Source organism: Zingiber officinale, chromosome 9B (genome assembly GCF_018446385.1).
Source record: "Zingiber officinale cultivar Zhangliang chromosome 9B, Zo_v1.1, whole genome shotgun sequence".
Lineage (NCBI taxonomy): Eukaryota > Viridiplantae > Streptophyta > Magnoliopsida > Zingiberales > Zingiberaceae > Zingiber > Zingiber officinale.
Genome location: NC_056003.1, coordinates 105,320,187 through 105,391,170, shown reverse-complemented (window position 1 = coordinate 105,391,170; position 70,984 = coordinate 105,320,187). Strand labels below are relative to the sequence as shown.

Here is a 70,984-nt window from a genome sequence, read left to right as displayed (position 1 = left end):
TAGAAAAGTGGTTACTGATGTCCCGCTGCCTGATACCATGATTTTATATGCTAAGATTGATCAATCGACCCTATGATGATAGCTAGTCACTGTCAACGATCCAACCTTGCCTTAAAAAGATTTTAAGATATATGATCCTTTTTATAAACATGGTTGTGAACGTGGTGTCGTGGTGTGCCAATATACTTATGCCTATGTTTATGTACATGCTCATGATCGTGTCTATTTCATGCTTAGTTTGTTTACATGGCTATGCTTATGTTTATGCTTGTATGTTTATATCAACGCTTATGCTCATGTTCATAATATGCCAGTAGGTAAGTCCTAAGTTACCTAACCTGGGTATCCCTTAATACACTAGATTATAGATGCTAACTAATGTTTGACATTGCTCTGAATGCGCTGAGTCTCTTGACTCACATATTATGACTTTTATTTTTAGGAAAGGAGGCAAATGAGGCAACGATCCGTGAACTAGCTTGGGAAAATGACAATACAACCTGAAGACCTTCCAGTTAGTTTCTGTATTATTATATATTTTAAGAATTGTTTATGTAACTTCATTGAATTGAGAACCCACTATGGAAATATGTACAAGTGATTGTTGGAGCAATCTAGATGCCCTAAGCTTTGATGTTTGGGAAAAGATTTAAGTTAGGTTTATTGTTATATTTGATATGCATTGTGAGTGTACAAGATATAGATATAACAAAAAAAGTCCAAGTGTGATCTTGGCAAAGGAAAAGTTCAAGTATGATCTTGGCAAAGAAAAAGTCCAAGGGTGAATCTTGGCGGTGTAAGTCCAAGTATGTAGTCTTGGCAATGTAAGTCCAAGTGTGACTTGGCAAAGGATGAAGTTCCGGAGCACGGCTCTTGGTGGTGAAGACCCGACAACGATGACAAGGCCGATGGAAGCTCCAGAAGGCAACGCGTGAAAGATGAGGAGACATATGAGGGACGTAAGGCTGATGGAGGAGGCTAGAAGGCTAAGTCTAGGATGTGCGAGTAAGAACTAGTGCATGAAAGATTGTACTCAAGGTAAAATCCTAGGTTTAGGGTTTAATGTAACAGTTACTATAGCAACATCGTAGCAGCTACTATAGCAATCGATTGGTATACTGTAGTAGTCGAATGATATACTGTAGCAGTCGACTGGTAGCCGACCGTTGGGGTGTAACGGTCGGCTTCACTTAAAGAACCAGTAGACTGGTGTGTACACCAGTCGACTGGTGTATACACCAGTCGACTGGTGGTTGAAAATATTTGTGTTTTCTTCGAGTTCTATTTAAGAGAGCTCGGGGTGCTTGGCTATGATTGATGAAATAGACTTGGTTAAAGTCTATTAGAAGTCTCCTAAGTGCTCCAAGTTTCTCTTGTGATCTAAGGGTGTTTGGATCAAGGTTGTGGTGAGGTTTGTCCACCGAGAAAGAGGTTTGAGTTAGCCAGAGTTTTCCGAGAAGTCATCCACTGATGGATAGGGATCGTCTACTTTATGGATAGCCATGGAGTAGGAGCTTTATCTCCGAACCACATAAACAAACGTGTCTTTATGGTTTGCCTTTCTTCATTCTTCTTGTTTTAGTTTAGATCTCTATTTGTTAGCTTGTTTTGTATTCTGCTGTGCACTAACATTATAGGAAGCAAATTGTTTGGGTGAGACGCTATTCATCCCTCTCCCTCCCGCCCTCTAGTGGACGTCAAGGTCCCAACAAATGGTGTCAGAGTGGGTTCCTCTTCTACGGACTAATTGCCGAGGCAGCAAAGCGTTAGAGGAAGATGGAGTTCGATGGACCTTTAGGATGAGATATCTAAATCCCACCTCCGTATGATCAAGATGATTTCGAGTATTGGAGGAAACGATTGGAGACTTAGTTCCAAATGGATTGGGACCATTGGATAGCATTGGAAGTTCCATTCGAAGCTCCGATGGACAAGAAGGGGAAGCGTCTCCACCATGAAAATATAACATGAAACATACTAATCAAACTTGCTCAAGTGGTCATTCGGAATCTCTTTAAGAAGTCGATGATAGTTTCTAGCTTGTTGAGGGGGTTCTATTAATAGATAGTCGTCCTCCCTTAATTGTTGAATAACTCTTCCAGCTGCATGGTTGAGTATTCTTGACCTATTCTTAGCGAATTTTTTGCTGAATTCAAGAGAATCGAGAGAAGCCCTTCGTCTAACTTCAAAACGCTTATCCTCTCCGACCTTGTAAGTTTCTAGCTTAGCCTTTGGAGAGGCTAACTCAGTTTGTAATGATCCTGGTTGGGATTCTTGCGTGTCTAATTTCATCTACTGTTCGAGCATCACTAAGTCCTTAAAGGATAGGTCTTCGGTTTGCTCATGGGATTCGGACATGTGAGAAAATCTCAACTCCTCTAGTAGGGCAGTTTTTTTGAGCCAGGTCTGAAATGGCCTTCGCCCTCATGACGCTTTTGCTCGAAGCTTGGACTCACTAGTCTGTAGCAAAATCTCCAATCTTTTCTTGTCCTCTTGGTGAGAATCCACTAATAGTTGAGACTCCCTCAAAACTCCCTCAAGGTCTGCCCCATGTCTAAGTGAAGCTCGGCTTGCACTTTAACCTCTTCTCGTAGGTCAGGCACTTCGGTATTTGGAGCGGATGTGGAAGCCTCTAATTCCTCTACTCGTTCTCTCAAGATTTTTTTAGCCCACTCTAAATCTACATCCAATTGGCTTAGATACATCCCGGAAGCATAAAACTAAAAAAGAATAACAATGAGTTCTTAATTCACAAGGATACCAAGTTAGGAACTTACCACAGTAGCATTTTGAGCATGTTTATCTATGCATGCTGACACTGTAGACCCTTTTGATTGTCCGCGTGCTTTCACCAGGACTCAGCTAGTAGGATATTTAGCTTTAGCACCCCATAGGAGGATGATATAGTGGTCCCCAGTCCTTGTAGAGATGGTAGGTTGTAGGATTGCTTGAAGTACTGACGGGGGCTAGTCGGAGAGTTGGACCTTAAAGGAGGAGAGCTAGAAACCTTCAGCGATGTTGAACGAATGAACGAGGAAGGTTTTGGTATCAACCTGACCAATTCAAGATCCCGTACGACTGTATAGCATGCGGGTGTAGGGCTAGATGACCTCATAACCAAAATTTGCTCATGGTAGGAGTGCTTGAAACCTTCGGCGACACTAGGCGAGCGGATACAAGCACCAGCATTGTCTTAAGCATCTTAAAAGCTCGTACGACCTTAGAACACACAAGTATAAGGTCAACTGACTTCATGATGGACTTTGGTGTCACACTCCCCAGTATGGTATGAGTGACTAAAACCATCGGTGGCGCTAGGCGAGCGGATTCTGGCATAGTCTTGACCGGTTGAGAAGCCCATACACCTGTGAAAGGTACAGGTGTAGAATTGGCTGGTTGTGCAGCAAGCTTAGATCGACGACATTTTGGTGGCATGAGCCCTTTTCCTCAGGCATAAAGAACTTTGGTCATATCGATTGAAGTTCGTTCGTTTAACAATTGCTCGGGTAAATCTAGAGTCTTCGATTGAGGCCTTTGCGCTTGAATGTGAGGGGAGTATCTAAATCAGAAGAACTAGAGGAAGAGGTTGACATGGGAGGATCTATGGGGGAAGGTAGCTAGCAGAGGATGAGGCATGCTTGATTGTGCACTCCTTTAGTAGGGTCTCACCCAGTCAATCTAAAACATCCCCTTTTATTTGAGTACTCTTGAAAAGGAAAGCCGGAGTAATGGCCTCCGCTACAAAAATCGGTAATATTATGAGAAAGGTTCACATCAATAACTAAGTTAGAGAAGATTTTCTTACCAAAAGTGACGCTTAGCCTGAGATCAATAGGAGTGAGCCCAAAAACGTATAACAAGCTCTTTATAGTCAGTTCAGGCAAACTGAACTTCAGACCTGTCAGTCGCTCCAAGGCCTTGCATAAGGCTGGGTCCATGTAGGTATTGCAAGATCTGGGATGGGGGGAAGGTGCTACTGCCATGTCGTTAGGTAAGACAAAGAAGTAGGGAGTCGAATGAAGAAGTACTTTCTTCTCCACTTGCCCTGAGGTGGAATTCTATCAAACAAGGTCACCTTAGGATGAGTGCGGAAACGGAATAAGTCACTTGTCACTTGTTGAAGGTACAAGTAATGATGAAATAAATAAGGAGACAAAAGCACGCCAAGTAGATGAAAAACAACAACGACACCTCTTAGGATGCAATTGGCATTTGGAATAAGCTAATTAAGTAGAATATGAAAGTATTAGCTAACAGCGATAAAGAAAGAGTGGATAAGGAAGAGAAACCCCACTACAACTTGGTCCCTAAAGACAGCGATGCTTTCATAGGGTGGTAGGTGGGGACGATCTTGGCCATGGGGTATGACCACATAGGTGGGGAGCCGGTAGTTAAAACAGAGTTTGTCGACATCCATAACATTAAGATCTGAGCAACAAAGTGCATACCACACGCTATCCTCAACCATTGTGAGAAAGAAGATGAAGAATCATAGGACAAAAATGGCGAGAACTATAGAGAAGGAGATGAAGAGAGTGAAAAAGGGGAAAACAATGAGAAGTGAATTCTCTAAGATTTTCGAAATTCTCTTATAAAGTTTCTAGCAAAGTTACTTTTTAAGTCGTTTTGAGCAGAGCAGTTGGATCATAACAATAAATAGGCAGACTAAATGCTGGACCGTCGGATGGTAAGATGAAACAATGGGATGTGAAAAGGTATACACTGATCATAATGTGAGTACACATGTGTTACCAATAGGAAGCGTATGTTAGTAACTAATGTGACAGATATTTAGCCCGAAGTACCGACGAATTTATCGAGGTGGACTTTGATTTTTGTGCAAGCCCATAGGGAAGTCAAACCGATACTAAACTCAATGGAGTTTTTATGACTTGTTCAAAGGGACAATAATCAAATAGCCGCCCGAATTCATTTTGGGCCAGTTTTAATCCTGGCGAGATAAACCCAAAGGGGTTTAAGCCTGAACGGTTTTAAATTTTGTCTCATTCAATTAAAGAGCATCATTTATTATATCTCGTCCTGCCTTAATGTTTGGACGAATGTGATGCTAAATGGTTTCCCTAAGTTATCCTCATTTCGCTATATCTCGCCCGGATGTTAGTCCAGAGGGATTTTCATGGTTAACGCACACACTTAGAGAAAATAAAAGGTTATTAGACTACCAAACATGGGAGTAGAGATAGATTCAATAGAAACTTAACTATATATACAGTGGACATGAACATTGAGTTCTATTTCATTAATTGAAAGAAGAAAGGACAACAAAGCAAATCATAATAAGTTTGGAAACAAGCGGGTCGGGCAGTTCTGAATGAACTTCTTGTGGTCAAGAAAGTAAGCAAGAGGCTCGAAGGCTAGATATTTGTGAGACTCTCGGTGGCCGACTAGAGGGAGGTGAATAGTCCTGCAAAACAAAGTGAACTTTCCTAGATCTTTATAGCTTTATCAAAATTAACACTTGCATAAAAATAATTAAGAGACTAAAATTAAAGAGAAGAGACACAAAGAAATTACTTGGTTACAACCGCGGAAGTTGTTAATGCAAGGAAATTTAAAGTGCACTAAACACTTCTTCAGAAGGAGAAGTCTCTTACAACAGTTGGAGTACTTAAAATACGAAGCTAGACAAAAAAAAAAATCATTTGTAAGTGTTCTCAAGTGTTATATCTAGGCTTTTGGGACCAGAGCTGTATTTATAGCCCTGGTCGGGGCGCCTGGAAGGGTTCCAGACACTTGGAGGGGGACAAAAGAAATCGTTTACAAGTATTCTCAAGTGTTCTATCTGGCTTCTAGAACCAGGGTTGTATTTATAGCCTTGGTCGGGCGCCTACAAGGTTCTAGGTGCCTAAAGAGGGATAAAACTTTATCCCCATCGTAACGGATCACGTTTGACGCGATCTGGATAAGTTTCATGGTCCGGATGCCCATACCCAAGTTAATAGCTTGTTAACTTGTTTGGTCTAGTTTCTTGCTCCAACTCCACTCACTTAGGTCCGGGTCTTCCGCTCCGGCTCCGACTCCACTTGGGTGATCTCGGCTTTCCGGAATGGGGCTCACCCAAACCCAACTTCTGGCCTTCGAGCAATCTTTCGCTCCGGCTTCTCATCCCTCGGAAATGCCGCGCGCCTCCTTCTTGTCCGCCCGTGTACTCTTCCACAGCACCTCATCTCTCAAACGCATCGTGTCCGTTGGCTCTCTCTCGTGTCGTCCTTCTCGCTAGCTGCATCTTTCACTCGACTTCTTATGCTCCTAAGTTCTTACACACTTAGACACAGGGGTTAAAAATCAACAAGACCTAACCTGAGTTGGTTGATCACATCAAAACTATCTTGGGATACTAACAATATCCTCCCTCCCTTAATTGCTCTAATGTACCGTCAGCTCCAAAAGGAAGGGCTTTGTTGATGGAGCTGGCGATGAGTGCATGAAATTCGCGTGTTTGAAGGAGGATCTTCTTTTTTGTTTCAAAGCGCCATCTTCTCCCGCTTAGTAGGCCATTAGCTCCGCCCAAGCAGCTGTTAATGTCACAGAGAGATCCACCGGTTCAGACTTTTTATCAGATAAGGTGGTCTGGGCGGTCTTTAAGTTTGAGCTCAATGATTCCCACTCAGCATCTTTGGCAGCTAGCTCGGTGTCATATGTAACCTTTAATTCCTATAGCTGAGCGGAAAGGTATTCAACCTCTACTATTTTCCCATCCAGCTTCGCCTGCACTTTCGCCCAAAGAGTTGTGTCCAATTGGAGTTGGGCTTCAGAAGTTTTTAGGGCGGTCTTTAATTTGGCCGCTTTTTCAAGCTCATTTTTTGCCAACTGTTGAGCTTCTTGAAGTTGAGTTTCTAACCCGCTCAACCAATCACAGGAGGGTACGGAAGCAGCCTCAAAAAAGTGCTACTTCAGGGATTCATTTTCCTAAGCTAGGACAGACAATTATTGCACAAGGCTCATCCCAATTACCCAATGCTAGAAGACAAACAACATAGAAACATCCAATATGAGAAATAATAAATAAAATTATATTACCTTGGTCATTTCATATGAGTATTCATCAGTCAACTCCATAGGAGTAAGCTCGCTAAGCTAGTTTCGTGCATCCTCCCAGGCATCTGTTAAATGACCCTTCAATAGTACTTGGCTAGTAGGTGAAGGGGTAGTCGATGGAGAGACTATGTCTTGGGCCGACGGTAAAGTGAAGATGGTCAAAAATTGGAAAGGCCTCCTCAGTGCCACAAGAGTGGGGGTCGAAAGGGTCCTCACACGAGGAGCCACGCAAAGGGCAGGTGTTGGAGAGCCACTCAAAGGAGAAATAGCCTCCTGTGCTTGGGCAATTTCTAGTGTTGGATCGGTGGAAGGAAGGGCGAACAAGATCCGCTTAGAAGACTGCTCTTGCGTCTCTTCTTGGGCTAGATCTTCCCAAATAGGAGACAAACCCAGGGAGGGTTCTTCAGTAGAGGGCAATCGCCCCTCAAGGACTTGGGCGTGGATGAGCTTGTGTCTCTTGCATCCCTTTTTTGGGACGTCCTCAGCTTCTGTAGGAGGATCTTCAGGCACTGTAGGAGGATCAGGAGATAACTCCCCAGAAGCAATGACCTCGCTAGATTCTACCGTCTAGTTGTCGGATGCTCCACTGGAAGGGACGGTCGACTGGGCAGCTCACTAAATTAAAAATACTTGCTCTTTAGTAAGGAGCTCCTCTTCCTCTAGGGTGATCTTGTTGTTGGGATCCTTCGTACTCGGCTAGAGAGGGGGGTGTGAATAGCCGCCCCAAATCGATCGTGTTTCTTCCTACGATTAGGTTAGCGCAGCGGAAAATACAACAAAGAAACGAAAGAGAAGAAAATCAAACCTTAACACAGCGATGTACGAGGTTCGGAGATGATACTCCTACTCCTCGGCGTGTCCGTAAGGTGGACGAGCCCTATCAATCCGTCGGTGGATGAGTCCCCGGAGAATCGGCTAATATCAACTCCTTGTGGGTGGAGAAACCTCGCCACAATCACTTGCAACAGCAAGCTAAGAGTACAAGAGAATAGCAAGAACAAAATGAATGTAAAACAAACAAGCTTGCCTCTTCGTCGACTGAGGTCCCGGATGAAGTAGCAACTCCACGGACAGATGCAACAGCAAGCCAGTCGAGAAAACTGTCGGGGAAGCTCACGCGAAGCTTCAGCAGCGGTTGAGCTCAGCAAAGCTCGGAGCACCAGAAGAAGCAGAAGCTTCAGCAGAAGAGAAGAAGGAAGGAAGAAGTATCCCTGTAGAAGCTCTCAGCCCCTTTATACCTGCGAAGAAGAAACAGCGAAGAAACTAGCCGTTGCGTCGCAACGGCTAGAACCCTGATCGGTCTGTGGACCGATCAGGCAACATCCTGATCGGTCTGCAGACCAATCAGGGAAGAAGCCTATGCTTCTGTTCCGTCCCTGATCGGTCCATGGACCGATCAGGAAACCTCCTGATCGGTCCACAGACCGATCAGGGAACCTCCTGATCGGTCTACGGACCGATCAGGCTTCTTTCTCCGCTGCCACTGATCTCCTTCTGATCGGTCTCCAGACCGATCAGATAACCATCAGTAGCATACTGATCGGTCACTGATCGGTCACCAGACCGATCAGATGAGCCATGTATCATTGGATCGGTCTGCAGCCCGATCCAAACTTTTCAACCCTAAACCTAAGGCTTCCACACCAACATCCGGTCAACCTTGACCTGTTGGTACATCATGCCTAGCATCCGGTCACTCCCTTGACCTGCTAGCACTCCCCGCTAAGTGTCCGGTCAATCCTTTGACCCACTTAGACTTTTCAACACCAGAAGTCCGATCATCCCTGATCCATCTGGATTTTCCTCTTCGTGCTCAGTTTCCGATCACTCCCTTAACCTACTTAGGACTTTCCCACTGCCTAACATCCCAGTTAGGACTTTCCCACTGCCTGGTTTCACTCACCAGGACTTTCCACACTGCCTAACATCCCAGTTAGGACTTTCCCACTGCCTGGCTTCACTCACCAGGACTTTCCAGCTGCCTAACATCCCAGTTAGGACTTTCCCTCGTGCCAAGCTCCCTGCTTGGACTTCTCCGTGCCAAGTCTCCATACTTGGACTTTTCCAGTGCCAAGTCTCCATACTTGGACTTTTCCCGTGCCAAGTCTCCATACTTGGACTTTTCGCGTGCCAAGCTCCCTGCTTGGACTTTTCCAATGCCAAGTCTCCATACTTGGACTTTTCGCGTGCCAAGCTCCCTGCTTGGACTTTTCCAGTGCCAAGTCTCCATGCTTGGACTTTTCGCGTGCCAAGCTCCCTGCTTGGACTTTTCCCGAATCAGGTCAACCAGGTCAACCTTGACCTAAGGTTGCACCTACAATCTCCCAAACACCTATTCTTGTCAAACATCAAGAATAGAACTCTCTCACGAGTGTCAAACATCAACATGCAACTCAACTAGGTCAACCTCGACCTAAGGTTGAACCGACAATCTTCCCAAGTCAAACATCAAAATACAACTCGAGTCAAGTCACCTCGAGTCGGGTCAACCAGGTCAACCTTGACCTAAGGTTGCACCAACAATCTCCCCCTTTTTGATGTTTGACAAAACCCATAATCAAGTTAGGTTAACCCGATAACCTAACTTAGGTTTTCCAACCATCTTCCAATGTCCAATGTTCTTTCCTTGAACATTCTCTGGACATTCTCCCCTTAGGTTAACCCGATAACCTAACTTGGGTTCTCCAATAATTCTCCCCCTTTTTGACACACATCAAAAAGAATTTCAATGTTCTTTTCTTGAACATTCCTTGACATTCTTTCCCTAGCTTAGGTTAACCCGATAACCTAACTTGGGTTCTCCAATAATTCTCAAATGAACACTCTCCCCTTTTTGACACACATCAAAAAGAAAAAGGAGGGTATCAAGGTTAAGAGTTTCTTCCTAATGAAAGTCTCATACCTTTCATTGAAACTCTTAATTTCCCCCTTGATACTAAACTCAACAATCAACTTAGTGATAATCCCATATCACTAATCCTCAAAAGTCTTAAGGAGTAAAAACTCCCCCTAAAAGTCAACTCCCCTTGACAATTAGGTAAAAACTCCCCCTAAAGCCCAACTTCCCCTTGACAATTGCACCAACAAAGAAATTCGGCACGCCCTGATCGGTCCCCAGACCGATCAGAAGCCCCCTGGATCGGTCCCCAGACCGATCCACGCTTCACCGATCGCACTGGATCGTCACTGATCGGTCACCAGACCGATCAGAACTTCCCTGGATCGGTCCGGTGACCGATCCACACTCTGAAATCAGAGATTTCTGATTTCCCTTCCCGGAAATTCAGAAACTCCTAATAAATTCCAGAAAATTCCAAAAATCATAAAATTTTGAGGATACACTCCTCATACCATATACTATCACGGAAAAATAGTTTTCTATGAAAATAACTTCCATTTTTCAATCTTGATACAAAGTTCAAAAACTTTGAAATATTTCAAGTTTAACTCAACTTTGTATCACAATGTTCAATGATGAATGCTATCACTAAGATGGCTTCATCAAGGTTTTACAAATCAATTTCAAAATGATTTTAAACCTTTTAATTTAGGACCATAATCTTAGGGCTAAATGTACATGACTTGTACACAAGCTTTCCCTATGATCCCCAATTTCTTGAATTAGGCTCATCTAGGTACAAGAACTATGCACCTTGATCCTAACTCATGATCCTAATATCTCACACACATCTAAGGTGTATCAAACCACATTCAAGTCAATTTGATGTGAGATATGGGTTAAGGTCAACTTAGGCTAAGTTCTCATGCATTTTCTAAACTACACTTTGATCTCAATATCAAAATGTGTTTTTATCCTTAAATCAATTTCATTGATTATTAATGCAAGAGATGATGACATGGCATAAATGATATCATAAGTAAAAACATGTGCCAATGTCATGATGTCATGGCATAAAGCTTGAAAACTTAAATAAAGCATGACATATAATAACCTAAGCATTATCATGACATTTCAAATGATCATAAATTAAATATGGTGTCATGACATGGCAAATGGCAAACAACCATGGTAAGTTAACACAAATAAAATACCTAGATTACCTATCTAAGCATCCTTAATCACTTAGCTAACTTAAATTCTAATCCTAGATTGCCCAAAGTGCTCCAAGAAAATGTCAAACCCCAAGTTGGCATTTCTTGATCTCTTGTTTGATTTATACCATTTAAAATTCTACAAGAGTAGCACTTCTAAGTTAAGGCCCGGATTGCCTTGATTACCTAAGAGAATATCAAAATCCCAATTTGATATTTCTCTAGGTTTTTCAAAATTGTGTCAATTTAAAGTAAGATTAATATATTCTCACTTTGGCACAACTTACTCTTCCAAGGAGTGAATGACAAAGATTATTCCATTTCATTTTCAAAGGTTCCCAAACACCTTGAAAATGCTCCTTGAGTGTCAATTTCCTCAAAGTTGGGTTAACTACCCTTCTTATTGGAGTTGACACTCTCTAACCCATCTATGGGGTAGAGAAGATGCTCCTAGGAACCCAATACCTATTAGAGCTCATTGGGTTCACTAAATATTCACTAGGGATAACTTCCCTAGCAACCCTCCTAATGACCCTCTTAGGCTTTAAAGCCTTGGTCATTTGGGTCTCATCAAGGTCAACTATAGGGGTGACTTCCCTTGTGACCTTGGTAGTGATCTTCCTAGCCCTAGGTTTTGTTCCATAATCGAATGGAACATTATGATAGGTGGGCTTGACCACTTGGGACTTAAGTTTGTGACCCAAACCCTTTTTGTCCTTGGACATTGGTTTTTGACCCTTAAACCCTAGAGATGACTTCTCCAAGTTCTTAAGAGCATTTTCCAAAGTATCAAGTCTTGACCTCAAGACTTGATTCTCCTTCTCTAGTACAACAAAACGTGATTTGTCATTTTTCTTTGAGGCATTCCTAGGCATGTGTCTAGTTGATTTGGGATTCCTACCTAGGTTCTCCTTAACCTTAGATGAGGTAATTCTAGGGTTGGCTTTCCTAGTGTTATCCTTATCTAGGCTCACATGTTTGGCACCTAAGCATGTGTATCGATTTCTAATGTTATCATGCTTATCATTATTGACTAGTGTAATAAAATTTCTAGCATGCATCTTACTAGTATTGCACGAATGAGACTTAAATGATACCTTAGGGTTTGCCTTAGCTCCCCCTATAGAAGTGCTCGGTCTCTTGCCCTTGTGAGGTTGCCTCCCCCTCGGACAATGACTCCGATAATGTCCCCTTCGCTTGCATTGGAAACATACCACGTGCTCCTTGCCCTTGCGTGTCGGGACTCCGGCTACCTTGACCTTTGGCGCCGGTGGAGTCTTCCTTACCCTCTTTGGACACTTACTCTTGTAGTGCCCAAATTCCCTACACTCAAAACACATTATATGCAATTTACTTGAACTTAAAGTGTTTGAGTTACATAGGGTTGAGGATGAATGGATGCTCTCTTCTTCATCCCTCCCGGAGGTAGAAGCTTCTTCTTCGTGCTCCGATCTTGAAGAAGAAGAACTCACTTCCTCTTCTTCTTTAGATGTTGAGTAACCCTCAACTTCCAATTTGCTCTCTTCATGATGTGAGCTACTTGGCTCACTAGGCTCCTCTTCATGGCTTGAAGTGGAGCTCTCTTCATGGTACTTGGCCAAGTTATCCCATAATTCCTTGGCATTGTTGTAACCTATCTTACACAAGATGTTAGTAGGCAATGAAAATTCAATTATTTTCGTTACCTCTTTGTTGATTTCGGATTTGTGAATTTGTTCTCTTGTCCACTCCTTCTTCTCAAGTGGTTTTCCTTCCTTATCCACCGGAGGAGTAAATCCTTCTTGTACACAAAACCAATTCATTATGTTAGTCATAAGAAAATACTTCATCCTTACCTTCCAATACGCGAAGTCGCCGCATTCGTAGAAAGGTGGAATGGTGACATCTTCTCCATAGAGATCCATTCTCTAGCTTTGCTCCCACGGGTGTTGATCCGATGAAGAGCGAACCTTCGCTCTGATACCACTTGTTGGGATCCTTCGTACTCGGCTAGAGAGGGGGGTGTGAATAGCCGCCCCAAATCGATCGCGTTTCTTCCTACGATTAGGTTAGCGCAGCGGAAAATACAACAAAGAAACGAAAGAGAAGAAAATCAAACCTTAACACAGCGATGTACGAGGTTCGGAGATGATACTCCTACTCCTCGGCGTGTCCGTAAGGTGGACGAGCCCTATCAATCCGTCGGTGGATGAGTCCCCGGAGAATCGGCTAATATCAACTCCTTGTGGGTGGAGAAACCTCGCCACAATCACTTGCAACAGCAAGCTAAGAGTACAAGAGAATAGCAAGAACAAAATGAATGTAAAACAAACAAGCTTGCCTCTTCGTCGACTGAGGTCCCGGATGAAGTAGCAACTCCACGGACAGATGCAACAGCAAGCCAGTCGAGAAAACTGTCGGGGAAGCTCACGCGAAGCTTCAGCAGCGGTTGAGCTCAGCAAAGCTCGGAGCACCAGAAGAAGCAGAAGCTTCAGGCAGGAGAGAACTTCCAGAAGGAAGAAGAAGTATCCCTGTAGAAGCTCTCAGCCCCTTTATACCTGCGAAGAAGAAACAGCGAAGAAACTAGCCGTTGCGTCGCAACGGCTAGAACCCTGATCGGTCTGTGGACCGATCAGGCAACATCCTGATCGGTCTGCAGACCAATCAGGGAAGAAGCCTATGCTTCTGTTCCGTCCCTGATCGGTCCATGGACCGATCAGGGAACCTCCTGATCGGTCTACGGACCGATCAGGCTTCTTTCTCCGCTGCCACTGATCTCCTTCTGATCGGTCTCCAGACCGATCAGATAACCATCAGTAGCATACTGATCGGTCACTGATCGGTCACCAGACCGATCAGATGAGCCATGTATCATTGGATCGGTCTGCAGCCCGATCCAAACTTTTCAACCCTAAACCTAAGGCTTCCACACCAACATCCGGTCAACCTTGACCTGTTGGTACATCATGCCTAGCATCCGGTCACTCCCTTGACCTGCTAGCACTCCCCGCTAAGTGTCCGGTCAATCCCTTTGACCCACTTAGACTTTTCAACACCAGAAGTCCGATCATCCCCGATCCATCCGGATTTTCCCTTGCCGTTTCACTCACGGGACTTTCCAACTAACATCCCAGTTAGGACTTTCCCACCGCCTAACATCCCGCTTAGGACTTTCCCACTGGTTTCACTCACCAGACTTTCCACACCGCCTAACATCCCAGTTAGGACTCTGCCCGGCTTCACTCACGGGACTTTCCAACGCCTAACATCCAGTTAGGACTTTCCTCGTGCCAAGCTCCCTGCTTGGACTCCGTGCCAAGTCTCCATACTTGGACTTTTCGATGCAAGTCTCCATACTTGGACTTTTCCCGTGCCAAGTCTCCATACTTGGACTTTTCGCGTGCCAAGCTCCCTGCTTGGACTTTTCCAATGCCAAGTCTCCATACTTGGACTTTTCGCGTGCCAAGCTCCCTGCTTGGACTTTTCCAGTGCCAAGTCTCCATGCTTGGACTTTTTGCGTGCCAAGCTCCCTGCTTGGACTTTTCCCGAATCAGGTCAACCAGGTCAACCTTGACCTAAGGTTGCACCTACAATCTCCCAAACACCTATTCTTGTCAAACATCAAGAATAGAACTCTCTCACGAGTGTCAAACATCAACATGCAACTCAACTAGGTCAACCTCGACCTAAGGTTGCACCGACAATCTTCCCAAGTCAAACATCAAAATACAACTCGAGTCAAGTCACCTCGAGTCGGGTCAACTAGGTCAACCTTGACCTAAGGTTGCACCAACACTTGTCACCGACCAATGATTCATAAATGACGTCTATTGCATAAAATAAAAAATACCTTAGTTAATGATAATGCAATAGTTGAGTTATCAAAACTTATCAAAAGAACAGGGAAGTTTCTTTCAAAGAGGGCTCAAGCCAAACAAGCACAAAAGGCCTTTGCATAGCCATTTGCGAATTTTAAAGCATTGGGCACTCTGCTTAGTGGAGTATGAGATGAAGCTAGGTTGTACTTATGATTTCTATGGTTAGGAAGAGAAGGAAGGGAAAACTGTCATTCAGTAGACCAAGGGGCATGTTCAAGCATCTCAAGGAAGAAAAAAAATGAGATTTCCAGCCCTTATTTGAAGAGGGCATATCCTCAAAGAAAACAAACTTTGGGCGTGATTGAAAAAAGAAGACCCCTGATTCTGATTTTTTGGGGTAAGAAAATAGAAAAAGATGGCATGGTGTAGGAGAAATGCTATATAGGCGAAACAACATGAATATCCCACACATGTAGCGAAAGACGTTCGAGGTAAATTGTTGTAAAGGGATATTGAAATACTGACTTACCTCCAACAAGAATGGAGGAATAGGAAAATATAGACCAACTACTAATTGGTCCTTAAAGAAAGTAAGGTGGTTGTTAGGAGGAGGATGAGGATGAGGATGAGCATCAGGGGTAGGAATGACAATATGATAACTCCTACCGATTTCATACCAAGAGTGTATGTAAGCTCTATCAGAATTATCAAAATTAGAGTTGGTGAAGGTATACCAAGGGCGAAGGATTCTTGAGCCATGAGAGAAGGCAAAGCAAATGAGGAACGAGTAACTTACTAGGTCACTTAGAGTACAAAAGAGAAGAAGGTTGTAGAAGAGAGGTCGCCAAAGAGAAAATCGAGGAAGACAAAAGGCAAAGTGCTAAGAGTATGTCTTTTAGGGTTTTATAAAGTATGATTTAACTGCAGCCATTCGATCAAAATGATAGACGCACCAAGGAGCATTGATTTGTAGGGGAGATGTGTCGTTGAGCTATACAAAGAAGCGTGTGTCAAAAGTCATTTTAGAAGACGAGGAGTGATGTCATGTGACATCCACCCATAAATAGACATTTATGATGGAGATGACAGCCAAATTATTCTGCTGCCAAAATGCTTCTCCGTGCATCTTTGATACTCTCTTCTAAACAAAGCACCTCTGATAGGCAGTTTTTGAAAAAAAATTACTAAGTGTCCAAGGCGCGAAGGAAAACATGGATTTCCGGACGGCCTTAGCAAAAAGGGTGAACGGACGAGAGTTAGACTTGGGTTCAGTCAGTCAGCTACACCTCTTTCGACTAGACTTGAAGGGGAGGCTAGTGATACGGGTTGTAATGAGCAGACCTAGAAGATGATGTGGCGGTCAAAGTCAAGGTGATGTGGTAGACAAGGTCAAGGTGACGTGACAGTCAAAGTCAAGGGAAGGGAGCATTGTCCACTTAGCTTCGTTGCTCGCCTAGTGGTAAGGCTCTCAGGTCTAACTCAACTAGATTATAAGTCGTTCGAGAGAAGGCCGACCGACCCTTAAGTCAGTCAAACACAAGGTGTTTAGTGCATTACTCTTGAACTGAAAAGATAACATGTCCGGTCATTCAATAGTCGAATGAGTTTTAAGAAGGTCGGTCGGACTTAAGGCACTTAGCTTCATATTGGTTCCCAAATGAATTTCCTGCACACAATTTATCATATGGCTTTTGGAACGAATGCACAGCACATAATTTATCATATGCCTTCAATACATAACAAAGCATCTTAATGTGAGGGCATGCATAAAGACGATCGACCTTCGAGGCCGCCTGGGATATACTTAACCGACAGCATGAGCAAAGAAATTTTAACAACCTGTCAGATTCAATACATAACAAAGCAGCTTAATACGAGAATATGCATAAAGACGATCGACCCTATAGGCCGGTCGGGATATACTCAGCCGACAACATGAGCAGAGAATTCTAACAACTTGTCAGAATAACAACTATGTGTCAGAGAGTATTCTTCTGGAACCTTCTTCATTGATTATTGTGTCTTAAATCAGCCGACCACTTATGACAGTATATTTCTTCAACGACTTCGACAATGGCATAAGCTATAAACGACAAAAGAGGTATACACATGGGTAAATGGAAAATTTTTAAGACAATTATTGCACATTGCCTAGGTTGTACTCTTTCCATTATCCAACAACTTCTGACATCGTTAGCCACCTCATGATTACAGAGGTTATGTGAGATGGTATATAAAGGGGGTCCTCTTCATTGGCAAGATATGTTCTCTAAACATCTGAAGTTTACTCTTGTGCGCACATTCTTACTGTTCATCATTCATCCGACCGGAATTATATTGACTTGGGTCTTGGAGGGCCTTCGCCAGGGACTCCCTCCTGGGTTTTGGGCACTGACGTTTTGTTAGCTCATATCCATGTGCGCAGGATCGAAAGGAAGTCTCTCCGTGGAGTGAAAAGTCCTCTCTCAGTCAACAACCAATCCACTATGCCCAGCATATTACCTCTCCAATTTTCAGACAGGATCAACAATTGCGATGCTCCACCGTAATTCGTAGGGATATATACCACACCCTATGATAATCCAAGCATGTCGTTATTGTTTCCCCTAATAAGATTCGTTAAGCATGTTCTTTTCTCTTCCTTCGTCGTCATCCCTTTTATGGACGAAGATCGTCGACCCAAATGCCTTTTCAGCCATAATCAATAGTTTGCCTTTGATTTAGTTAGTTTGAGTAGCAATGCTCTTGTTTTAGATTAATTAAAACCTTCACCAATCAACACTTCAACACTCAATTGTTACTCTATAATTGACAAAGAGAGCACCAAATACGGGTACTATTTTGCTAGAAAACTTTATTCAAGTAAAAAAAAAAATGATCGTCAATCTCTTACAATAACCTTTATTTAAAACTTTATTTTAAATTAAATAGATTCAAGAGAAGATTCAGGACATAGTTGTTACTCAGAGTCGATGCAGGATGAGTTGAGCTCCAAACTGTGGCTGCAGAGTTATTACAGTATGAGGAGCATGAGCATAAGAAGGTGATAGTTCAACACAGAATTGCTGAAGAATTCTAGCCAAAACTATCTTCGCCTCAATCATCGCAAAGTTCTGGCCCAAGCAGATCCTGGGACCCCATCCGAAAGGAAGGAAAGCATTCGGAACTTTCGACGCCTTTGCAATGCCTTCTGAGAACCTCTCAGGCTTGAATTCTTCGACATCCTCCCCCCATATTTCTCTATCATGATGAATGAATATTGTTGGTAGAAAAACTTCAACTCCAGCAGGCAATGATAAGTGATCTCCTATCTTCGCAGTCTTGATTGTTCGTCTAACTAAGCCAGTCACAGGTGGATACAGCCTTAGAACCTCATACACTATCATAGTGACCTGAAAGAGATGAATAGCCAGAGTTTCAATACACAAGTTTTATACTGAATTGCAAGATGAAGATTTCAAGATCTTCTTCTACTCACAAGTTTTAAGTGGCTTATCGACTCGAAATCAGGCAACTCTTTGCCACAGACACTGAGAACTTCCTCTCGGGCTCTCTGTTGCCACTCTGGGTGGATGGATAGAAGGATCAGTGTCCATGTCAACAAGACTGATGTTGTCTCTTGGCCAGCAAAGTAGAAGAGCTTGCACTCCTCGATCACGTCGTCGATTGTTATGCTGTGATCGCCGCGAGCCTCATCGTTGCTGTATTGGACCAGCAAGCCAAGCAAATCGTCACCGGTAGCTTCTCCCTTGGAAATGGCATCTGTCTTTTTGTTGATCATGTCCTTTAACAGGCTCCTGATCTCGTTGTCAATGAGCATTCTCCTCTTGTTACTTGAAGTAGGTACGAATCTGAAGCCTGGAATGTAAGGAATCCGTGCGGCTTCCATGACTAGAAGAATTTGCTCCTTCTGCAGCTCGAAGATTTTCTTGCCTTCCTTGTAGTTGCTTCCGAATGCAGTGCGCGAAATGACGTCCCCAGTAAGATTCTGGAGCTGATCCCAAACATCTACTTCGCAAGATCCTTGCTCGCTGGTCATGTTCTGCCACCTCTCCACCATGTCTATGCAACTCTTCTGGAAGGCAGGCACCATGGACTGCAGCGGCAGAGACACCATTTCAGATTGAGCATATTTTGATTAAGTATGGAAATACATGTTATCCAACCATGCAACCTTTAGTTTCTCGATGTGGAAAGCTGGGTTGATGATCTTCCTCCGGTTGGCCCACTCCTCTCCCTCCAGGGTGGAGACCCCCATGGCCAGAAGTTTCTCATGGGGGTTAAGAGAAGGCTTCTGAAACTGGTGCGCCCTGTCAATCAGCACTTCAGCCACCATCTTTGTGTCGTAAATAGTCACCGCCGGCGTCGTTCCGAACCAAGACATTGACCTTTTCCCTGTTGCTCCGCCATTCGCGCATTCAATCAAACAAGAATAAGACAACAGAACCGAACTGCGGGAAGCTACTGACTTCCCTGAGAAGAATTACCATACCGTATTTCTGAAGCAGTTGGTGAAAGAAAGGAGAAGCTCGATAAACGATCCGGTGCGTTAAATCGATTGGCTTGGACAAGGCCACGGCCCTTGCCTTTTGATCATCCCCCATGTCTCCATAAAGGAACCTGTTAACAATCAATCATGATCAGTTAACTTCAACCCAAGAACAAACTACAAGGTGGAAGAAATCCTCTACCTATAAGGGTTGCCGTTGATGCCTTGACGCCTCAGCTGCCTCTCCAACGACTTGGGCTTCCACCAGAGAGAGTGTATCGCCTTTGCGCTGCTGAAGAAGAGAACCAGTAACAGCGACCACGCGGAAAGAAGAAGATAAACCATCTCTGCTAGCTGCTGTACGAGCTATCCAGTAATCAGAAATGGGTAGATTTATAAGCTTTCCAAATCGAGAAAAACAAAATCTGATGCACGCGTGTTTTTTTTAAAAAATATTCATCGCTATTAATTAGAATACAAATTTGACTCTCTTATTTAGTTTTCCTATTTATTTTATTATTAAATCTGGTTTGCTGGTTGCTAAATGTAGAACGGTCCGTTGGTCCGCCATCAAAAACTGCATGCGGCTCTAACAAATTGAAAAATCTCCGATTCTGAAAAAAAAAAAAAAAAATATTAAGAGTAATATTAAATTTAGGACGACTAATTTGATTTCATAAAATTTTTTTATCAGAAAATATTTATGATAGATAATTTAAAAATCCAACATTATGATTATACATGAAGAAAAATCTTTATAAATATATCATAATTAAGAATTGAATATAGTTTAGAGACAAAATCTATAATTTTAAGTTAGGGATAGATGGACCTATTTAATTTTTCACAGTTTTTTGTTTGACAAGAGGGTTCCTTGTCGACTTAGCTTTCATTCTCTAGATGATTGCTCACGAAGGAAATGAGAAGACAAGTCTAACGTTGATTGGGGTTGACCTATTCAGCGCATTTGAACAGAAGAAGCAAATGAAATCTCAATTGATTCGGAGAAAACAACAATCTTAAAAATGATATTTTGCAAATGATGATCAAAGTTTTCTATGACTAATTTTAAAAGGTGATCATAAACATAGTAGGATTTTGTTAAAGAATCAGCCTACGATGACATTGAAGGCACGTGTAAAAATGATTTCCTAGGCAAAAGTTATATTCTTAAATGTAAGTTGATCAAACTAATGGACATTTGAATGGTAAATGTTCAAATCCACATGTAGTTCGACCAATTGACCCAACAATCTAACCGTTGAATCAATGACCCAAAGTCAGTAGATTCATTTTTCGATCAACAAAACAATCATTTCTTTGGTCTCAGGGCACAAATATTCTCAAGTCTCTAAGGCCTTAGCTTGTATACTTACCGCACGATTTAGGGATCTAGTTGACAGCTGCCGTAGTTACGCACCAAACAGAGTTGGAAATGGTCATGGCTAGAGCGACAACCACCATTCAGGCTAATTTGGAAGCCAAACGGAAAGAAATAGGGCTCTTGAAAGTGGAGTTAGGAGTTACTCGAGAAGAGGCTGGATCGACTAAAGCCTTGGCGGAGGCCCGACAATACGAATTGGAGGCCTTTCATGTTGCAGTAGAGGATGCTCAAGCTAAGGCACGAGCCTAGGAGACCTAAGTGGCCGACCTGCAGACGACACTTGGAGCTTAGAGGGACCAGCTGGAAACTAAGATGTCTGAGCTCTAAGAGTATCAGGTAGGAGATCTCGAGCACTGGGTTAGAAAAAAGAAAGAATTCTTGCGTTGCGAGGAATTCTATGACATAGTCAGTACCCATCTTATTCTAATGGTGCGGCATGGAATCGATGACATCTTCAAACAGCTGGTAGAGATCGGGACTCTTCTTGCCAACTCTCCTCTTCCAACCATCAACTTGCTAAAATCAACGATGGCATTCCCGATGAAGATGTAGCAGACTTTTTAATTTAATATTATCCATTGTAATAATCCTTTTTGAATATAATAAGACTGTCTGGGAGAATTGCACTATTTTCTACTGACACTAATGATAAGAGCGATAAGGTATCCTTTCAGCCCTTGCGTGAAGGGAAGGTTGCTACCATAGCTTAGAAGATCTTGACATCAATTATGTCTGAGTCGAGAGAATTTGGAGATAAGGTGATATGATAAGAACTCAACTCTTGTACAAAGGAGAGGTTGCTACTGCAGCATGGAGGATCTCGATCCTGACTATGTCTGAATTAGGAGAGTTTGGGCCCTAAAAATGATAAGGCAATATGATATGCACTGGACCCTTGTACGAAGGGGAGGTTGTTACCACAGTCTAGAGGATCTCAACCCCGATTATATTTGATTGGGGAGTTTGGGCAAAAAAGTATAAGGTGATATGATACGCACTCAACCCTTGTATAAAGGGGAGGTTATTACCATAGCCTGGAGGATCTCGACCCCGACTATATCCGAGTTGGGGGAGTTTGAGCCTTGAAAGGGACACTATGATACGGTATACACTCAACCCTGGTACGAATAAGAGGCTGCTACCATATCTTGAAAGATCTTGACCCCAACTTTGTCCGGGTCAGGGGAATTTGAGCTATGAAAATAACAAGGTAATACGGTACGCACTCAACCTTTGTACGAAGGAGAGGTTACTATTGTAGTTTAGAGGATCTCAACCTTGACTATGTCCGAGTCAAGAGAGTTTAGGCCCTAAAAATGACAAGGTGATATGGTATGTGCTCAACCCTTGTACGAATGGGAGGTTGCTATCACAGTCTAGAGGATCTCAACCCTGAATATGTCCAAGTCAGGAGAGTTTGAGCTCTGAAAAGGACAAGACGATATAGTATGTGCTCGACCCTTGTACGAAGAGGAGGTCGCTACCATAGCCTGGAGGATCTCAACCCCGATTATGTCTGAGTCAAGAAAGTTTGGACCATAAAAAGGATAAGGGGATACAATACACGCTTGACCCTTATACAAAGGAGAATTTACTACCACATCCTGGATGATTTCGACTTCGACTATATCTGAGTTGGTGGAGTTTAGGCCCTGAAAAGGCCAATGTGATATGGGATGCGCTCAACCTTATACGAAGGGGAGGTTATTACCACAGCCTAGAGTATTTTGACCCTGACTATATCTGAATCGGGGGAGTTTGAACCTTGAAAAGGATAAGACGATACAGTACATGTTTAACCCTTATACAAAGGAGAGGTTACTATCATAACTCAGAGGATCTCGACCCCGACTATGTCCGAGCCTAGAAAATTTAGGTCCTGAAAAGGACAAGATGATACGGTACGCGTTTGACCCTTATATGAAAGGGAGGTTGTTACAACAACTTGGAGAATCTCAACCTCAATTATGTCCGAGTTGAGGGAGTTTGGGTTCTAAAAAGAATAAGGCGATATTGTATCCGCTCAACCCTTGTACGAAGGAGAGGTTGCTACCACAGCTTGGATGATCTTAACCCCGATTGTGTCTGGGTTAGAAGAGTTTAGGCCGTGAAAAGGATAAACCGATACAATACGAGCTAGAACCTTGTACGAAGGAGAGGTTACTACTGCAACCTAGAGGATATAGACCTTGGTTAGTGCTTACCACATAGCTCTTCAGCCTTTTACCATGAGTCTTCTGGGCTTGAGTAGAATCTCCATCTGTTGGTTCTCCCGATATCATTTACAGTCTCTTAGGGATCGATTTTGCCTTTATATTTTTTGTCTGCATCATTTCCATCTGCCTCTCAATGGGATCAGAAGGAGCTTCGAGCTTCTTTTATAGGGGAGGGACATCACTAACTTGGGTGACAATCAATGTCGATACCATAATCAAAATGACAACGACGTTTGTAAGACTTGGGAGAAATTTTCTTGCTAGACTAACTATGATTAGCCTTTCATTGATAAATGACTCATCTTCATTCCCTTGCATATTGTTGCCATTCTCTTGTGGAATGAGTCTTTGATTGATGGAAGACACTATACCAACCTTTAGGAAACTCCTGACAAGACTATGAAGTTGGGACCATGTCTACCTTTGTACCACTTTTTCTTCTCTCCAATTCATGAATTCTTAGTTTTGTAGAGGGGAGGAGAGGCCCTACGATCTGGCTGATTAGATATGAGAGTTGGGGTTGACTTTTCTTTTCTCTTGGCAGACTCAGTCTCCTCGACTTGAAGATACATAAGCACCCAGGCTTGCAACCCGTCAAAGTCGGCTAGAGGCTTTTTCACTATGGACCTGAAAATTCCCCATTGACCAAACCACATGAGAAAGCACTAACATATACCTCTGGGATGACTAAGGGAGCATCTATGACCACTTGATTGAACCGTTATAGATATTCCTTTAGAGGTTCTTTGGGTTTTTATTTGAGTGTAAATAAATCATTTGGATATTTTTGATACCTTTGGCTGGTGGTGAAGTGTTGCATGAAGACAGTTTTGAACTCCTCGAAAGTTCAAATAGAAAAGGCGAGAAGGCAACTAAACCACCTCTGCGCAAATCCTGAGAACGTTATTAAGAAGACTTGACACTTGACCTCATCCATATACTGATGTAACAAAAAGGTATTTTCTAATTTATATATAAGATCATACTCCTCGATCTATAATGCTCAAAAGTGTCATGGTAGTTCGTCTTGGAGAATGCTCCTCGAGAGTAGAGGACCCTGAGGTGCTCTCGCTCCTTCAGACGTAGGGGTGTTTTCCTTCAATGAGTTGGCGTTGATGTCAACTTGTCACCAATAGTCCAGCAACAACGAGGATCGATGAGGAGATATATTGGAGCATGGACAAAAGAAAACCGAAGAAATTGGTTAGAAGAATAGTTAGGGAGTTTCCTAGCACAGCCACTCTGATGCTCAAGTTAGTTTTCAGTGATGGTAGTGAAAGAAGAAGAACATAGGAGAGTATTAGGGTTTTGATAAGTTTGTTCGTATACCTCTAGCCATTAGAGAGAACTACCTTTTATAGGGCAAGGGATAATCCCTATGTCCTCTACATATCCTCTCCTCCCGTGAGATTGTTATTTGCATATTGAAATATTCCTAAATCTAGAAATTCATGCAAGTATTATCTTCTGTTGGAGCAATCTAAGTGCCCTAGGTTTTGATGTTTGGGCAAAAGTTTAAATTAGGTTTATTATTGTATTTGATATGCATTGTGAGTGTGAAGGATACAAGTATAATAAGAAAAGTTCAAGTGTGATCTTGGCAAAGAAAAAAAGTCCAAGAGAAGTCTTGGCGATGTAAGTCCAAGTATATAGTCTTGACAACGTAAGTCCAAATGTAATTTGGTAATGGTTGAAGTCCCGGAGGTGAGGAGCCTCTTAGCAAAGGAAGACCCGACAACAAGGACAAGGCTGAAGGAAGCTCCAAAAAACAAGGCGTGAAGGATAGAGAGACATCTAAGGGATGCAAGGCTGATGGAGGAGGCTAGAAGGCTAGGTTTATGTTAGTCGGGCAAGGTCGAATGTTGAGTGAATGTACTCAAGGAGTCAAATCCTAAAGTTAGAGTTTGACCAGTTGATTGGGGCAGAGCGCAGAATGTTTTTGTGCCCGATGGTTGAAAAAATAGTCGCTGGCACTGTAGTAGTCAACCGTTATTGTAGCAGTCGATTATTATTGTAGCAGCCAACTATTACTACAGTAGACGACTATTACTACAGCAGACGACTGTTATTATAGCAGTCGACTGTTATTGTAGTAGTCAACTGGTACACTGTAGCAGTCAACTAATACACTGTAACAGTCGACTGGTATCGAGTCGTTGGCCTGGAACGATCAAATTCCACTTAGGACCAGTCGACTATGTAAGTACCCCTGGTAATTTTGATGTGACCAACCAAGTCAAGTTAGGTCTTATTGTTGTTTGATAGCTTATGTCTGATTGTACAGGAACTTAGGAGCATAGGAGGTCGAGCGAAAGACACAGCTAGCGAGAAGGACGACATAGGAGAGAGCCGACAGGCTCAGTGCGTCCGAGGGATGAGGCGCTGCAAAAGAGTACACTGGCGGACAAGAAGGAAGCGCGGGGCATTTTTGAGAGATGAGAAGTCGGAGCGAACGGTTGCTCGAGAAGACCGGAAAATAGATTCGCGTGAACTCTATTCCGGATGGTCGAAATCACCCAAGCGAGCGAAGTACGCTGATGGATGAGAAGGAAGCACACGACGTTTCTGAGGGACAAGAAGCCAGAGTGGAAGGTTACTCGAGAAGGTCAGAAAATAGGTTCGGGTGAGCCATATTCTGGATGGCCAAAATCAACCAAGCGAGAGAAGTTGGAGAGGAAGCTCGGATGAAAAGTCAAACTGTTGTTGACTTTGGGTCTGAACGCCTAGTGTTATTCCAAGTAGGGTTGTAAATGAACCAAGCGTTCGTGAACAAGCTTGGTGTTCGGCTTGGTAAGAGCTTATTTATGTTCGTTCAATATACATTAGATTAATTAAACAAACAAGTTTGAACAGCTCGTTAAGTTAAACAAACAAGCTTGAACACATATGTGTTCAGCTCGTTAACATTCGTGAACAACGTTCATGAACAATATTTATTAATAAAATTCTTTTCAATATGCTAAATAAACAATAAAATTAAATTAAATAAATAAATAAATTTAAATTATCAATCTTAATAATCAATCAAACAAGCTTGAATTGAGAGCTTGATAACTTCTAAACGAACCAAGCTCAAACCAAGCTCGAACCAAGTTCAAGCCAAGCTCGAATTGAGAGCTTGATAACATCTAAACGAACCAAGCTCAAACCAAGCTCAAGCCAAGCTTGAACCAAGCTCAAGCCAAGCTTAAATTGAGAGATTGATAACATCTAAACGAACCAAACTCAAGCCAAGCTTCAAACAAGCTCAAGCTCATAAAAATAAACCAAGCCAAGCTTGAACACTCATTTCAAAAGCTTGGTTCATTTTAAGCTCGGCTCAGCTTGGCTTGGTTATCTTATCAAACAAGTTTGAACACCCCAAAGCTCGGCTCGGCTTGTTTACAGCCCTAATTCCAAGTGCCCGAAGTCCAAGCGCTCGGAGCTAGTTCAGACACCCAGGCCACTTCTGGTGCCTAGGGCACCCTCGACTGAGTATCAAATTTAAGAGGGTCCGGGCGCCCGGAGCGAGTCCTGTTGGTGCAATGTCCCTCAGGTCAAGGTTGACCTGGTTAACCAAGCTGAGTCTTGGTTTGGGTTTAGATGTTTGACAATAAGATATTGATTGAAGAAGAGTCAAATAGGTCAAGGGAGTGACCGGATACTTGACTGGGAAGTCCTAGTGAGTGAAGCTAGGCAGAAGGAAATCCTGGTGAGTGAAGCCAGGTGAAAATCCTGGTGAGTGAAGCCAGGTGAAAGTCCTAGTGAGTGAAGCTAGGCAGATGGAAAACCCTAGTGAGTGAAACTAGGTGAAAGTCCTGGTGAGTAAAGCCAGGCAAGGGAAAATTCAGATATATATGGATCAAGGATGATCGGACATCTGGTGTTGGGAAGTCCAAGTAGGTCAAAGGATTGACTGGATACTTAGCATGAGGAAATCCAGATGGGTCAAGGTTGACCAGACATCTGGTGGAAGTCCAAGTAGGTCAAGGGAGTGACCGGATACTTGGCACGACGAGAAAAGTCCAAGTGGGTCAAAGGGATTGACCGGACACTTGGTGGGGAGTCCTGGCAGGTCAAGGGAGTGACCAGATGCCAGGCATAATGTTCCAACAGGTCAAGGTTGACCGGATATTGGTAAGGGAGGTTTGGGACTTGGTTTTGGGCAAAAACCAAGTTCTAGATCGATCAGTGGATCGATTCAGGCTCTGGATCGATCCGTGCATCGATCCAGACCTTACCCAGCGAACAGAGAGCTTCTGGATCGATCAGTGAATCGATCCAGAGGTCCCAATCGATCAGTGGATCGATTGGGACGCGGCTGCTTCGCGCGATAAGCGCTGGATCGATCCGTGGATCGATCCAGGCGTTTTTCCATAACACAGAGGCGCTCTGGATTGATCCATGGATCGATCCAAAGCCTCCCCGATCGATTGGGAACATTCGAATCGATCGGGATCCGACCGTTGCGTCGGGTTTATAGCCGCAGGCGGACGTTGTCTTCGGCATCGCTTCTCCGATTCACTCCAGATCTTTCGCCAACTCCTCCACAGCGCTCTCAAAGATCAGATCGCCAGTTCTTGAAGGATCTTGGAAGCTTTCCAAGTCAAGAGGCGGATCAAAGGCAAGAAGAGAAGCTAGGGTTAGGGTTTTCTGTACTCATTGTAAGCTTTGCGCTTGTATTTTGTTTCCCTTTCCTTTCTTCTTGTACTGAGAGTCTTGTAGGGCTTCTCCGCCCTCGGTAGTTACCGAAAAGGAGTGTTTTCATAGTGGATGGTGCGTGCGTGGTGTGGATCCTTGGACTAGTCACCTCTTGTGAGGTGGATACCAAGTAAACCAACCGTGTTAGCGTTGTGTGATTGTTTCTTTGTATTTCCACTGCACATCTTTGAAGAAACAAGCACCGCCGAGCACTGAGCGAATGCGACGAGCTATTCACCCCCCCCCCCCCCTCTAGCTACTTTTGGTCCTAACAAGTGGTATCAGAGCGAGGCCGCTCTTCACCGGAATCATCACCGGAAGGGTCAAGCATAACAAGAAAAGCTAGAGGGCGAAGAAGTAAGAGCAAATTCATCAAAGTCAAAGAAATCAAAAGGCTCAACTTCAAGATGCAATTCCAAGATGGACTTGGATTTGACACAAGGGTGGCTCCACCATACACTTCCACGAGCTTCGATTCTTGGAAATCAAGAATTGAAAACTTTCTTATGATGGAGATAGAGCAATGGTTTGCTCTAATGGAAGGATTTGAAGCTCCAACAAACTCGAAGGGCAAGCTTCTCAAGAAAAGCAAATGGAGCTCGGAGCAAGTCCAAAGGTGCGATGCAAATGACAAAGTGACCAAGCTTTTGGTCAATTTATTGCCAAGCACCATCCTTTGCAAAATTGGAGAATTTGAAGATGCAAAGGAATTATGGAGCAAATTGGCCAAGCTTCATGAAGAGATCCCCTCCACTGTACAAGAGCAAGAAGTATCCAGAGAGGGTGACTCTTTGGAGCAAGACCAAGAGGAGGACTCCGAGGTTGAGAGATGCTCAACCTCCGAAGAAGAGGAAATCCAAGAAGCTTCATCCTCAAGGGAATGCAACGAAGGGAACAAGGAGGGAGCATACTCCTTGTTTCATATTCAAGATGATGAAGCCTCCACCTCTAGGATTGAGGGGGAGCAATCCTTGGTGACGCCGGATCAAGAAGAAGGAGAAGCTTCTACATCCGGGTCAAGAGACAAAGAGGAGGAAGAAGATTCTACCTCCACAAGTCAAGAAAAATCAAATGGAGGAGAATCAAGGTCCGATCAAGAGGAAGCTTCTACCTCCGGATCCAAAGGAAAAGATGCCACCCCTACAAGCAAAGGTATAAATATTTCAATTAATAATAAAAATCATATTATTTGCTTTGAGTGTAGGGAACATGGGCACTACAAGAGCAAGTGCCCTAAATTGGCCAAGAAGAAGGGCCAAGTGGCACAAAAAGGTAAGGTGAAGCCCAAGGAGACCATCCCCGGAACAAAGAAGAGCAAGGAGCACATTGTGTGTTTCTCTTGCAATCAAAAGGGGCATTATCGGAGTCAATGCCCTAAAGGAAAAAAGATGGTCAAGGCTCAAGGAGGAAGCTCAAGTCAAGGGGGAGCCTCTAAGGTAAAAAGGAAGGTAACTTTTATTGAGCCTACCCCGTTAAATTATGGTAAAAAGCATGATAGTTCTAACTTATATCATTTTAATGCGATTTACCATAAGAATAGGAAGCATGAGGGCTTTAAGGAAAAGCATGTGGCCCTACATGCCAAAACTACTACCCCTAAGGCTATGAATGTAGATAAAAATCTAGGCAATCACACTAAGGACCATAGTTACAAGCCTAGAAACAAAAATGCTCATGGACCAAAGCCTAAGGATTTAGTGAGGGAAAATCAAGTCTTGAGGTCAAGACTTGATAAAATGGAAAAGACCCTAAAAAGGATGGAAAATATCCTAAAAGGGCAAAATGAGCATAGCCTAGGTCTAGGAGCACATAGGTCATCTAATGGCCATAGAGGTTTGGGATACAAACCCAAAACTAAAAAGGATGTGTCAAGTTATCATAGGGTTCCGTATAGCTATGGAACAAACCCTAAGTCTAGAGGTCAAGTCAAAGATACAAGGGAAGATATCCCTAGAAGTATTTTTGCAACTAAAGTGACTAAGACTTCTAAGAAGTCTAAGAAAGTCACTAACAAGGTCACAAGGGAGGCTATCCCTAGAGTTGACCTAGAAAATGTGACCAAGGCTTCTAAGAAGCCCAACAAGGTCACTAGGAAGGTATCTAGGGAAGTTATCCCTAGTGAGTACCTAGAGCATCCAAGGAGCACAAATAGGTGTTGGGTTCCTAGGAGCATCTTCTCTATCCCATAGATGGGTTGGAGAGTGTCAACTCCGATTAGAAGGGTAGTTAACCCAACTTTAAGGAAATTGACACTCAAGGAGCATTTTCAAGGTTTTTGTTAACCTTTGAAAATGAAATGGAATTATTATTTACTCCTTGAAAGAGTAAAATGTGCCTTATGGTGGAAGAATTGATTTTAATCTTAAATGGCACATGTTGGGAAATTCATAAGAACTACCAAGTTGGGTTTTTGGTATGTTCTTAGGAAATTTAAGGCAATCCGGGCCTTAATTTAAAAGTGCTACTCTTGTGAAAAATGAAATATGCCAACATTTGAGGATATGCTTAATTTCAACTGGCATAAATTAATCAAGGGAATTAGAAATGTCAATTTAGGCTTTGGCATTTTCATGAAGCACTTTAGGGCAATCTAGGTTTAAGTTGTAAGTTTAGCTAAGTTTTTAAGGATACTTAGATAGTTGATCTAGGTATATTTTATTTATGTTAAATCTTGCCAGGATTGTTTGCCCATCATATGCCATGACATCATGTTTATTTTTGCATTCATGTTTTATTATGCAAAATCCAAAAATACCATGTCATGCCTTTCATACATCATGTAGTTATAGGATTCTTTCTTTTGAAAGTTATTTTATTTTGATGTATGCCATAACATTATCATGCACTAGTTTAATTCCTTGTAATTAAGGACAAATGGTATTTAACAACACTTATTAACAAGTGACATCTTATGTGGACGTCTAATATCTTTAAAATGCCTAGATAGATATGCATGATCCCTAGATTAGGGCAAAACCAAAATCTACATCTCACAAAGACTATAGGGTGACTTGTATGTGCTTTAGTGCACATTAGATACAAGTGAGATGTTAGGATGATGAACAAAGCTCAAGATGTTGATTTAGTGCATTCTTTTGAGTTTTTAAGTTCATCAAAACACATAGTTATGTGTTTTCCCATCATTGGGAAAGCTAATGTACAAGTCATGTGCATTAAGCCCAAGGAACATGATGGGATATTGGTTTTGAAAATGTTTTTTAAATGATTTTGGAAAACCCTGGTGAAGGCTATCTTTTGCTAGTAATCACCATTGAATAGTTAGACACAAACTTGAAGGAAACACTAAAGTTTTTGTACGTTCTCAAGTTTGTGTTAATCTTTGAAAATATGATGTATTTTCATAGAAAACTATTTTTCCATGATAACTTATACCCTCAATAATGTCTACACAAATTTTTACGATTTTTGGAATTTTGTAGAATTTTCTAAGGGTTTCTGAAATTGGCTGAAATTGAATTTCAGCAATTTCAGACCTCCAATCGATCAGTGGATCGATTGGAGTGCCTTAATCGATCAGCCGATCGATTGAGAAGGCATTTCTCGTGAGCAGAAGCTCGCTGGATCGATCAGTGGATCGATCCAAGAAGATTGAATCGATCAGTGGATCGATTCAGCAAGGTTCAATCGATTGGAACCCAACTCCAATCGATCCAAGTTGCTGATTTTGGTTGGGAAGGCCTGATTTCAGCATCTTTGAACCTCTTTGAGTTTAGGTAACCATTCCAAACCCCTAAAATACATTTGTATACATACAAAGGGTGTTTTCATGTGAAAACAAGGATGGATTGGTTAAGGAAGGCTTCATTGAAGTTTAGGTTGAGGTTTGTTTCAAATTTTGAGTATTTGAACCTCAAAACTTCTAAATTTGGGTTTCCTAAAGGTTTAGGGATTCCAAGTCATTGTTGGTGCAATGACAGAAGTTACCACCATGTCTTTAGGGGGGGGACTCTTTAAAGACATGAAAAATTTATTTTTCATGAACCTTGGAAGGTGGTTAACCTTCTTTAAAGAAAATGCTCATGTATGAGCTTTTGAACTTCAAATGGGGAGTGGATATCCTCATTATATCATGTGGGAACTCACGTGGTTAGAAAATGCTCAAGGTTGAGTATTTGTCTACATTGAGGGAGAAGTTAAGGATAAATGAAGAGTATGGGACCTTCATTATCGTGTTGGTCACAACAAGTGATGTTGTGAACAACGATAAACAACTCTTCAGGGGGAGAGTCTTCAACAAATGGAGTTGTTGAAGTGTGCCCAAAATTGGAGCATAGTTTGATGTGTGTCCAAAGATGGGTTGATGTGTTTTATTAGTAGGGGGTTGATGTGTGCCAATAGGGGGAGAATGAAAGGACTTGTGAATGGGAGTAAGTTAGGCTTTCATTACCTAGAGGGAGTTTGCCCTTTTAGGGGGAGAATGAAGAGTCTAACTTATGTGTTCATTACCTAGTGGCATGAAGAATGAGGCTATGGGATTAGCTTAACTTACATGTGGTATTGTAAGTGTTATTGTGGTATTGTCAAACATCAAAAAGGGGGAGATTGTTGGTGCAATATCCCTCAGGTCAAGGTTGACCTGGTTAACCAAGTTGAGTCTTAGTTTGGGTTTAGATGTTTGACAATAAGATATTGATTGAAGAAGAGTCAAATAGGTCAAGGGAGTGACCGGATACTTGACTGGGAAGTCCTAGTGAGTGAAGCTAGGCAGAAGGAAATCCTGGTGAGTGAAGCCAGGTGAAAATCCTGGTGAGTGAAGCCAGGTGAAAGTCCTAGTGAGTGAAGCTAGGCAGATGGAAAACCCTAGTGAGTGAAACTAGGTGAAAGTCCTGGTGAGTGAAGCCAGGCAAGGGAAAATTCAGATATGGATCAAGGATGATCGGACATCTGGTGTTGGAAAGTCCAAGTAGGTCAAAGGATTGACTGGATACTTGGCATGAGGAAATCCAGATGGGTCAAGGTTGACCAGACATCTGGTGGAAGTCCAAGTAGGTCAAGGGAGTGACCGGATACTTGGCACGACGAGAAAAGTCCAAGTGGGTCAAAGGGATTGACCGGACACTTGGTGGGGAGTCCTGGCAGGTCAAGGGAGTGACCAGATGCCAGGCATAATGTTCCAACAGGTCAAGGTTGACCGGATGTTGGTAAGGGAGGTTTGGGACTTGGTTTTGGGCAAAAACCAAGTTCTGGATCGATCAGTGGATCGATTCAGGCTGTGGATCGATCCGTGCATCGATCCAGACCTTACCCAGCGAACAGAGAGCTTCTGGATCGATCAGTGAATCGATCCAGAGGTCCCAATCGATCAGTGGATCGATTGGGACACGGCTGCTTCGCGCGATAAGCGCTGGATCGATCCGTGGATCGATCCAGGCATTTTTCCAGAGCACAGAGGCGCTCTGGATCGATCCATGGATCGATCCAAAGCCTCCCCGATCGATTGGGAACATTCGAATCGATCGGGATCCGACCGTTGCGTCGGGTTTATAGCCGCAGGCGGACGTTGTCTTCGGCATCGCTTCTCCGATTCACTCCAGATCTTTCGCCAACTCCTCCACAGCGCTCTCAAAGATCAGATCGCCAGTTCTTAAATGATCTTGGAAGCTTTCCAAGTCAAGAGGCGGATCAAAGGCAAGAAGAGAAGCTAGGGTTAGGGTTTTCTGTACTCATTGTAAGCTTTGCGCTTGTATTTTGTTTCCCTTTCCTTTCTTCTTGTACTGAGAGTCTTGTAGGGCTTCTCCGCCCTCGGTAGTTACCGAAAAGGAGTGTTTTCATAGTGGAGGGTGCGTGCGTGGTGTGGATCCTTGGACTAGTCACCTCTTGTGAGGTGGATACCAAGTAAACCAACCGTGTTAGCGTTGTGTGATTGTTTCTTTGTATTTCCGCTGCACATCTTTGAAGAAACAAGCACCGCCGAGCACTGAGCGAACGCGACGAGCTATTCACCCCCCCTCTAGCTACTTTTGGTCCTAACAAGTCCAAGCGCCCGGACCAGAAAAAGTTTATCACTTCGCCAACTATCACGATATGTTGCGACGTGGATAAAGTTTTATCCACGCCCAGGCGTCTTTCCAAGCGCCTCGATCAGGGCTATAAATACAGCCTTGATCCCAATAGCTAAATAGAACATTTGTAAATGATCTACTTTCAGTTTAGCTCTATAATTGAGTGTTTTAACTGCTGTAAGAGACTTCTCCGCCTGAAGGAGAGTTATAGTGAACTTTCAACATCTTGGATTAGCAATCCCCTGATTGCAAACTAAGTAAAGAATCTGCCTCTTCTTTTTGTTTGTTAATTAGTTTCTTTTTATACAAGTGTGTTTATTAATCAAGCTATAAGTCGAGGAAGGTGTTTATTTTTTTTTTGTACACGACAATTCACCTTCTCTTATCGGCCTCCAAGGAACCAACAAACTAGTGTCCTTACCAGTCGACTGGTGGCGAGAAAATAATTTGGTGTTTTCCTCCCAACTCTATTTAATAGAGTTTGGGGGTGCTTGGGCATGATTGACAAAATTAATGGTGGTTAATCCTAATTAGAGTCTATAAGTTCTCAAGTGATCTAGTGTGGTCTTGTACGAGTTATGGTGAGGTTTCTCCACCCACAAGGAGCTACGCGAGCTAGCCGAAAGTTCTCTGGGGAATCATCCACCGACGGATTAGGATTGTTCATATTACAAATAGTCGTGGAGTAGGAACTCTATCTCCGAACTACGTTAAATCAACGTGTTACGTTTGCTTTTTCTTGTTAGTATTTATTTTTGTATTCCGCTGTGCATACTAACTATTGTAGAAAGTGACGATTTGGGTGAGAAACTATTCACCCCTCTAGTGGACGTCAAGATCCCAACAAGTGGTATCAAAGCGAGACCACTCTTCGTTGGACTAATTGCCAAAGGAGTAACCGATAAAGGTAGAAGATGGAGTCAGAGGGAGCTCTTGGATGGGATACCCGAATCTCACCTCCATATGACCGAGAAGACTTCGGCTATTGGAGGTCGCTCTTGGAGACCTGGTTCTAAATGAATTGGGACCATTGGATGGCGTTGGAGGATCTATTTGAAGCTTCTACGGACAAGAAGGGGAAACACCTCCATCCTTGGTATTGGACCAAGGAGCAAAGGGAGCAATAGAAGACGGATAAGGGGATAATGAAAATTCTATTGAATTTATTACCTCCTAATGTTTTGTTGAGTGTAGGTAATTACAACAATTATGAGAATGCAGGTGATCTTTGGAAAAAGGTCATTGCATTCCATGAAGATTCTACAAAACTCCAAGGAGTGGAGGAGCCCAAGGAGAAGAGCTCATTGGTTCAAGAGGAAAATGACCAATCGGATGTTGGCACGTGCTCAACATCCGAGGAGGAGAAGGAATATGAGGAGGTATCATTCACATATTCAAGGGAGAAAGAAGTGAAACCATCCAAATCTTCAAGTGAAGAGGAAGAAGAGCAATCCAAGGAAGAGGAGATCTTGGAAGCTCAACCAGTGTTGTCAAAATCGTACCGTTCAGGCCGGCACAGTCGAAACGGTGCGAAATGACCCTTTGAATGAAACAACATGATTAAGATATCGTACCAGGATTTGTATCGCTGGGTTTCGGCTGATTCCGGCCGAAATATCTGAAACACCGATTTCAGATGAAATTTCGGAATCAAACCGGCATATGCACTCAAAAAGCAGGGAGAGAGAGAAAACTGAAAAGCAAATCAAATTTTAAAGGCTTGTTGAGCAAGACACCCTTCGAATTATGTTTTCCATATTTGCATATCTGCCTCGATCTTGGAAACCGTATTCTAGCCCATAATGCATCTCTCTGATCTTACCATCTGCTTCCTCCACTTAACTTAAGACTTAAGAGACAGTGAGAGAGAGAAAAGTTGATCAACTTCAAAGACAGGGAGAAGATCAAAGACGGAAGACAAAGATGTTCACGAGCTCAAAAATCGCAAGAAGATAGACAAGCTCAAAAATCACAGGTATGAGAATTTCATTGCTTCGATTGTGTTGGTAATTAAATGTTTGTTCGAAATTAGAAATAAAATCATGTTTTAGTAATTCATTGTTTGTTCGGCTTTGTGTGAAATTGAAATTAGGATACCGTAGCTTTGTGTTTGTTTGGTTGATGAAATTTTAGTTGGATGCTCTCAAATCGTGAACCTAAAATTCCAGTTGATGTTCTCTATTTTGGTTGATTATCAAGGTATCAATAATTCAATGTTACCATAGCTTTGTTTTTGTTTCCAAGATCAAGTAAATCTAATAAAATTTCAGACAATGCATATGGTTTTTGTGACTACCAATCTTACTTATTTTTTATTTTTGTTCTGCAATTTTGATTTTAGGTATTTATTATAGGCTTGTAATGATAATATACAACAATAGATGATTGTATTAATTAAGCATTGCAATTTTAGTGGAATGACATTGCAATTTTAATCTTGCATGTATTTGATGAACGCAAATATTACTTGAATGACATTGTAATTTTTAACCTTGTATATATATTTGATGAATGCAGATATGGTTGATGCTTCAAATAGTAGTTCTTTATCCATATTCTATTCCTGCAAGATTGAGTGATCCAGCATGGAAATATGGGATAGCAGTGGAAGGACACTGTAGTACTATCATTTGTGTCATTTGCAACAAAACAATCAGAGGAGGAGGTATTACACGCCTCAAATATCATCTAGCTGGAATAGAAGGAAATGTTGAAGCTTATACGAAAGTTTCTGATGATGTGAAGTGGCAAATGAAGCAACTAATTAATAGCTTGAATAAAAAACAAGAGCAAAGGAAGCGATTGAGAAATGAAATTGGAGGTTCTAGTAGTGCATCTGTCAATGATCGGGAAGAACTTGTAATGGATATTCCTTCTTCTACTCTTGGAGGAAGTTCTAACCTAAATGCAAGATGTAGCAGTCAAAGTGGATCAAAAGCAAAGCCTCAAAGCTTTTTTCCTCCTAGAACAACACAAGGGGCACAACCTATGATTAGAAGTGCACTTGCCACAAAAGAATCAGTTCATAATGCAACCATGGCTATGGCAAGATGGTGGTATCATGCTAATATTTCATTCAATGCAGCAAAATCAAATTGTTATCAACCAATGGTGGATGCTATCACTTCAATTGGCCCTGGGTTTAAAGCACCATCTTATCATGATTTGAGGTGCAATCTTTTGAGGGAGGTGGTTCATGATGTCAATGTTTATCTCTTAGGGATTAAGAAAGAATGGGAGGTTTATGGATGCTCCATTATGGCTGATGGGTGGACAAATCAAAGGCAAGAGCCAATTATAAACTTCTTAATGTATTGTCCAAAAGGTACCATGTTTCTAAAATCTATTAACACATCAGGCCTTAGGAAGGACAAAGATACTTTACTTAAGATCTTTGATCAAGTTGTTCATGAGGTGGGGGTAGAAAATGTGGTTCAGTTCATTACTGATAATGATGCAAGTTACAAAGCTGCTGGGAAAGCATTACAACAAAGGTATGAGACTTTCTTTTGGTCACATTGTGCTGCACATTGTATTGATTTGATGTTGGAGAATATTTCAGATGCAAGATATTTTCATTTAATTGATGAGACCATTAAGAAAGCAAGAAAAATTACAAAGTTTATATATAATCATGCGTGGGTTCTATCTTTGATGAGAAAGGGTTTCACTAATGGTAGAGATTTATGTCGTCCTGGTATTACAAGATTTGCAACTCACTTTTTGAGTCTTCAATGTTTGATTAAATACAAGAAAGAACTTCGCCAAATGTTCACTTGTGATAAATGGGTGGGATCAAACTATGCTAAAGGTAGTGTTGGGAAAGAAATAACTACAATTATTTTACAAGACAAAGAGTTTTGGGTGCAATGTCAGCATATAATTAAGGTCACCGAACCTTTGGTGTGAGTTCTTCGATTGGTGGACAGTGAAGAAAAACCAGCAATGGGATATCTGTTTGAGGCAATGGAAAAAGCTAAAGAAGCAATTAAAGTAAGGTTGAGGAATAAGATTACACAATATGGCCCTTACATTAGGGTGATTGATGCAAGATGGGATAAACAACTTCATAGTCCATTGCATGCAGCTGGTTGCTTTCTTAATCCTGCAATTTATTTCAATCCATCATTCACAAAACAAAAAGAGGTTGCTCGAGGATTGCTTGCAACAATTACTAGGCTTGTTCCTGATGATGATGTTCAAGATAAAATTAGTGCACAACTTGAAGAGTACAAGGCCTCAACTGGTGACTTTGGCTTGTCTATAGCTATTCGTCAACGTGAGAAGTTAAATCCAGGTATAATAGCAATATTTCATTTATTATGTTAGTCTTACATAACTATATAGATTGTACATGTTTCATGAACTACTTTAAATTGAATTTATGTTTTATACTTTTATTAGTTGCATGGTGGGCTCAATTTGGTAATGATGCTTCGGAGCTTCAAAAGTTTGCTATTTGAGTTCTTAGTCAATGTTGTAGTGCCACTGGATACGAAAGAAATTGGAGCGTTTTGAGTTCATTCATTCTAAGAAACGAAATAGACTTGAGCATAAAAGGCTAAATGACTTGGTATTTGTTCATTATAATCTCAAGTTCGAGAAAGGTGAAATGATATTCTCACTTTTTATTTGTCAATTTATATTTAAAATTGGTTTATTTAGTATGCCAATGTTTTAACTATAGGAATTTAAGCAAGACAAAGAGCTCTTTAGATCCAATTAGTCTTGATAATATTGACTTGTTGGAAGATTGGATAAGTGAAGAACCCAGCCTTCTTGATGGAGAAGATTTGAGTTGGGAGATGGTTGATGCACCATTTGCTTCATTGAGCTTGGATGATGATGAAGAAGCTCCTAATTTTAATGATGAAGGTGATAATGAAGGAGATGATGATATTGCGCACCTATACAAGATTTTGATCCTTCCATTTATGTATTTGATGATGATTAGTAGCTTATTTGTCTACATATTGAACTTTTAACAATTAGTAGCTTTTATAAATGCTTAGATAATATTACTACTATGTGGAATGCATGAACAACATAAACATTATTGTGTGAAATGTATGAACAATATAAGTAGCGTTGTTAAATATTATTATCAATGGGATGTATGAAAAATATGTGTATTTTGTGTGTATGGATCATAATTATGGATATTTTAGTTATAACGGTGCACTCCGAAATGGTGCACCGAAACAAGCCGGTACCGAAATATATCGTTTCAGTAAGAAAAATGAAACGGTGCACGAAACGGTTTTGACAACATTGAGCTCAACCCTTCACCTCAACTATCAAGAAGAACACAAAAGACCATATCAAGTGCTTTAAGTGCGAGAAGATTGGATACTACAAAAGTAGGTGTCCTTCGCTTAAGAAGGTAAAGGAGGTAAACTCTAAATCCGGTAAAGTTTTTTTAAAGACTAATGTGGGTTATAGGGATGGTGCCAAGGAGAAGAGGCACATTCGAGGTTTCACGTGTGGTGAGTATGGCCACTACCACACTAAGTGCCCAAGAAGAGGAGAGCTCAAGAAATTGGCGCATTTAAAGAATTGGGAGAAGAAGAGGAGCTCATGTCAAGGGAGAGCTTCAAAGGTAAAAGGGAAGGTAATCCCTAACTTAAAGTTTAATCCAAGCTCTAATTCTTATATGTTTGTTAGAAATAATGCAGATTATTTATCCAAGTATAATCATGGATTTAGGTACAATAATAGGAGTAGGGTTAACATGGTAGATAACCCTAGAAAATCATGTACTAAGGTTAGACCTAATAAAACCCAAACCACTTTACCTAAGGGAAGAAAAGTGGGTGAAAACCTAAGCATTAATCCCAAGAAAGGGAGGCATATGCCTAGGAAAGTGGGTAGGTCTAAGGATGTCCAAGGTGGACAAGATGACTCTAGGGTGAGAAACCTAGAGTTGGAAAATCAAGCCTTGAATGTAAGGCCTGAAGATATAGAGAAAGTCCTAGATAGATTTATTATTGGACCTAGAGGACTTGACATGTGTTTGGATGATCAAAAATCCAAAAATGTCAAATTAAGTTCCTCCAAGACCAAAAGGAGATCAAGTGCTAGGATGACATATGACATTAGTAAGGGAGGAGTGACCAAGGGCAAAGGAGTGTCATCCAAAGCCCATGAAAAGAAATATGCTAAGATAGCATATGATTATGGCAAGGATGAGGTATATATCCAAGGTTAAGGACAAGGAGAAATTAACCAAGGACAAGATGTCTAAGGTTAAGAAAGTCAAGTTTATAGGCCAAGTGTCACCTGATGTATACCAAAATGACCTAACCATAGTGGTTGAGTTACCTAGAGAGGTGACTAAGGTTAAGAGCTTTAGGGGAAGTTCAAAGAGTCTTTGGGACCTATGGTAAATGGATCAAGCGGACCATGCTTGGGACTCAAGATGGGTCATGAAATGTGCCAAAGGGGTTAGAGATGGATTTGAGTCTCTAATCTAGTTGGTTGGTACAATTGGATTAAGTTTTATGCATGAAAATATGAATTGAGTTCATATTGCATGAAAATTAGTTTTTGATGCATAGATGTCATATAAACTAATGCTAGGGATATATTATGATTTAGTATGGGCAAATACATCAAGATAAAGTTAAAACTAGGACTTTAGGTCAAGGTTCAATTGAACCATTTGTTGGTGCGGTTAGCACTAACGGTCTAACCCAGGTTTTGATGAATGACAAAATAGGTTAAGTTAGTTTTACTGTTGATCTAACACTTTGATCGAGTGTGCATGACAAGCCCAGACAGGTTGACGGGCTGACTGGATGTCTGGCATGAAGCCCAGCTAGGTCGACGGGCTGAGCAGATAGCTGGCACGAAGTCCAAACAGGTCGACGGGCTGACCAGACGTTTAGCACGAAGTCCAGCTAGGTCGACAGGCTGACCGGATAGCTGGCACGAAGTCTAAACGGGTTGACGGGCTGATCGGACGTTTGGCACGAAGTCTAGCTAGGTCGACGGACTGACCGGATAGCTGGCGAGAAGTCCAGACGGGTCGAAGGACTGACCGGCGCGTCTGGCAGGTAAATAAAGGTAAGTCACTGGAGGGGAGTGACTGTGAGGACGTGTTCCCGGGAAGGAAATTTAAACGCCGATCCGACTTAGAACCATTTCAGAACTCTAAGTCGAGATCGTGACTAGATTCCGGTCTCGGAAAGACGGAATCTAAGTCATACTCTTTCTATTGAATTATAAACTGTGCTAATAATATGTTTTATAGGATATATGAGTGTTTCGGGCTAACATTTTTCTTGCAGGAAGGAGTCTGCTGAAAAACATGGTCCGAGCGCCCGAGAGGTACCCAAGCGCCCGGAGGCGAACTTTTATCCCCAACGTCACTGAGGCACGTGGAGCTCAGTGGTTGGCTCGGCTACGTCACCACCAGGGCACCCTGAAGGTTCCAGGCGGCCCGAATCTCCTATATAAGGAGGGTCAAGGCTGAAGCTCAAAACACAACTCACGATCTGATCTTCAATGCTCCTGCGGCGCTGCCAAAAGCTCACCGACAAGTTTTATTTCTTCTTGTCTTAGTTTTCATAATTGTCGGTATTTTCTTTACTAATAATTCCTGTAATTTCATTGTAACTCCGATTTTGAATTATTAGTAATTGCCCACCGAAAGCACCCTTGTGTGCGGGCCTCGGAGTAGGAGTCGACACAGGCTCCGAACCAAGTAAAAAACTTGTGTTAGTCTTGCTCTTCCTTTCCTTACTCTTTTTCCGCTGCATAACTCTTTACGAAGATTTTTTGTTTTCGATATTCACCCCCCTCTATCGATTCTTTACGATCCAACACCATTTAGTTAGTTTTAGATTTTGTATCAATTTTGGGATATGTGATAAATATATTTTTGTATATATTTTTCCAAATATACATTGGTAAAATAGACTTCTCCATAAAATTTAGGAAATTTTGGAGGTCTGTGAAATTTTTGGTATATTTTTGAAGTTAGGTCAGAAATGTTATTTTTGACTAAAATAGTGTATCAGTCAACTGATACAATTACTAGTCGACTGGTAACACTGTTCATGAGCACAGAATGTCTCTGTAAGCTCATTTTAAAGAAGGTGGTCGATTGGGGTTAATGACAGTCGATTAATACAATCTGAAAATGTATTTTAGTAATAGGAAATGACTAAAAGGATGGTGAATATGTATGTAATCTTATGAGAGATTAATACATATGTTTATGGTCATTAGAGGTTAAAGAGTCTAATAATTGAGATATTGTTGGAGCTTTTTTTGATGTATGAAAAAGGTGGAGAAATGTTGGGTTTAAGTGGGAAACCTATACACCCTTGAAAGAAAACTTAGCTCAAGGGGGAGCTTAGGTGAAGAGCGAGCAATTGCTCACTTGTTGGCAAAGGGGGAGAAGTTTAACTTTACGAAAAATCCTAGCTCAAGGGAGAGCTTATGTGAAGGGGGAGTTAGGGTTAGGTTTGATGACTTATGCATGAGTATATATGCATATTTATTTGCATTGTTATTTCATTTATGTTTCCCTAACTTAAATAGGTTGCCAAACATAAAAAAAAAAAAAGGGAGATTGTTGGAGTAATATAAGTGCCCTGTGTTTTGATATTTGGGCAAAGTTTAAGTTAGATTTATTATTGTATTTGAAATGTATTGTGAGTGTGCAGAATACAGGTACAACAAGGAAAGTCCAAGTGTGATCTTGGCGAAGGAGAAAAGTCCAAGAGGAGTCTTGGCGGTATAAGTCCAAGTATGTAGTCTTGTCAATGTAAGTCCAAGTATGACTTGGCAATGGTTGAAGTTCCAGAGGTAAGGAGCCTCTTGGCAAAGGAAGACCCGACAATAAGGACAAGGCCAAATAAAGCTCCAGAAGGCAAGGCGTGAAGGATGGGAAGACATCCGAGGGTTGTGAGGCTAATGGATGAAGCTAGAAGACTAGGTCTAGGTTGGTCGGGTGAGAACAAGTGCTGAGTGAATGTATTCAGGGGTTAAATCCTAAAGTTAGGGTTTGACCAGTTGACTGGGGCAGGTCACAGAATGTTTCTGTGTCCGATGGTTGCGAAAATAGTCATTTGGTATTATAGCAGCCAATACTTATTGTAGCAGTCGACTGATATAATGTAGCAGTCGACTGATACAATGTAGTAGTCGACTGATACACTGTAGTAGTCGACTGATACACTGTAGCAGTCGACTGGTACACTGTAGCAGTCGATTAATATCGAGTTGTTGGCCTATAAAGGTCAAATTCCACTTAGGACCAGTCGATTGGTGTCTTTACCAATTGACTGGTGATGGAAAAATAGCTTGGTGTTTTCCTCCTAAGCTCTATTTAATAGAGTTCGGAGTGCTTGAGCATGGTTGACAAAACTAGTGGTGGTTAACCCTAATTAGAGTTTATAAGTGCTCAAGCGATCTAGTGTGGTCTTGTGCGAGTTGTTGTGAGGTTTTTCCATCCATAAGGAACTACGCGAGATAGCCAGAAGTTCTCCAAAAAATTATCCACTGATGTATTGAGATCGTCTACTTTATGGACAGTCATGGAGTAGGAGCTCTATCTCCAAACCACGTTAAATCAACGTATTAGGTTTATTTTCTCTGATGATTGGGTGAGAAGCTATTCACCCCCCCCCCCCTTTAGCGGACATCAAGGTCCCAACATCTTTTCCTGAAATTGGCTTGAATCCTTAAATTCACCTGAGCATTATGTTTTTCTTGAAATAATCCTGAATCTTGAATCCACGCGAGCGTTATTTTTTTTCCTGAAATAATTCTGAATTCCAAGTTGAGTCTCCAAGGAAGCAGGTTGTCAAGGAGACGAGGCACCAAGGAGATGAGGGCGCCTAGGAGATGAGAGCACCTCGAAGCCGAGGCATTCAGGAGACGAGACGTTAAGAAGTCAAGGACGTTAAGGAGATGGGGTGTCAAGGAGGGCGCCAAATAGACGAGGGTGCCTAAGGGATGAGGGCACCTTAGAGTCGAGGGGACAAGGAGACAGGGCACCAAGGAGTTGAGGGCACTAAGGAGACGAGGGCACATTGGAGTTGGGTCGCCGTAGAATCAGGGTGCCAAGAAACAAGGCATCAAAGAGACGAGTGTAGGAGATGAGGAGCCAAGGATGCCCCGAAATCGAGATCGATTCAACTTTTTCTCTAGCCACTTTAGTTAAACTACTAATCTCTTTTATCCATATGATACTCTTATATTACTTACCGATCAATATCAATATCACCTTTCAATTGACATTAGTAAACACAATGTTTCTTTAAATAAAATGAATTTCAAATATTCATGACCTACATAATATTATAGATCTTTGGTTTATTATAGAATTCAGTAGGATATTCTATTAGAAATATTTTTGTTATTAATTTAGCTCGTATTCTCAAAAAAAAAAATAGTTCTCTATAAATTAACAATGACAAAAAGTATTTTATTTTTTTTTCAAAAAATAAATACTGTATATCTAATTTAGCCGATTGTTCCTAATTCAATCCCATAAAAAAAATTTATTGACTACTAAAATAAATTAAGAAGTACTTACAGTAGGTGGCTCATCAGTCAGTGTTCTTAGATTAATTGTTCATTAAAAGATTTTCTATTAATTCATTGAGACTCATAATTATGAAAAAATGACACGTCACATCATATTTTATATATATATATATATATAATTTTGATACGTTGGACCTCCTATGTACATTTGTTATTTTTTAAAAAAAAATATATTTACTAATATAATCTAACTCTTAAATTATAGAGATAAATACTTATTAAAATAATAGAATTTTTTTTAAAAAAATAAATAAATATTATTCAAAATATATTTTTTAATTTCTTAAGCCCATTTTTAGTTAATTTTTTTCTAGGGCTTTTGAAATATCTTCCACCGAGGTAAACAGAGTGTTACAAATTTGGACCTCTTGAATTCCTGAGAATTTATGTGATAAAACAAAAAAGAAAGTATTTGGGCGCCACGCTTCTGCCCAATCATATACGGGTTATCGAATTGTGCTAATAGAAGTCCACTGGTTCTGAACTAATTTTCACTCGCTGAAATTTCGTGGGCATGATGTTGAACTCGCTTTGGATACCCAATGGATCACCTCCATCTAGTCGCTCCGTCCCACAATACAGATCTAAATCAAATCCAATAGCTGTTCGGGTAAAAGTCCTGGTTGGTACGCAGAGAAAACAGCAAGGAGCCGATCGTTCAACATCTTAATTAATTTAGATCGGGAGGAAGATGACAGATGGGGTAGAATAGGCAGCAGCCGAAGGGAAGAGGGCAAGAGCAAATCGGAGAAAGAGAGAGAGAGAGGCGAGAAAGAGGACGATGAGCGAGGAGGAAGGTAGGAGCAAGGGGCAGTATGGCACCTTCCAGGGCGCCCCCGATTACGCCCAGCCGGCGATCGGCTTCCCCCAGCCTGTGCCACCGCCTGGCCTCACAACTTCCCGCCATGCCCATCCGCCGCCGCCCCAGAATCCTGGGCCTCCTTATTACGTCCAAGTCTATCAAGCCGTCCCGGGTATGGCAACCTCCTCAAATGTTTTTCTAGTCTCGCGTCAGTATTTCTGGATCGTAATTGTTCGATCTCCGCGCTGATCCATCGGGAAATTCTAATTTTTGATCTTGTGAAACAAATTGGTTTTTTGATGGATTATCAATATCTTACGAATGGACCTAATGATGGAAATAGGATAAAAAAAACTGTTTTTCATTTTCCTTTTAACCTGATTGCTGATGGTGACATTGATCCTGGAGAGCATCAGCATGTGTTGAGCGACTTAAACAGTGTTTCTGCTGCATCGAATTCGATTGGGTGGATTTGATGGGGCTTATTGTAATTGTAATGATATCTACGAAAGGAGGGGGGAAAAAAGCTTGACTTTCCTTTCGTCTTTCGTCCTTTTATACCTATTTCTACAAGATGCAGCTACCCTTTTTGGGTAATTTTCTTCATGCCGAATGTCCTAATTATTGTGACTTCTCTATTTGTTGGATAGTACTGCTGATATTAACTGCGATCTTATTTCTGGAATTAGCTTATCAATATAAACGAACTGTCTAGGATCACTTCCTGCAAGATGCGGTTCCTAACACCAGGGATTTCTGCGCCTCCTTTAGCTTCAAAATCTGCCAATAAAGGCGATACTTCTTACATCTAATGCACTTTGTTGGTTGTGAATTTTTAAACTGTCATGCGATCCATCTCCCTTACTGGATTAGATGGTGATATTAGTCTGCCTGCATGTAGATTGCCACTGCCACACGACCTTGCATGAAGTTAGGAGATGCATAATTCTTGCAGTTCTAGTATCAATATGTCAAAATTGCGTTTTAACTGGTTGCAATTTTAAAAGATCACTTATAGTAGAAATTGTAAGTTAAACAATACACTAGGTATTAATGAATCATGTAATAATTATCTTTGATCTAGTCATCTATAACCTCCATGAACTATACATTTCTCTAGGTGTCACTGTAGATATAACACTTCTGTAATGTAGATATAAGTTTAACGCTTAAAATTTATCTTCCTCATTCTCTTAAAGATCTTGTTTCCTGTTTAGTCAATACTAGTTATCTATCTAACCATTACCATTAGAATCAAAAATTGGTACTAGAGTCATCTCATGGCAATCCACTTTAACATCTTGAAGCCCTTATCATAGCTGTCATATACCTGTTGAAGAAACTGAAAACCTTAGTTATCAAACTCAGTTGATTTAGATACAGATTTCTCAAGTTGGATCTGGATAGGCAATAATTGATGCTAGCTGATTTCTCTTCTATATGCTTAAGGGTCACTGAAAAGTGGGAATAACATCCTAAAATCACTGAGATATGGCAAAATTCAAGAGGAAGAAAATAAGAATGCTAGTTGCTTCGATTGAGACCATTGGCTATCACTATACTTTTTTGGCCTTCAGTGAACTTGAAGAAGCAGTGTACAGCTGTCACTGGAGCCTTTGGCAGATAGACCTCATTTGCTTGTGGTTTGGTATGAGAAGAAGAGATCTGCTTCCAAGCCTTCCATATAGAAGGAGATCATGCTTCACCTCTAGCAGAGGAATAGAAGATTTGCATCGTCTCCAATTCTAGAATGAGCTTATGGTTAACTTTGGTTTAAGAAGGAGGAACTCATCCAAATGAAAGTTGACTTGAGGAGTTCGTAATAATCAAACTCAACCTTGGGTAATAATCTAATTTTATTGTCAACTGCAGCTAATTAAGATAACCGCTGATTAAAATTTGTGTATGAGATTAAGGAAAACATTATTAGGTAATGCTATTAATTAAATTATTTACTTAGTTAATGTTGAAAACAGCCATGTGTGACACTACCTAACTAAAAAACAATCAAATTTTAAATACAAACTATATACTAATTATTTTTAATTATACAAACATGATATATAATCTATATAATCTTATGTTATTATATTTTATATTCATAACTTTCTGTATTACTATTATATTACATATTTATAACTAATATAAATAAATAAATATTTATATAAACTGGTCATAAATGGGTCAACCTCTATATTTTAGCTCAAAGTTGCACCTGCAAAATGGCAGGTCAGGCCGTGCTGTACAAGTTGGTCATGTCATCTTTTACCACATAGTCCATGCTCAATAGGTCTCCCATATACCTTAAAATCTGTTGGATGAAGAAGGTGAAAGACACAAGTGGGGTACGAGCTAGTGGTGAAGCTCTTCATCAGTCATGGTGGTACAATGAATCCACCTTTTCTTGATGCCTTTCTCCTTGACTAATCACCTCTTGAATTGATCCTGTAATTCGATGGTGTTGGCCTTAACAATAGGATGAGTTTTCTACCTTGATTATCAAAACTTGTTGGCAATGAAATCTTATTCTAGATTTGCTGCATCTCACCTTCAAGATGCAGATCTGAAACAAGAAATAAGAGTAAACTTTGATTGAAAGAGAAGCATAACATCAATCCTTAGTTCCTCATCATCTTACCAAATCAAGCCTCAAATCAAGAAATTTTAAATTATACCTAATTTAATTTCTATATTACAAAAAAGGTATAATGCAATCTGAATGCTTGCAGTAAATTTCATTGCATTGGCAATTTATGTTTATACTTTTCGTCTATTCTTCAGACAACAATGGCTGATTAAATAGTGCAAGGGTTGAAACTCATGATGATTACATTAAAATGTGAAATAGTTTGTCCTCAATTGAACTGTGCTATGACTTTTGTAGGTACATTGTGTGTTTCCTTTTTTTGAAAACTGCATGTTCTCTGAATTGAACACTTTCACATTGCTAATCTTAACTTTGATATTCTGTACAAAGTTTGCTCTGATTAAGCTTTACCTGCTTCATGCCATTTGATCTTGTTATGAACTTGAGCGAATACTTGTTAACTTACTGATTATCTTCAAGGTTATGCACCTGTTGAAGGAAGACCAGTAAGACTGCCACGTCTCGCCTGCTGCGGTTTAGGCATCGGTTGGCTTCTGTATGTGAATTTTCTTCGAGTTTGCTTATCAATCTTGCTTTGACTTTGCTTAAGTATGTACATGGATATATCTGTTTCTGTTATTGTAATTCAGTTCAGTGGATCAGAAACCAGTTATGTCTAATTGATCCTTAGCCCTTTTAGTACTAATTTGTGCACACCCTGTTTGATTAATGAACCAAAAATGTGTAGCCCAAACTGACGTCTATTGAAATTATATTAATAATATAAATTTATAAATGGCATACAGGCACACAAGAATATAGATTTGTCCAGCATGTGTCTCATAGTGCATGAATGACAAAAAATGATACTGATGTGCATGTAAACAAGATATCTAAGAACCAGTATAGTTCAAGTGTATATACATGCTATGGATTTATCTTCCTATTTTTTTTTTTCAAGTTATATATTTGTTTAATCTAAACATTCCTGAATTCTAATCAAAACTCATCTTTCTGGAAGGTTTATACTTGGTTTTTTCCTAGCTGCCATCCCGTGGTATGTTGGAGCTTTCATTATGCTGTGTGTCAGAGTAGACTATAGAGAGAAACCAGGCTTGGTTGCTTGCACGATTGCAGTAAGTCAAATATGCTAAAATGATCTTTTGAATGCTGTTTTTCCATTGTTTTTTGTTTTTTGCATTTACTATATATATATATATATATTTTTCATTTTATTATGCCAATAATTTTCCCTTTGTGCTTGGCAACTATAATCACAACTATATTAATGTAATCATTACCCCAAAAAAAATTTATCAGTATTTCTTTGGTGAATTTGAAAATAATTTTTTTTATATGAAGATTTAAAGATTCTAGTAGATGGGTTATTTTTTTTCCCAGTCAATCCAAGATCATGTCTTGATCGATATCAACAAACATGAAATTAAAGGAAAGCTCAGACATGGGTTCATCTTTGAACCACAATGTGTCAAGGGAATGCCAATGGATTAGACAATGATGGCTTTAAGTTCACTATTAGTTTTAATCATGTTCAATTTGCACGCCAAGTGATCCGACTGTAGATAGATCACACCTAGTTACCGTTCTATATGTTGGACGACCACTTGAACTTTCAGGAGTAAATTGGTCTCTTCATTTTGCGGCTTCCATAGATATTTTCACTTGTGAACTCACCTTTTATATGGCAGGCTGTTCTCGCTGCAATTGCTGTTATTATTGGCGCGACAAAGGGAGCTGATGTTTGGTGATCACTAAATAGTGTGGTGTGCGTGTGCATCAATATTCCAGATCATATATATGTATAAACTGTCCAAAATATGACTTGTGTGCCTTCGAAACACCCCAAAAGTGCTATTTATCATGCTTCCAGAATGATTCTTGACATTGCCTCTTGTACTGAGTTCTTATTAGTATGATACTACTTGTGTGAACCCTCTCGGCATTCTCCCACAAGGTCTATAAGCTATTATTGATGTCGTGTTGTTGGATGCATCGAAACTATGTGCATAATAGTTGTCAGATGTGCATCATATGTTCGTCTTAGAGTCGAAGGAGTGGAGTCCATGAATTTGTGCTAATATAGAGACACCTCCTCATGTTATGCATAAAGGAGCCTGGATTAGTTCAAGTGTATTAACTCAAGTGAATTCCATCAGACTTCAAACTACTTCAGTTGCATTGCATCCAATTTGAGCAAACTCAATCACACCTCAATTTTGATTGAACTCAACTTGTCTTAGTCTGGTCAGATTCCCAAGCTCCCCTATCTCCAAAAGGGCATCCGTTAAGAAGCAGTAGAACGAAAATGCATGCGACTTCACGCAAGCAACCATTCAGAGAGTTGCAATTGAAATGCAAACCATCGTACCAGTAAACCTGAGCATTTAACTACCAACAAGCCTACCTTAGAAGAAAAATCACCAGAGTCCTTCAGGAAAGCATTGTCACAAGATACTTTTCCTACCTTTTGCCAAACTCACACTCATTCACCTAAACCCACCAAGAATTGCTTCACTACTTTTCCTCATTTCTTCCCCAAGTTTCTCTCTGGCACTAACTCTGCTGAGTGGCAGAACCTTGATGGGCATGCAATCATGGTGATGTTTGTATCATAATTAGCCCAGGCAAAAAAAGGAGGGGAAGCCTTAAGCTACACCTCCCTTACTCCTCACTTAACCAACCAACAAACCCTCCCCACCGAGCCTCCTGGGCAGCAGCTGATGATCCTCAGTGGCACTCTTGCACTCAAAGCAAGGCAAAGCAAAAGAAAAGAAAAAGATGCGAGATATGGTGCAGCAGGCCATCATTATCTTGCCTTTCAAAGTTCAAATGGACGACCGGTCCCTTCAAAATTAATCTGAGTAAATTAAATATCTGATACCAACTAAAAAATTATCCACGACCACCGGCGGCCTACATCCCCCGTTCAAAATTCAAACGCAATCCCCACCAACATCTCTCTCTCTCTCTCATTTTCACTGGTGATTAAGCCCTGCGACATGCGTATAAATGTGTAGTTTCAGCAGCATTACAACTCGGAGGCAGTGGAGCAAACGATAGCCACGATGAGCGCCGCGAGGTTCATCAAGTGTGTGACCGTCGGCGACGGAGCCGTGGGGAAGACGTGCATGCTCATCTCCTACACCAGCAATACTTTTCCGACGGTAACGCCCACCCTCTTTGTTCTGAAACTTTTTTCCGGCTGATCAAGCGCCTGCTGAACAGGATTACGTGCCGACGGTGTTCGACAATTTCAGCGCCAATGTGATCGTAGACGGGAGCACGGTCAACCTCGGGCTTTGGGACACAGCAGGTGAGAGCTATCATGCAAAACAATCTCTCGAATGAAAGAAGCAACATGATTCATCGACTCCGTGCCTACTTTCAGGGCAAGAGGACTACAACAGGCTCAGACCCCTGAGTTACAGAGGAGCCGATGTGTTTCTGCTGGCATTTTCTCTCATCAGTAAAGCAAGCTACGAGAACATTTACAAGAAGGTTAAACTCCTTTTATTTTATTTTATTTTGGATTAGTTGTTTCTGATGATGGTGTTTTCCTTGTTGATGATCGCCAGTGGGTTCCAGAGCTGAGGCACTATGCTCCGACTGTGCCAATTGTTCTTGTGGGAACAAAACTCGGTAAGGTAGATTGAGAAATAAGAAAAGATCTACCAGTTCATGGATCCTCTCTTTACCTGCATAATCAAATTTGGTGCAGATTTACGCGAAGACAAGCAATATTTCCTTGATCATCCTGGAGCAACTCCGATCACTACTGCACAGGGAGAAGAGTTGAAGAAGATGATCGGCGCAGCTGTCTACATCGAGTGCAGTTCTAAAACTCAGCAGGTTCAGCAGCATCATAAACCATGAATTTCTAAATGCTTGCAACATTATTCATATATTTTTCTCTTTTCCATTTCTTCTCCTTTTTAGAATGTGAAGGCCGTCTTCGATGCTGCGATAAAAGTAGTTCTTTGCCCGCCTAAGCTGAAGAAGAAGAGCCGAAAGCAGAGAAAATGCTTGATCTTGTGAACTCATTGAATAGCAAAATGTATGTGTGTATCACTGATATTTGTGAATTTCTTTCTCAAGATATGAAGTCTTGGCTATATTCACAGTTCTGTCAAATTGAATAGAGTGCATCAGCAAATCTTGCAGGAATGTATTAGACATCCATGATCCAAACATAGAATCTAGAATTTATTAAGGTTAATGCTTTTTGTTACATTTTAGCAGCAGAAATGGATATCAGAGGAAGAAGCATGTATCCACAAAGATGCCCTTGTGCAGTTTCTTTTTCCCTAATTTGTTAAACAAACGAAACGAAAAAAGGAAAGGAAAAAAAAAGCCGAGGACCACAAGTAGATTTCGTTTACGATCAATCGCTCTTGCCTCCTGAAATAAGAGCTCCTGCACACTGCCTGCTTAAGCGTTACTTCCAAATTCAATGGGATCTTTCAAGTAACAGTGAGATGATTTGCTGCCATTCTTTCTGATTTTGGGCTTGTTCTTTGCATTAACTTCCTGCAACATCTTCACAACCTTTCTCATCGAGGGACGGTTAATTGGGAGTGAACTAGTACAAAGAAGGCCAATGCTGAGGACCTTGCTGATCCCCTCCCTGTGACATGAATCAAGATTGGGATCGATAACATACTCGATCCCCTTCTGGCTGACAGTGCTGGATACCCACTTCACCAAGTCCTTTTCTCCAAACTCAGGATCAATAGGGGGTTTGCCGGTCACTAGTTCAAGAATAACCACGCCGAAACTATATATGTCACTCGTCTCGTTAACCCGAAGAGTGTAAGCATACTCTGCAAGACAATTGAAACATTGGAAGATAAGTCAATTGTGACACCAAGCAAGTATGCAAGTTTTCACAAACCAAGTCAATGAATCATGAGATGTCAAACTACGCAGTAAAATTTTATGAGAAACCCTAAGATTGAAAAACAAAAATGACTCAGTCATGATTTCTGAAGAGGAAAATGTCAAAATTTTCAGGAATAACAATTTGACAAAACATCATCTTGTTGCCAATAAATTTCTTATGACTAACTATAATGCCAGCATATTTAGTAAGAAAACCATCTAAGAAGCTTTTCAGTGGGGGAAAAAAATAGTCATGGAACACATGATTCAACAATCAAACTGTTAAGTCAACTTCAGATATGGAAAAGTATCAAGATTATGTATATAAAGAGAATCCCATCTAATTAAAGAATATCAAACCTGGTGCAATGTATCCACATGAACCAGCAACTCTAGACATGGATTTTGGTTCCTTCTCCATCATCTCCATGACTTTGGCAACCCCAAAATCTGCAACTTTTGCACCATATTCTCCATCCAAAAGGATGTTGTTAGATTTCACATCTCTATGCACAATTGGGGGCATGCAGTCATGGTGGAGATAAGCAAGCCCTTCTGCCGCATCAAGCACAATCTTATACCGCATCGGCCAGTCCAGCATTCCTCCTTTGCTGCTATGCAACAAGTCTCCTAAGCTCCCATTAGGCATGTACTCATAAACCAGAAGCTTGCAGTCCCTGTGGCTGCAACAACACCACAGTTTCACAATGTTCTTATGCCTAATCTTCCCCAACGTGGCAACCTCAGCTTCAAAACCATCATCAATCGGTTGGTTTACATTCTCAAGATCCTTCTTTGAAGAGCCCCACAGCTTCTTCACAGCAGCAATCTCTCCGTTACTGAGAATAACCTTGTAAACCTTCCCTGAACCACCACTGCCAATCACATTATCTTCATCAAGGCAATTCAAGATCTCATACTCACTGAATCCCAATTTGTGGAATGAAGTCAGCGACCACTTGGACTTGTCAAATGCCAGATTCTCCTTCGTGTATTTATGATATCGCCATGAGAACCAAGCAATTCCGATGACAAATATCAATGAAGCAGATATAAAGATGCCGCGGAGCAACCATATGAAGCTATGGCTATACCTTCTTCCATATGAAACAGGGCATAGCCCAGAGGAGGCCTTGCAGAGTCCTGGGTTACCGAGGAAGCTGTTCCTGTCTGCTTCCAGGGCAAAAAGAGGTGGGAGAGGACCAGAGAGGTGATTGTTCGAAAAGTTGAACTCGTTGAGCTTCAAGTTCTGCAATTGGATCGGAATCTCTCCGGTGAGGAGATTTCCGGAGAGGTCAAGGTAGTTGAGCACTGCGAGCTCACCGAATTCTGGCGGTATGCCACCAGTGAAAGCATTGTCAGCGAGGTTCAACTCGCTGAGTTTACTCCACTGGATCCCTCGAGGCAGCTCTCCGGAAATGAGGTTGTGGTGGAGGTCGAGCTTACCCAGCTCGCGCAGGTCAGCAAGAGACGCCGGCAGCGACCCGGATAGCATGTTGTTGGCGGCAGAGAATTCGTACAGCTTCGAAAGAGATACCATTTCTGACGGGATGCTGCCGGCGAACTGGTTATCATCGATGAGGATGTTGGAGAGGTTCGCGCCTTGGGCGATGAGGGGAGATATCCGACCGGAGAAGGAATTACCTCTGAGTTCTAGTAGCCAAAGATGCGGCAAGCCCCAAAATCCGGCGGGAAGCTCACCAGAGAGTCGATTGTTCCTAAGACGGACTCGGGTGAGAGTCCGGCACCGGCTGAGGCCGTCCGGAAGGCTACCGGAGAACATGTTGTCCATCAAGAGCAGCTGCTCTAGCACACCTCGGTGGCAGATGCTGGCGGGGATCTCGCCGGAGAGCGAGTTGTCGGAGAGATCGAGAAGCATCAGGGGCGACCTCTCTCCCAAGTCGGGAGGTAGCGAACCGTTGAGCCGGTTGTCGAAGAGCCGGGCCTCGACCAGGCTCGTGGACCGGGCGATGCCCGAGGGGATTCGGCCGGTGAGCCGGTTGGAGTAGACGTGGGCGCTCTCGAGCCGCGGGCCATCGAAGATGTCGTCCGGAAGTGGCCCGTCGAGCCGGTTCATCGACGCATCGAACCGAACCAGAGATCGGAGATTGCCAAACCCTAGGGGAATGGGGCCGGAGAGCGAGTTGTGGTAGAGCTCGATCTGGACGACGCTGGAGAGGTTGGCGAAAGTCGCGGGGATACCGCCGGAGAGCGCGTTGCTGGAGAGGTCGAGGTCGGTGAGGTTGGAGAGCCGGCCGAGGGAGGGAGGGATTTCGCCTTCGAGGCCGCACCCGGCGAGCCAGAGCACCTCCAGCGACGCGAGATCGCCGAGGGCGGGCGGGATGCGGCCGGCCGAGAAGGGGTTATACGAGAGGTTAAGCTGCCGGAGGGCGGTCAGGTTGCCGAGGAAGGCGGGGATGCCGCCAGTAAGCAGGTTGGCGACGAGGGACAGCGCTCGGATTCGCGGGAACAGCCCGAAAGACAGCGGAATCTCGCCGGAGAAATTGTTTCCGGAGAGGTCGAGGTAGGCGAGCGAAGGAAGCGCCGCGAGGGCGTCGGGGAGGCGGCCGACGAGGACGTTCTGCGAGAGGTCGAGATGCGCGAGGGCGGCGCACGGGGCGAGGGCGGAATCGGAGAGGGAGGAGTTGATGTAGTTGTAGGAGAGGGAGAGGAACGCGAGGTTAGGGAGGCGGCAGAGGGCGGCAGGAAAGGGCCCGACGAGCCCGAGGTTGGCGAGGTCCACGGCGGTGACGGTGTCCCCGGAGCAAGCGACGCCGGTCCAGTGGCAGGGCGTGGCGTCGCCGGCGTCCCAGTTGGACAGCTCATTGGAGGGGTCTTCCAGCCCTGTTTTGGCGTCCAAAAGCAATCCGCCTTCGTGGTTCAAGCTCGAGCAGAAACAGAAGAACTGCAGCCAAACAACAACAACAACAGCAGTGGCACCTCCAAGAACTGCCATAGCCACGAATCAAACCCGGTCAGAAGAAGAAGAAGAAGAAGAAGAAGAGGAGTATATGCTTCATTCGAGGGTTAATCAGTCACTGGAGGACGAGGAGGGGGAAGCAAAGTACGAACGAATAATGCATTGCATGAGGAGGGGCAAGGCATCATGCACGAGCAGTTCATCCTTTGACAAGTGCTTTTAAGGCCATCTCTGGTGAAGCGGACAGTGCTGCGGCTGTGTTAATTCTAGTTTGTTAGGGAAACCCATCGATAAATTTGATTTGGTTAATTTAGAAATTTACAATTTATTCAGTTTTTATAGAAAAATTTAATTGGTTCGGTTAGTTAAAAAAATAATTTATTCAATTTTAATTTAATTGGGTGAGTTGTTAACAGATTATTTATCTCTTATCTAAACCATCCTGCATCGGGTCAATACAAGTGTCCCGCCCCAGGCATGATCCATGGACACCCTTACCAACCCGGTCATCAATCCGTCCAAATCTAGCTGGCGTTCTCCGAATCTTTCTCGTGGTCTTTTGAGTTAGTAGTTTGATTCCTCCGTCTCAGAAGCTGCATGGACAGTCTACCACGCTCAAATGATTGAGCTGCAGATCTGATTAGATGGGACCAAGAAGAAGATTTTCTTTAACAAATCTTACCAAAACTTGGATCATGTGGGGCACATGGATCTGGGTTAGTATGAATTAGGTATCACCAAATGTGTCAGGGCCATAATTTTATTTGTCTGTAAGCTCATTACTGCAATTCTCAGTAGTCACAAGATTAGCATGCACTGCACTGTACACGCCCCCACACCTGCACAATCTCAGAAATATTTTGAATCTTTACACTTTGTCTTTTTTTTTTCCTTCTTACCAGTGAGTCTTCAAAGAGGTCAAAATTATTAAGATAAGGCTTGAGAAATAGGGTTGTTTGGAGTATAACTTGTGATGCGGAGACCATTATTAAGAAAGAATTTGAATGCCATCACCTGAAGCGTGAAACATGAATTGTGATTACATGGCCCTCAGGGCACATTTAAGTTGATTATAATTTATAAAATTAAGTAATTATTGAATGATAATAAAGATTGAAGAGTTATTATGACGCGATGGCTAGTTTAGATTTTTTTTAATTTATTCCCTTTTAAAGGTGTGGGATAACATGGGATTGTCGGGTGATGAATTTCACCTTTTATAGAAATGAATTATGATTATATGGGTAATTATTACAATAAGTCTTAGAGTTAATTTTCAGTAGATGTAAATTATCTCATTTGATGTCTGATCTCTCCATGCAAAGGGTCGCTATTCTAAGACAAAATATCTTGGTTTATTTATTTGCCTATATCTAGTCGAGCGGTTGGTGATACTAGACTGTCTGGGATGAGCGTTATCACCTTTTACTCCAATAAATTGTGACCCCGGGGCTATGGTGCAATGTTAAAAGATGGGATCGGCTCCCTAGACAACAAAAGTTCAAATCTCTTTCATGGCATATTATACCCATGGAGTTTAGAAAAGTTGTGATGTTGGACCGTTCGTTAAGACTCATCTGTGCTTCCCGATTTACTTGGATGATTGATAGAAAATTTTTATGGGGTCGGATAAGTCACTTTAGAATTAATCGAATCGTAATAGTTGGATACCTACATTACCAAAAAAATGAAATATGAATTGCCCCCTCAAGCACGGTGCAACAGAAAGATAGTTGGTGGATTTACAAAGTACCATGGTTCAATATTTAATTGGAATATGCAATAAGGCTATAAATTGACAGAGCGACTATGCAATAGTGTCTTCCAAAACCAATTGACAAGCTAAATCAGTGGATGACTGTGCAAGGCGGCACATAGTGTCTTATAAACCCAGTTAACTAGCCTATACGGCTCAACAATGGGTAGGGCTATAAACGAGCAAAGTCGCTCGCTAGTTATTCGAGTCTCAGTTCAACAAAAAGTACCGTTCGAATTCGTTCAATTAAATTAACAAGCTGAGATCGAGCCTGATTTCAAGCTCGAAAATATTATTGAGCGGAGCTTAAGCTTAGCAGTATTTGGTTCATAAGCTTGTGAAGATATTCATTTAAAGGCTTGTGAACATGTTCATTAAGAGGCCCACCAACATTTTCGTTTAGAAACTCATTTGCGAACTATTTAAATTTGTTATGAACCGAGCTTAAGCTTAAAAATTAAAACTCGAATCGAACTTGAGCCAAACTTGAACTTAGGGAAAAATCAACTGAGCCGAGCTTGAACCTCTTGCTATTCAACTTAGTTTAGTTCAATTACACCCCTAACAATAGGGAAAAGATCCTTTGATCCATTTTTTGTGGATCAGAGGATAGTCCATAACCCAATTACGGTGGAGTCGTAGTCGCAATCTAATCTGGGCGCAATTGATTATGATTCCCTGAGTTCACCTTCCCACCAAGTTGTAGTTTAGGTCGGGACAAGTGGCGGTGGCGGTCATGGTGGGTGGGTGGCCGGACTGCCAGGTGCCGAGCAGGGGCCTTCGGGCGGCCTCTGACTGCCTATCCTGACCCAAAATATAACCTAAATGGAAAAGTGAATTCAGGAAGGATCGTAATTGATTGTGGCCGGATTATAATCATGATCCGACCGTAATTGAATTGGGTCATCCCCGGTCCATAAAAAATATAGATAAGAGAATTCGATCGGCTAACAATGGGAGATGAGTTGTGGAGATCTGCTACTAAGCGCGGTACCTTGAGCACTTTCATATTTACCGATAGGGCGAATCCGGGGAAGATCTTGTTATCTCCGGAAATAATTGGATCCGTATATCTAGAGGCTTAGCAACTGGGGTCCTTTCACTCGGCCTCTGCAAAGGGCAACTTGGTTTTCTGCATTAAACGCTTGCGGTACTGAAGCAATGGCATGCATCGATGGAGGTAAATGCAGAATTCATGGCACATCAATTCTGTCAGCAAAATCAATTGATTTATCATTCTTTGTTCATAAGAACTCTAGCATTTCTCAGAAAACAAGCTGTGAGGTTTTAATGATTCCTTCATTTATTTGCCATAAACATCAAAGAGAAACGAGAGCATTTGGAAGAATCAGGACATGAGATCAAATTGGTCAAATGCCAGCCTAATTAAATTGTGCTTTAAAGATTTCAAAGTCACATTTTTTTTTAATAAAGTTCTGATTTACATGTCTCAGTTTTATAATAAGTCTTGAGGTAAAAGTGAAATTCATCCGTCTTTAAAGTCCCTGACAAAGATGTCTTTACTAACTCCCTCCCTCAGTTGGAATCTTGAATTCATCAATGTTTATTGATGCAAGTTTCATGGTTTTGGTGGCTATATCACCTTGTTTTTTTTTTTCACTATTGAAATCATGGTGCTTTTTCTTGTTTGTTTGTTTGTTTGATGTGTGTAGTTTTACCATTGTTAATAGTGGCATATAATATTTACTCATCCTGACACATTTGGATGTAGTTTTGAGTTCATGTGTGACCATGAACTATTGACCCTTCCGTATGTTATGAAATCGATAGTGAAGGGGTATCACGGATGAGTGTAATCAAAAGGGATTAGTTGTGTGTTGATTAAACAAAAAAATGGATTAACAAACCGAGTTAAAAAAAATCATTTATAGATTCTTTTTTAGATTTTTTATTGTCCATTCAAAATTAAACGGAGTGAGTTTTTTCCTCTCATAGTTATCAATCTACCTTGTGAATCTCTCCCACGGCATTGTGAGGCCGCTCATGAGTCATGACCATGGGAAGTCTTGTTCGCAGTTGCCGGTGAACTCACAAGGGCTAGCCGGCTCGCTAGTAGCCTCATGGTTGCAGATGACTTTATTTGTTGTTAGGGATAGAGTCAAGAATTTCATATTGGGTATTAAAGTAATATGTTAATATTAAAGGGGTGACCGTGCCATTGCCTCACATTCACCTCACCCTCTTACTCTGTCCTTGTTTGCAGTCTAATCCTAACTCTTTCACCCTGGATTCATTTCCTTCTTCAATTCATGGTTGGAGTAAACAAATCATTATCTATTCAATACATGGTCGTCGTGATCAACTTTGAGGTGCAGACGAAAAAACAGAATGGATTATGATGTGGTGATAATGAGGAGTCTATCTGATACGTTTCAATTGTCATGGTATAGGTCAAAGTCAAGACGATCAACATCAGAGAAACAAATCATTGGTCGATCAAAGAGGCCCTTGTTCGATCGGTCATCCGAGTAAATAATTATGGTTAGTCCGGTCAGCAGGAGAACAAGCTACGTGTGCCGAGAGTTCGAGCCTAGCAGGTCATCCGTATGGCTCGAAGAATGACGTTGGCATTATACACTTAATGAAGTAATAAAATGATAAAGGAGGAAAAAGACGAATAATTAATAAAGGGAAAACCAAATAGAACACTCCATCTATCATTAAATGAGAAAAAGTCAAGATAAAGACATCCTCTATTGGTAATCAATATTATTAAACGGGGGAAGATGGAGGGTCACTAGAAAAGGTATAAAAGGGGCACGCTAGGTATGGAGAAAAGGAGAAAAAATCTTTATCATTAATACTCATTTTTTTCCTCTCCTGTTTCTGACTTGAGTGTTGGAGGGTCAACGCTAAAGATTTCTTCCCTGATTTTGATTTTAGATTGTAGAGAACGAGGTCTTTATCCAGTAAGTGAAACTACCACCTCTCCTACTTTCTAACTTCGCGTCTTCGAACAAGATTAAATTATATAGAAAATAAAATCCTTTTTACCTTTTCACTAGATGGAAGGTTAAAAAAAATTGTTCATGGATCATTTTTTTTTTTAAATATATATTGTTTTTATCTATTCAAAACCAAGTGAAATAAAATTCCTTTTTTCTTCCTCATGTCAACCTTGTGACCTCGCTAGAATCGCTTTCACAACGGCACTCAAGGTTGATCGTAGCGACCACACACTTATCACCCACCAGTCACGAGTTTGATCACGGCGACCAATTGCACAGAGGCCATGAGCGACCTCTCTGGCCACTAGGTAGGGGGTGTCAAAAATAAATCCATCGGATGATCCGACTTAAGTTGACTCGAAAAAAAAACAGGTTTGAGTTGGAGATTTTCGAGTTTGGGTTGAATTTAGATGGGAGGGTTTTCGAATCAAGCCCGGGTTGACCCGAACTTAGGTTTTACTGGATTTTTTAGGTTAAATTAAATTTTATTTTAAAAATTAAGAAACTTTTATATATATTAATATCAATGTTAATATGATAATGATGAAGTATTGTTAAAAAAATAAAGAATTATATAGAAAATAGTAAAAAAATTATTTTTAATCTAGTTATTTGGATTGTTCCTGTCGGATTCGGATTTATAGAATTCAAGTTCCGTCCCTTTTTCTAAAAAAAAATAAATGATCATCTCTCTCATGATTTTATTCTAAAATTATCCTTTGATCGGTACTATTATAAAAGCTGCTAAGTAATTTCTACAATGTGTATCAACTATTGAGTAGCTACTATAATATGTAGAAGTTACCGGTAGCTATTATAACGTGTTAGAGTGAGTTTAGAATTTACAATTTAGGATATAAAATTTTATACAGTGTAGAAACTATGTTATAACGCGTTTAGTGTGAATTCATGATTTAGGATTTAGGATATTTGAATACTATTATATTAAAATTTTATTTATCAATTTAGTTAAAATTATTTAAAGTTCATTAAAATAATTTTAAAACAGTTGTAAAAATTATTTTGATATAATAATATCAGATATCTTAAATCCTAAATTTTAAACCTTAAATCTTAAATTCACATTAAACATATTCTATGGGCTATTAGATAATTTGTACACAATATAAATTCAAAATTCAATATCTTAAATTCAGCTTAATATAGTAGTAGCTACTAGATAATTTTTATATGTTATAGGAACTACTCAATAATTTTTACATATTATAAAAGTTACTAGATAATTTTTATATGTTATAGGAACTACTCTGATAATTTTTACGTATTATAAAAATTACTGGATAGTTTTTATAATAACACTAAATTAAGGAAAAGTTTGAAATAAAATTATAAGGGGGTGTTGATTTGAATGTTTTTAAAAAAAAGTACGCTTTTTGATTATTTATAATATATGAGCAGCTCTTTCAATTTTGTCTTATTTTTGCATCCTCCGAGTAAACAAGCATCAACCTCATTCGTACAATCGCGTGGGACCGTTGGATGACAGATTCCATATTTTTATTACCATTACCCGGCTCATTAGTACATATCTATTATTTACATTTAATATCATTAGTACATATATATATTTTTAAATATCGTATGAACTATAAATTACAAATAAAAAAACAAAAAAATAAATTAAAAGTGATCAAAATAATATATATATATATATATAGAATATTAGTATTTTAAAGTGAATAAAATAATAATGAGTTATATAATAATTTTTATCAAAACTATTATATGATTATTTTAAATTATTTACTCATTTTACTAAACTCCAACGGTCATATAATTGTTTAGTTTTGTACTAATATATTTTAATAGCTAGATTATTTTGAAAGTATAAAAATGATTCCAATGACTTTCTAAAATATATTTACATATTAAAATTCAAATTTTGAGTAAAAAAACAATAATATAGTAATTTTAGTTCGAAACTACTCTATAATTATTTTAAAATTATTTAATCATTTTTAGATGACAGCCAATAGCACTTCTTTTGTTAAAATATGGCTAGTTTAAATAATTTTTTTAAATGATAAATTCGAGTCATTAGATTTCAATCATCACATGTTGATTACGTGGGCCATCTTTCCGGCCCAACCCATAACCTTTCGGCCTGTTCTTATGAATTATGATGTTGGTGAATGACTTGGGATAACAATTTTTTCCGTGGATTTGGGACTCCGGGGAGAAAATCCGAAATGGGGATGGGGATCCCCGATTTTTCGGGGATGGGACGGGCTCGGGGTGAGTATGAGAATACTATCACCATCCCCAAATCCGTCCTGAATATTATTATTATTAATATTAATAAATAATAATATGATTTTTAAAAAAAATATTAATAATAGTGTTAATATTAATATTAAATTTTTTGAAAATATTATTAATAATAATATTATTAATATTGATATTAATATTAATATTATCATTAATAATAATTATTAAATAATAATAATATAAATTAAATTTGGGAATGAGGCGGGGATGGGGATTTGATCTCCGTGGGTTCGGGGAGTCTCCGAACCTGAAAAAATGAGAACGGGGCAGGGATGAAAATGATAAATCCGTCCTCACTCCGCCCCATTGTCATCCCTATGAATGACCCAATGAAAAGCATGAAATCATTTGCATTTATTTTAATCTTTTAAAAATTACAAATGACTTATATAAGAAGAAGAATCAATAGTTATTGATCATAACTTGACTTTGAATATATTTTAAAAAGATTATTTTATATATCTACTTAATGGTTCTTCTCTTATGGTTAGATTCAACTATTCGATCATTTGTATTAAAAGCTTGATGAAGGATCCAAATGTTATGAGATCCGTCGTTTGTGATGTTGTAAGTTAATTTTCTTTCTCGTAAACTATGTATTGATGTTTTGATATCTTAAGTAGAGATTGGATTACCTAGAGCTTATTATTTGAAGCCTCACATTAAATGACATGGAAATTGGTTTCAAAGTACCCCCAACTAACCATATGTTCTTAATAGGGGGTTAAAGATTAACTTTCAAGACTCTATCAATGGCGCAGTTATTCTTGAGGTGTTGTTCTCCTTATTGATGTACAAAAGCTCACTTGGGACAATCAAGGTCTCGGTAGTTTAATGTCTTGATAGTTGTTTACTTGGGTTCAAGGCATACAATTTCATCTGAGATTGATTCTAGATCAACGGTTTGCTTAATTAGAGGGCCTCTAATTGAGGGGTTTCACTAAGTAATTCATATTGTGTTATTGTAAGGATTACACTTTTAGTGCCTTACTTCATAAGTTGTCGAGCAAGAGGCTAACACTTATTATTATTATTGTTGTTGTAATTATTTAATATTTACTTATGCTTCATATTTGATATTTTATATTAATCACATAAGTGCACTTGTATTTAAAAATCGGTTTTGAATTTTGATTGTGTGCAAGATTCAAGGGCATTTATTTACCTTCTCTAGTTGGGCCATCAACATTTCACTTTGACCAACCTCTCAATCTTAAATAAGGAGTCATCAAATTATGCAAGGATAAAATTATGTAAATTAACTAATATAAAAGTCCTCTTTTGATCATTATAAAATGTCCTATTTTATCTAGATGTTATATTATAATTTTTCATATTAACTAAAACTTGGCATATCCCAAAATAAAATAAAATAAAATAAATGAGTAATAAGCCTTTTTTAAGAATAAATAAATAAAAATTAAAGAAGCACCTTTTAATTGGAATCATCACAATAGCATATTTTTTAAAGTTTATTAAGAGAGCGTCTCGCTCATTAATCCTTTCTGTAAAATAACATAATTATCCTCAAAGGCACTATTCAATCAGTTTTAATTTTTTGATAATTGATTTTAAATTTAAATTTTGAATCGGTCGGACAGACTTAACTTGTTCAATAATATTCATATTATAATTATAATTCATATTTATAGCAGTTATAAAATCGTAATGACTAGAGCATTGATTAACATATTTACTTCATGTTATAACATCTATAATTTCATAATTAGGACATAATATTTATTTATATTATAATAATTATGAAATTATAGTTGTTATAACTAGATAACATCTCTCATGTTATTATAAAATGTGCTCTTTTAATTATTATAAAATGTCCTATTTTATCTAAATGTCATATTATAATTTTCATATCAAGTAAAACTTATATCCCAAAATAAAATTAAATAAAATAAATGAACAATAAACCTAATTTTTTTTAAAGAAAAACAAAGGGTACCTTTAAATCTATCAAACAAATTCGATCAGTTTAACAATACTCACATTGTAACAATTATGATTTTATAATTGTTACAATATAAATTATAACAATTACAAAACTATAACTACTACATAAAGGTTTAAGTCCATATGAATGAGCGTAATCCGATTAAGTCTACATAGATGAACTTTATCTTCATAAGACAGGTTTACACTTGATCAACACACAACTATTTATCATTAAGAAACTAAATCCCAATTAAGTGATCTAATGCTCATACATGAAGGGAAGTTTAAGATATTAGATGTAGATTTAATGTGTAGATCCATTAACATGATTCATTAAATTAATTAGTTGTTAATTATTTATGAGCTTTATGTGAATTGTCCCTATAGGATGAACTTGGTATATAAGGAAAGAAGCTCATTGATTAGGGCATCTTCTTGAACCTTGGATTCAAGAGAGCTTTTTCTTCTTCCTCTCTTCCCCATTGAGAAAGACTATGGATTACTGCTCACTCCTATTGAAGATGATTCCCATTTATAGGTGTTGGAGCAATCAATGTGACCCTAGGTTTTGATATTTGGACAAAAGTTTAAGTTAAGTTTATTGTTGTATTTGATATGCATTTGTGAGCGTGTAGGATAGAAGTACAATAAGGGAAGTCCAAGTATGATCTTGGCAAAGGCAAAGTCTAAGTGGGATCTTGGTAAAGGTGAAAGTCTAAGTGGAGTCTTGGTGGTGTAAGTCCAAGTATTTAGTCTTGGCAATATAAGTCTAAGTGGAGTCTTGGTGGTGTAAGTCCAAGTATTTAGTCTTGGCAATATAAGTCCAAGTATGTAGTCTTGACAACGTAAGTCCAAGTGTGACTTAGCAAGATTGAAGTCCCAGAGTGAGGAGTTCTTAGCAAAGAATGAAGTCCCGGAGGGGAGGAGTCTCTTGGCAATGGAAGACTCTACAATAAGGACAAGGCCGAAGGAAGCTCTTGAAGGCAAAGCGTGAAGGATGGGGAAGCATCTAAGAGACGCAAGGCTGATAGAGGAGGCTACAAGGCAAGGTCAAGGTTGTGCAGGCAAGGACGAGTGCATGAAAGAATATACTCGGATAAACCCTAGATTTAGGGCTTACCAGTCAATTGGTGTATGTACTAGTTGATTGGTGGTTGGACGGGAAGAGAACAAAATGCTTCTGTTCTCTCAACCAAAGTGGACCAGTCGGCTAGTCCTGACACCAGTCGACTGGTATAGAGCCGTTGAGTTGTAACGATCGAATTCCATAAAGAACTAGTCGATCAGTAATGGAAAAACAACTTAGTGTTTTCTCTCAAGGTCTATTAAATAGAGCTCAGAGCGGCTAGCTTGGGTGACGAAATTAGAGGTGGTCAACTCCTAATAGAGTCTCCTAAGCTCAGAGGTAATCCAAGAGATCTTGATCGAGTTGTGGTGAGGTTTCTCCACTGATAAGGAGGATCGAGATAGCTGGAGTTCCAGGGATTAATATATTGACGGATTGAGGGATTGTTCACCTTACCTATAGTCGCAGAGTAGGAGCCTTAATCTCTGAATCATGTAAATCAACGTGTTAGAGGTTTGATTGTTTTGTTTATTGTATATAGGTTTTAGTTTTCCTTTGTTTGTTTTGGTATTCCACTGCACTAACAAACGTAGGAAGCAATCAAAGTGGGTAATAGGCTATTCACCCCCTCTAGCGGACATCAAGGTCCCAACAATTGGTATCAGAGCGAAGAGAGCTCTTGAAGGACTAATCACCGGAAGAAGCATACGTTGGAGGAAGAAGATGGAGTTAGAAGGACCATTAGAATGAGATATTTGAATCCCACTTCCGTACGAGGAAGGAGACTTCAAGTATTGGAGGATACGATTGGAGACTTGGTTCCAAATGGATTGGGACATTAGATTGCATTGGAAGATCCCTTTGCAGCTCCGACGGATAAGAAGAGGAAGCGACCACGGTATTGGACCGAAGAACAAAGACAATAATCAGAGGCTTATAAGGAGGTAACTAAAATTTTAATAAATTTATTACCTTCTAAGGTGTTGTCTAGTGTAGGTGAATACAAGAGCACAAGTGACCTTTGGAAGAAGGTAATTGCTCTTCATAAAGATCCTACAAAAATCCAAGAAGAGCAGTCGACAATTGACCTAAGGAAAAGGGGTCATTGGTCCAAGAGGAGGAGAAGGACGAATCAAATGTGGAGATGAGCTCAACATTCGAAGTGGAGGAAGAAGTGGAGTTGTCCACATCTTCAAGTAAGGAAGAAGAGTCCAAGACAAGTGATGAAGAAGTTTTGGAAGTTCAACCCTCAACCTCAACTATCAAGAAGAGCAGGAAATCACACATCAAGTGCTTCAAATGTGGTCTGATGGGACACTACAAGAGTAGGTGTCTATTTCTCAAGAAGGTAAAGGATGTAAGCCATAAACTTGGTAAAGTTCTTTTGAAGACTAATGTGGGTTGTAAGGATGGTGTCAAGGAGAAAAGGCGCATTTGATATTTCACATGTAGTGAGTGGGGACACTACCACACAAAGTGCCCAAGGAAATGAGAGCTCATGAAGATGGAGTAGTTGTAGCAATGGAGGAGAATGAAATCATGTGGATGCTCATGTCAAGAGGGAGCCCAAATGGTTGGTAGGAAGGTAGACCCTAACTTGAACTCTAATTTAGATATTAATTCAAGTACAAGGGAGATGCATGCTAGAAATAATATAGATTATTTACCCATGCATAATTATGGATTTAGGTATAATGATAGGAATAAGGTTAATATGGTTGATAACCCTAGGAAGTCAAACCTAAAGGTTAGACCTAACAAAAACCAAACTACCATGCCTAAGGAGAGGAAGGTAGTGAAGGATCTAGGCATTAATCCCAAGAAGAGGAGACACAATTCTAGAAAGGTGGGTAGGTCTAGGAATGTCTATGGTAGACAAGTGGATTCTAGGGTTAGAAACCTAGAATTGGAAGCCTTGAGGGAGAAGCTTGATAGGGTAGAAAAAGTCCTAGATAGATTTATTGGTCGATCTAAAGGACTTGATAGAATATTGGGTAGTCAAAGACCCAAGGGTGATAGATCCAGTTTGGCATATCAGTCTACATCAAACTAAGATAAGGGGAAATTACCCATGGAATACTTTGGTGGTTATACCATAGTAGAGGTCCCTAAGGCCAAAAGAAGGTACATGCAATGATTACAAGTGAAAATGGCATAGGGGAATGTTCCAAGGCTAAGGGAGAGGCATATGCTAAGGTGGCATATGACTATAACAAGGAGAGGTCAAGAAATGGCAAGGGAAAGTCATTTAAGGACAAGGAGAGATCAACCAAAGAAAAGGGAAAGTCTAAGGTTGAGAAAAAGAAAAAGGTCAAATGGGTTGATCAATCATCATCCGAGGTGCACCGTTGTGGCCTCGTATTTTTAGATAAGTCACCTAAGGAGGTGATTAAGGTTAAGACCTCTAGGGGGAGCTCAAAGAGAAAAGTTGGGACCCATAGTCAATAGATATCAAGTGGACCTTGCTTGGTATTCTAGATGGATCATGTAATGTGTCAAAGGGTTTAGAGATGAACTTGAGTCTCTAACCTAGTTAGTTAGCACAATTAGGATGAGTATCATGCATAAAAATATAAAATGAGGTTCATATTGCATGAAAAGTTATTTTAGATGTATAGATGTCATATAAACTAATGCTAGGGATACATTATGATTTAGTATGGGTAGATACATCAAGAGAAAGCCAAAATTAGGAGTTTAAGTCAAAATTTAATTGAATCATTTAGATAGTTTTAGATTTTGTGTCAATCTTAGGATCCAAGATATGTACATTTTTAAAATTTTCCCAAGTAGGCACGAGTAAAACAGTCTGTTGGTACCTTGTGGTAGTTTTAGTGTGATCAAACAAGTTAAGTTAGATCCTGTGTTTGTTTATGCCTTGTGCCTAAGTGTGCAGGAATTTAGGAGCACAGGAAGTTGAGCAAAATACGCAGCTAGTGAGAAGGATGACACGGGAGAGAGAGTTGATGGGCTCGGTGCGTCCGAGGGATGAGGTGTTACGGAAGAGTATGCTAGCGGACGAGAAGGAAGCATGACATTTTCCAAGGGACAAGAAGCCAGAGTGGAAGCTTGCTTAAGGAGAAGGTCAGAAAATAGGTTCGAGTGAGTCCTACTTTGGATGGCTAAAATCACCTAAGCGAATGGAGCCAGAACAGAGGAGAAACTGGACAGTCAACAAGAAGTTGACTGTCCGGGAGCTCGGACCGCCCTAGGTAGCCTAGGGTGTCTCCTTGACGCGCCCTTATTCGAAGTCATGTCAGCACGATTCGGACGCCCAGAGCTGGTCCAAGTGCCTGGACCGAGAAAAATCTATCTTTGCTGAGTCGTTGCGACATGTATAAAATTTTATCCACACCCAAGTACCAAGACCCCTTCCAAGTGCCCAGAGCTACCATGCCAGCAAACGGTTAGATCCGACCAACAAGTTATAAATAAAGTCTTGGTCTCAGTAGTTGAGAACAACACTTGTAAATGACTTCTATACTTCAAATTCTAGTTCTGTTCTTCACTGTTCTAAGCTTTCAACGTTGTAATAGGCTACTCCACCTTTGGAAGAAGGAGATCTTAGTGAGCGACATTTGTCTTGGATTAATAATCTTCTGATTACAAACCAAGTAAACATTCTTGCCTCTGTCTTTATTTTATACATTTACTTTCTGTTTTTAAACAAGTGTTTGCCTAACTTAGTCCAAAGATCGAGAAAAGGTATTCATTTTATTTTAGGCAATTCACCTCCTCTTGCCCCTCTTGCCGACCGACCGGGGACCTACAATTGATATAAGAGCAAGGATGCTTCTAAAGGACTAACCGCCAACCGAAGCAATGAAATCAATGGCCAGACCAAGCCTCAACTAGCCTAAGTTTGAGGGGGAGTTCACGCACTAGAAACGGAAGATAGAGGTATTCCTACGAACTAATTTCAAAATTCTATTAATCATAAAATATGATTTTATAGTTCCTAAGGATCATCAAGGAGAAGAGAAAGAAGAAAGTTAATGGACAAAGAAGTAACAAAGTGATTTCGTAGCAAACAGTTGGGCAAAATACCATTTGCCGAGTGTATTGCCACCTCAAGAAGTCAATCACATTGGAAGCTACTCATTAGCCAAAGAACTCTGGGGAAAAAAATTCATGGAGCTCTATGAAGGCATATCCGAGGTGAAGCTCACACGATGAGACCTCCTTTATGTAAGATCGAAAATAATTAAGATATCTCCACAATAGCATGATATTATCCACTTTGGGCCTAAGCCCTCATGGTTTTGCTTATGGGCTCTACCAAAAAGGCCTCATACCAATGGAGATATCTTTCTCTTATAAACCCAAGATCTTTCCCATGTGTTTTCAATGTGGGACTATGTTTGCAACATTGCAACCACAACAATCACCCCTCAAACAAAGGACCACAAACTCCCTAACGTCCGATCCTCGACCCACTAGGACTTCCTGCCCCTCGGTCCACCTAACTGTTGGTTGCTACTCGGAAAACCTAAAGGTTCCACTGTATAAAAATTTTGTACAAAGGTCTGAACCTTTTCCTAGCTACCATGTATTCTTTTAAATTAAATTTTGGATCGCCTGCGGAACTTAACACGCTTGATCCAAAACTTAATCTATTTTCTTTTAGGTTTAGACTTGGATCTCCTGCGAAACTTAACACGTTCGATCCAAATCACCTAAGTTATTAATTCCATTAAATATTAATTTCCATAATTAGTTCCTAGTACTGATGTGGCGAGGCACATGACCTTCTTGAATATGGGAACAACCACCACCGACTAGACAAAACCTTTTAATGAAAGCTAATATTTAATTTCCTAAAATAACTTTAGGTTAACCGAAAGAACAATCAAATCACAAGGAAAAGTAGAAAACATAAGAACACTACATCGAAAATAAATTCGAAATACTAGAATCATAAGCCTCTTGTATTTGGTATTATTTCCAAAAATAACTAGTATGATGCGGAAAGAAAAATTACTAGTTATACATTTTAGAAAGACCTCTTGATCTTCTACCGTATTCCTCTTCTAACCTTGGACGTTGTGTGGACAATGATCTTCCAAGATGAGAAACCACCTAAGCACCTTCTTCTCCTCCTTGCTAGGTTCGGCCAAAACAAAAGCTTCACCAAGGATGAAGAATAACACCAACCAAGCTCCAAGGGATGCAAGCTTTCTCTCCTTCTTTTTCTTCTTCTCCAAGTAGTATCCGGCCACCACAAGAGCTCCAAGAAAGAGACAGGTTTCGGCCACCACAAAGAGGAAGAGAGGGAGGGAGGATGGCCGGCCACAACACCAAGGAAAAGAGGGAGAAAATAATAGAAGTTGTAACCCATGAAGGCACCCCAACCCCTTCTTTTATATTCCTTAGCTTTGGCAAATAAGGAAATTTATTTATAATAAAATTTCCTTAACTTTCCTTAACAACAATTAATTAAGAAAAATTAAATAAAATTTCCTAATTAATTGTATGTGGCCGGCCA

At 40.6% G+C, this 70,984-nt stretch overlaps 5 protein-coding genes across 5 annotated transcripts; 3 read left to right on the top strand and 2 right to left on the bottom strand.

The window, feature by feature from the left end:
* Positions 1 to 17,745: 17,745 nt before the first annotated feature.
* On the bottom strand, positions 17,746 to 19,856 carry LOC122024279 (cytochrome P450 72A397-like). Its single transcript, XM_042582861.1, has 5 exons — positions 19,601 to 19,856; positions 19,402 to 19,529; positions 19,084 to 19,304; positions 18,388 to 19,005; positions 17,746 to 18,301 (listed from the first exon to the last, which is right to left on the bottom strand). Exons 1-5 carry the CDS (start codon positions 19,741 to 19,743, stop codon positions 17,873 to 17,875), a joined length of 1,539 nt encoding a protein of 512 aa, XP_042438795.1. The 5' UTR covers positions 19,744 to 19,856; the 3' UTR covers positions 17,746 to 17,872.
* A 14,990-nt stretch (positions 19,857 to 34,846) lies between these two features.
* On the top strand, positions 34,847 to 37,288 carry LOC122023258. The gene is made up of 3 exons (XM_042581325.1): positions 34,847 to 35,080; positions 36,219 to 37,195; positions 37,264 to 37,288. The coding sequence occupies exons 1-3, from the start codon at positions 34,847 to 34,849 to the stop codon at positions 37,286 to 37,288; spliced, it is 1,236 nt and encodes a 411-aa protein (XP_042437259.1).
* Positions 37,289 to 44,942: 7,654 nt separating this feature from the next.
* Positions 44,943 to 49,602, top strand: LOC122023914 (60S ribosomal protein L18a-like protein). Its single transcript, XM_042582338.1, has 4 exons — positions 44,943 to 45,235; positions 48,131 to 48,206; positions 48,672 to 48,786; positions 49,360 to 49,602. Exons 1-4 carry the CDS (start codon positions 45,043 to 45,045, stop codon positions 49,417 to 49,419), a joined length of 444 nt encoding a protein of 147 aa, XP_042438272.1. The 5' UTR covers positions 44,943 to 45,042; the 3' UTR covers positions 49,420 to 49,602.
* Positions 49,603 to 50,530: 928 nt separating this feature from the next.
* LOC122023509 (rac-like GTP-binding protein 7) lies at positions 50,531 to 51,785 on the top strand. The gene is made up of 6 exons (XM_042581636.1): positions 50,531 to 50,835; positions 50,897 to 50,984; positions 51,060 to 51,169; positions 51,247 to 51,310; positions 51,390 to 51,520; positions 51,608 to 51,785. The coding sequence occupies exons 1-6, from the start codon at positions 50,737 to 50,739 to the stop codon at positions 51,704 to 51,706; spliced, it is 591 nt and encodes a 196-aa protein (XP_042437570.1). The 5' UTR covers positions 50,531 to 50,736; the 3' UTR covers positions 51,707 to 51,785.
* A 65-nt stretch (positions 51,786 to 51,850) lies between these two features.
* LOC122023508 (receptor-like protein kinase HSL1) lies at positions 51,851 to 55,728 on the bottom strand. The gene is made up of 2 exons (XM_042581635.1): positions 52,910 to 55,728; positions 51,851 to 52,491 (listed from the first exon to the last, which is right to left on the bottom strand). The coding sequence occupies exons 1-2, from the start codon at positions 55,503 to 55,505 to the stop codon at positions 52,100 to 52,102; spliced, it is 2,988 nt and encodes a 995-aa protein (XP_042437569.1). The 5' UTR covers positions 55,506 to 55,728; the 3' UTR covers positions 51,851 to 52,099.
* Positions 55,729 to 70,984: the final 15,256 nt, after the last annotated feature.

Excerpts from the sequence above, each read along its gene's own strand:
- LOC122024279 (XM_042582861.1), bottom strand. The coding sequence starts at position 19,743 with ATGGTTTATCTTCTTCTTTCCGCGTGGTCGCTGTTACTGGTTCTCTTC. Across the intron at positions 19,305-19,401 it reads CCAACTGCTTCAGAAATACG|GGAAAAGGTCAATGTCTTGG; the intron begins GTATGGTAATTC and ends GCGGAGCAACAG. Across the intron at positions 18,302-18,387 it reads CGATAAGCCACTTAAAACTT|GTCACTATGATAGTGTATGA; the intron begins GTGAGTAGAAGA and ends CATCTCTTTCAG.
- LOC122023258 (XM_042581325.1), top strand. The coding sequence starts at position 34,847 with ATGAAAATTCTATTGAATTTATTACCTCCTAATGTTTTGTTGAGTGTA. Across the intron at positions 35,081-36,218 it reads AGGAGAAGGAATATGAGGAG|ATATGGTTGATGCTTCAAAT; the intron begins GTATCATTCACA and ends TGATGAATGCAG. Across the intron at positions 37,196-37,263 it reads GGGAAAGCATTACAACAAAG|ATGCAAGATATTTTCATTTA; the intron begins GTATGAGACTTT and ends AGAATATTTCAG.
- LOC122023914 (XM_042582338.1), top strand. The coding sequence starts at position 45,043 with ATGAGCGAGGAGGAAGGTAGGAGCAAGGGGCAGTATGGCACCTTCCAG. Across the intron at positions 48,207-48,671 it reads TTAGGCATCGGTTGGCTTCT|GTTTATACTTGGTTTTTTCC; the intron begins GTATGTGAATTT and ends TCTTTCTGGAAG. Across the intron at positions 48,787-49,359 it reads TGGTTGCTTGCACGATTGCA|GCTGTTCTCGCTGCAATTGC; the intron begins GTAAGTCAAATA and ends TTTATATGGCAG.
- LOC122023509 (XM_042581636.1), top strand. The coding sequence starts at position 50,737 with ATGAGCGCCGCGAGGTTCATCAAGTGTGTGACCGTCGGCGACGGAGCC. Across the intron at positions 51,311-51,389 it reads TCTTGTGGGAACAAAACTCG|ATTTACGCGAAGACAAGCAA; the intron begins GTAAGGTAGATT and ends AATTTGGTGCAG. Across the intron at positions 51,521-51,607 it reads GCAGTTCTAAAACTCAGCAG|AATGTGAAGGCCGTCTTCGA; the intron begins GTTCAGCAGCAT and ends TCTCCTTTTTAG.
- LOC122023508 (XM_042581635.1), bottom strand. The coding sequence starts at position 55,505 with ATGGCAGTTCTTGGAGGTGCCACTGCTGTTGTTGTTGTTGTTTGGCTG. Across the intron at positions 52,492-52,909 it reads ATGTGGATACATTGCACCAG|AGTATGCTTACACTCTTCGG; the intron begins GTTTGATATTCT and ends ATTGTCTTGCAG.